Genomic DNA, 72,089 nt, shown 5'->3' with positions numbered 1-72,089 from the left:
GCGAAATCAAAAACAAGCTAGAAATTTACATCCATTTGCATGAAATATTGCCCGTACTAGTATGGTTACAGGCGTTAGTTGTTACAGGCGAAGCAAAAAAAAGGTCTACCTTTTTAAAAAAGGGGTACCACGGTATACTAGCGAACCGGTCTCTATCACTCGAACGCTAATAGTATCACAATAGTAATGGAAAAAGGTGGAGTGTCCTGTGACGTCGTATAGGTACATAGAATCGATTGTGCTTAATTCTCAAAACGGTCACTTCTCGATACCCTGTCCATTTTCTTTCTGGGCGCTTCTGTTCAGCATCGGGCTGATTATCAAATGGCCACGTCTTTAGACTCTCGTCTTCCTAGCCCTAGTTGAATAGCTCATTATTTCAACGCGGGCATTAACTGTGGCTGCAGAGTTCAACCAAAGTTAGAATGCTAAATAACTTCATCAATATATATATATATATATATTTATATAACATTCACACATTGACATTATCCATGAAACGTAACGTTTTCGCTCTTGTCGCTAAAAGATGAACGGTTTTTCTTTATACGCTTGGGGAATTCAATCAGGATTTAACGGGATATGTTAGAGCAATGTACAATTAAGGTAACAGCGTTGGCCGTTTTCTATCTATAACTTCTCAGATCAGTAGGCAGTTCGAGTCGCTCAAGCACTGATTATGCTTCGAAAATGGCTCGCAGACCGATACGATTTACCGAACATTTAGATATTGTCAAGATGACACGTTTTCAGAGAGTTAAGTAAGCTAAACGATAGACGGCAACACTACAACACCTGACCTCAGTCTGACTTAGTCTGAGCTCAGTTTGGCGAATTCAAGCTCTACGAAGCAGATTTATCAAAATTTAAGAACCTATCCACGTGTCACAGTGCTGATCTGCTGCTCGTTCCTAGTAGGTACACATCGGACCGACATGGACGTTCCTGTCGTTCAGAACTTTGCCACCACCAAGATAATAAATTATAAATGACTCTATTGGATTATTGCAAATATGTTTGTAATTAAACGAATACTTTCGATGTGATAAGACATCCGACGATTCGCTGAGAATTGTTGCCGGCCGTCCACTCTACTGTCGTAAAAGAAGGTAACAGCGTAGTGATATCTATAGCAGCGGCTGATCATCCTCTGTTAATGGTTCTTCACTTTGGCATAGCGATCTCGTGTTATTCTACTTTATCGATCGCGTTTTCGATACGTGCACGATGTAAGGGTTCTATTTTGTCGACACGCGGCCATCTAACGTTCTTATTAGTCGGTGAAGTTCGTGGTCGCGTCCCACGTTCAGCTCACGCGATCAATTTTCGGTGAAAATTCCAAATTACACATATATATATATATATATATACAATTGTAAAGTGGGTTTGTTGTGTCACCGATCAATACAGTCTGCTTGCAATTTTTCCACTGATCAACTAGTAAAAATAGTTTCCGGTAAACTCCCGAATTAGACCGGCCACAACAACAGCAAGCCACCAACTACCATAACGATACGCTTGTCTCTTGATGACGACTACGTTATATCAGCAATAAAGTGTATATATATAGAATACTACGAATCGTTGCACTTTATACTATCTTCATAGGCATGGATCTTCAGTTTGATAAATAAAGTGACCACCCATTTATGATCCACGGTTTTTTCAAGCTATGAGTAGTATCTAGCCAGCGATTTACCCAAACGATAGCGTCTCAGCTGTGTTAACAGTAACACGGTCGTCTGATAGTCTGAGCAAACGGCTAGTGGAAACATCTTCCTTAAATCATACGTTTTCTTTTTCGAAATAAAATGTTTTTTTTTTTTTTGGGAATCGGCAAGAAGAAGATTTCGGACTTTCCGAATAATGACATACTCCCGCAACTATCGTTGTTATTCTGGCCTGATCGGGCTGCGTGTCTGGATGTTCATTCGACGCGTTCCTACCATTGAACAGAGTTCATTTCATAATATTATAGCTGCTGGCCATTTGGCCATCGTTTTTGCAAACATTTCGTCTCTCCGACGTCGCGCTTATTTTTATTTCCGTAGCTCAATTCGCTGGGCATCATTTCTCCAGAGTGTCTTTGTTTCGCTTTCAGAGACGAAGGCGACGAACTGCCTACAAACACCCACGTTTGACGTTCGTAACTAAATGGCGACAGCAAAGGGGTGCTTGCTAAAGTCGGCCATCGACCGGTAGATGTAAACTGGCTATGTAAAAACTCGTTAGGTGGCGCACTCGCAAATTTCGCTGCCCGCCAAATCTTTGACCAGCTAGCCACGGGAGAAATAATTCTTTAGAAAAGGCAGAAGGTTGTATACTGTTTATCATATCATATATATATATATATATATATATATATATATAGAAAAGCAAAAGGAACGGTTATGATAATGTGAAATATGCCCAATTAACAGTGGCCGTTGCACTACGGCTAAAATAGGTATCCAATAGTCAAAAACAGAAACTAACACCAAATGTTCTAGCTGTCACTTTTCCTATGATCAATGGTTATGGAACGAATTAGAGAAATACATTTTCTTTTTTTCTTTGCAACGTTATTGGGAACCTTTGCTGCCGTATAAACGAAAAGTTACAGCTTTGTCAACCTCATAAACACATGGTGCTTGAGATGCCTTCTTCTGATCACGGCACGGTGTGTATGAGTGATACGTAGTAACGGCTCACCTCAGACCGTGAACCCATCATCTAGATCAAGTACTTGTGTGGTAGTAATTTTTCTCTGGAAACATCCTTTCCAAGAAAATAAGATCGTTAGAAACAGCAAACTCAACTGCTTTTGTTTCGGACGGATACGCATATGCCGCACAAATCACTGGTACAGATCCACCGAAATGGATACTAATTGTAAAAAAAAAAAACTTGGCAGTTTATCAATACGTGGTAAACATGAAAAACAGTAGACTATTTTAGTCCACGCAAAACAGCACTTAACTATAAATCTCCGGATTTTAGACAGTGGCAATGGAAATGTATCAAATAGTGACAAAATAACCAATCTACAATACCGGAACACGTTACAATACAATGTTTACACGTATACGTATTCGTGCAACAACATGTCTATATATATATATACCCGCATTACCTATAGCTAGATAGATACTTGTCGGCGATTATCCATTATAGAGAAGGCCTTTACTGGTGAAACTGAGTAAAGTAAGATTCAACAATGTCGACAACAAATACCCCTAATTGATATTACCGATATCGGGCCAGCTGTACTAATCGCTACCGCAAACGTCCACGACAAGTTTTCGATTCTTGCCTCATGCGAATACGATGTAAACAAATTATACTATATAAACAATAACTTGTTTATTAGGCCCAATCATCCGAGAAAGCTCCCACATCAATTGTTTCAATAAACAGGAAGCGCTAAATTTTATTTGCTGTTATTATAGTAAGGTAAACAGTTAGTGCAGATATTAGGTGTAATAGAACGGTTCTGGTCGATGTACTAGAGACAACGATTGCCTTTTGACCTTGACTATGAAGAAGGTTGAGGTACAGAAGACCTATTGGTTACACAATACGGATCAATCGCATTCATGTGCAGGAAATGATTGCACATCAAACACTACAGCCATAAAAACGTCATAGACTTCATACTAGTCCAACCATAGCCAGACAACCTCACGTCAAACGGACTCAGGCCAACTTGTTTACTATCGATCAGCTGCTTTAAGCTGAACTAGCGGCATACGCGAAAAAAATAAATTACATATTCAATATATATACACACATATATATAACTATCACAAGACTATATGTAAAGCCAGTGAACTGATGAAATGCAGGACGTAGCGAAATAGCAGAGAATTCATTGGTCATTATAAACAGCATCTAAATCGAGGGTGATATAAGTGTGGCATCTCGTAACCCAGCGCACTTTCCATACATAATGGCCACAAACCATTTTCAACCTAGCGATATCGATCTGCCCTCCTCCGCCTTCTGTACAATAGCCTTCTGTCGAAACGTACGCCTTTCGTTTCGAAACAGTGGATGATAGCAAATGCCCCTTATAGGGCCATCAGTGATGTTCATTGGCCTAGAACACATTTTACCTAACACTAGTAGCGTTTAACAAAAACCCGTTGCTGTGACTCGTTCTGGGTTTAGCAATGTATGCCGAGATCATTCGACCCGTATCTTCCTGCATCGGGATCGTTGTCTCTCACGAGTCCGCATGGAGATCGGCTTAATGCTACTATCGGCTCACGAGGTACACAGAAAGGCTGGTAATATGTTGCTGCTTTCCCGCTAATCAAGGTGAAGATTTGATACGCAACATTCTGATTGTAATAGCAACTAACTTCAATCTGTTTGTTAAAGTTACTTCTAACGTTGCACAGAACATGACGAAACTGAGTTTGAAGGATGCCTAGGCTAAACGAAGCGAGAAAAATAAAACCGGCTGAAAACCGCTTCACTCTTTTGTTTTTTTTTTTCTTTAAATCTATATTCAAGGTACCCAACCAGTGTTGACATTTTCGTTCAACCCCATATTCTCAAAGCGTGCTCAAAGCTTGAATACGTAATTTCAGTGCCGACAGCAGATTCGAAATTGTACGGACGTCGGAAGGTAAGAACGCGTAATAGCCAAACGACATAGGCTCTTCTTTACGGTGATACGCACCGTTTTCAGTAGAGTCTAATCCAATCATCATTGCGACGTTGTAGACGGTAGCTATTAACACGTTCATGTAATACGTTTGCAGGACTATGGCGGGACAGGTCTTATTGATGTTTCACGACTTAGACATGTGATCAAAATTAACGACGCGCGAGCGCATGCCGAGGTACCATCAGAGTCCGACGGCCAGCTATTTTGAATGTCGCGGAAAAGGCCAAATAATATATAGGTTCTGTTGGTTCTTTAGCATTCATATTTTCTAATAAATTCGAATTTTAGGAGGTCGGCTTTCGCATAACTGGTCTATATACGTCATCGGATGAGACTTACTTACGATCGTTTATTATAATCTGCAATGAGGCTGTACTTTCTCTATGAAAGGCACAAAATCTGACTATTTTTAAAAATATGCGTCACGCACGAAGTCATGACTGCGATCGACAAGATGAATACTCATCAAGCGAGAGACCTGTGTTTGTTTCCAACACGAATATGGTTACATGTTTTATCTATTTCTTTCATCAACTAGCGTCACCTAAGCTGGCCCAACCGACAGCCCTCGATGGTCATGAATGCGTTCGGCCATTTTTTTTTTGTCTGGTCTGGCACGTTGATAAACCATTGCAACTTGAAATGAAGCTAAAGCGTATATATACATACATACATGCGTGTGTGTTTCTGTGTGTGCGTATGGATGCTGCTGTCACTTTCTTGGTGCTGCTAGGTCGAAAAGCGTTTATTCATGCTAACACAAAACAAGAAAAACCAGAAAGTGGCCTCTGCTTCCCAGTTCTGCGAACGCGGTAGGGTAGCATGGCGTGTCTATGAAGACATCAGTATCCGGATGTATCTAGATGATATAGTTGGCTTACTTACCTGTTATTCAACGCGCTGGCTCGGCGGTCTCGTCCGAGCTCAGCGTCATCCTGGCCAGCGAGTGACCCTTTTGATAGAGGTGACAGTCCCCTTTGCCTAGTATAAGTCACTGAAAGCACACTTAATCACGGAGCTTTGGCATCAAGTACGACGAAGTTCATTCGAACACAGGGCAAAACTCTCACTCGCAGCATGTACATGTATAAAAACAATCTCTCAAAAACGACGACGATTTAGTATCTCTTCTAGACGACACAAATCCTGCACCGCCGCTGCTGCTGTCAGTTTGACCGTCATCCAGGACAGCAGTGCTGCCTCCACTGTCATCAGCACTACGCGCAATCTTAACCTTCGCTAGAAACAAGAGCTACCTAGGCCGTTTCCGTCTCCCACGAGTTGCTCTAAATAGACATAGTACAACAGAAGGATTCGTATCATTACACAGCACAGTACAGTAAAACGACCACTGATCTTTGCTTGCATGAACACCAGGATGTCATGTTATTACTGTTATCTATCTATCCATATGTGTGTGTGTGTATATATATATATATATATAGGTGTGTGTATCCAGGCGATGCGGAGCTTCACTGTGCACTGGGATGGTGGTGCCTTTTAACGATCGGCTGGCCGTCGAAGCTAGAACGTATTTAGCGATGAATTTCACGGTACTACAAGTGCCCTGTTCTTGCTTAGCCTATGCTCGTATTACTATGCTATTTGTTGCCTTTTAGTTTTCCACATGAGAGAAGCATCACTGATCGATATGTTCAAAGCACTGCAATCCAAGTCTTCGTTCATTGCAACGTACGGCCCAATGCTTCAATAATATTGGTTCGCGGTCAGTTGCTCCGTTCCACATCTCTCAGTTTGTTTCTGACGTTGTTGTTGTTGTTGTTGTTGTTGTCAGGACAGCTGCTGTTGTTACAGAAACGTTAAGCAATTCGCTTGCCACAGATGCTACACACCGGAATCTAGAGAGACAAAAACTACGTTCAGGAAACGAGAAATCGCCTTCGTTGCCTTCGCTCCTCTCTCTCTCTCTCTCTCTCTCTCTCTCTCTCTCTTTGTCTGCCTCGCCTGCACTTGGTTTTTGCCTGCCTAATATTCGCGGTAGTCCGATGAGCACAATTCTATCGAATGCAGATCTTCTAATTGATATTAGACTGAGGTAAAGAGGGCAACTGCGACGGTGCCAGCACTGTTAGTGGCAGTCTAATACCCGCCGCCGCCGCCGTCGTCACCGTGACTACTGGCCGACGATGAGCGGTCACTTATGGAACTTGCTGCAGGCTGCTCGAGTAAAGCGTAGGGTTGTTGCTATTGCAACGATGGTAGAGGGAGGAGTATCGTCGCCATAGTTGGCTCCTCTACCATAGCCAGAGTGCTATCCGTCCAGTTGTGCGACAATAACAAACGTAACAACGACGTTGTTGATGATAATACTAACTTGTTGTCTTCGTAATGCTCTTGTCAACAGCAGCCGCAGCGACGTCTCGAAGAGTCGGCGTCTTGTTCGGGCTGCTGCTGTAATTATGATTAGAGTGGCTATTGTGAACCGCCGTTGGTAAAGCCTGTTGGCTTTCGCTATCTGGGGGCACGCCGACGTTAGTGTCACGCAACAGCGGTGGCTAGCCACTTAGTGAGCGAGCGATTCAGTTAACGTTGTCGTCACCATAGCCACCACCGCTGTTACGATGAAAACGCGTTTGCTTGTTTACCCTGTTGCCTTCATTTTTTGCAGGACCAGAGGATGACAGTGGCGTTGCTATGGCGCTTGTACCTAGCGGAGGATGATGATGGCTATGGGGAGTGGTGTTCGTGGTAGATTATTGTTGCCTTGTCTTTCTCCGGCCGTTGCTATTGACACTGTTGCAGTTGTGTCGCGGCTGGTCACGCTGGCGAGCGCGACAGCTTATAATGAGGTGACGCGCGGAAGAGAGTGAGGCACCGCTGCTAGTCGTCATCCTTGCTGCTGCGACAACTCCAACGAACACCAACAGCCAGCGTCACAACAACAGGCGTTAACGTTGGCAATTGAGCGCCTGCTTCTGATACCGCCGCTGCTGAGTGGCACGCTACTAACTGTCTCGCGAACGAATACGCGGACGTAGCGGCAATGGCAGCGGCCGTCGCAGTTCGCTTTGTCCTGTTGTTGTTGTTACTATTACAGCTGTTGTTGTTGACACAGATGATAACCGCGATAAGGCGCCAATGATGATCGCGGTGCAATGCCCCTATATTTATGCAGAGGCAGGCGCCTTTGATAGCAGTTCCGCCCTCTTGTCGCCCACTTCGTTTAAGTGCTTCCCCTTGTTGAATCTTCTCACGGTCGCCGCAGCAGTGCCCAAAGTCGTAACTGCACCTCTGCCTGTTCTAGAGGCAGCGATTTCAGACAAAAGAAGCCACCGTAACCGTGAAATCACTTCGTTGCTTTCTTCAGCTTAACGTTGGGCTAATTCAGCGCCATAACCGCTTCGTTCGTTACTATGAAACATCTCAGTATCATTTACTGTGACTCTAGCGGCAACGATCCGCTCATTTCCACTGTTATTGCTATTCCACAGTGCTACGCAGGGCATACTAGTAAATGCCCCCGGCAGCAACACGGCGCGCTACCAGCTGACGCTGAGGCTGCTCCGTAGGTGATCGCTGCGCGTGCCTCGCATGCGTTTCACGCTCACACATTGTTTTACCAAGAGAGCGGCTAGCTGAACAACGGGCCGACCCAGTAAACGACGATTTTCTGCTCAGCACTACCGTGGCCTCGCCTGAACGTCCTATTTTTCCGCTGCGGCCGTTACCTTCACCGTTGTCTTTTTTAGCTGTTTTAAGTTTCCCAAGTGAACTTTCGCGGTTGAGTCGAACGGAGCCGAACTGCGCGGACGGACTATCTTTTACTGTATCTCTGTGGCTTTTAATAGTGGGGCAACGGAGTTGTCTATGCTAAGTTAATATTGCTGCTTCTGCCCCACCGCCCGCTACTGTGCGAGATTGTACAACAGGTTTAGATAGAGTGATAATAATAATACTTATACTAATCAGCAGCAGTAGTGCTAGCGGGAATAATAGGAACGGAAGCTGTAGTGGACCCCGTAGCCTAAGACGTACTGCTTTTGTTGTTATTGTTTTATGTACAACTAACCTCTGGTTTCGTTACTGCTACCGTTAAAGCGATGGCAGAGCGACGTGTCATTGTCTGTCCAAGGTCGTCGTAGTAGACGGCAGGACAACGACGGTAGAGGCGCAATCGCGATTTTTAGCCCGTGCCCGCCATGCCGCCACAGTCAGCATCTGTACGACAGCCCGCAGCACAAACAGTACTAACAAGATCCTATTCTTTTTTGTTTCAAGTGGCTGATCAGTCAACCAGCTTTTGTTACTGAAGTTGGCAATCTAGTTATTATTGTTGATATTATGATTCGGGAAAGCAATCTCTGATACAAACTAATATCGTACTCGACTTTGCTTCACCTTTTCGATAACGAGGACAATCCCAACAGTAAGCATAGCGACGATCGGACAAAACCAACTTTGCCTTATGATTGCAGGCGACAATCTGGCGATTTGTTCATTGGTTAATGGCCTGTTACATCGTTTGCAAGTCATTCTAAACAGACAGATAAACGAACCTCAGCACACAGATACATACACGACGACAACAAGAAGAACAACAAGTCGTCACACAGTTAACATGAACAGCAATGCAACGAATTATTGTTAGCATCCTGTTATTATTTCTGTTGTCCAACGATGTGTTGAAGCATTAACGAAAATTTTTTCCCTCCTGTTACCTTTCTTTGCCTGTGTGTTTATGTCCAGAGCTATTCTATGTTCTGTGTTGTGTGGCACAGAACGTCTCCTTCCTCTTCTTTCAGCGATGCTTGCCATCCATCAGCAACCCTCTGCTGTGTCCGCCTATATGTATATATCTATATGTCACTGAGCATGCTCCAACGTGCGCTTTACCTACTCTGTCTCCGTTCTTGTGCCGTCTTCTGGCATATCCGTCCGTACCCGTCAGGCCGGCGCTACCCTCTGTCCGATCAGTAGCGGCGGTGACGAGGCCAACTGTCCCGTTTTGTCCTTGGCGGCTAACGCTGCCGTTACCTCTGCCCAGATGACGGCAGCACTCGCGCGGGCGCGCGAAACTGAGTCGTAGCAAGAGCCTGTTTTTGAGGCCGGTATCACCTGTGCTGACCGAAGCACTCGTTTTCCCGCCGCTTCGTGCCGCCTGCGTGATCAGGTTATATAGGTACTCAAAAGCAGTTAAAGTAATCGTCGAAACATGGCGTGCCCGTTCAATTGCACGGTGATTTGGTGTGTATCATGGGGGAGCGTAAAATGTGCACTTTTATGCCGGACATGGAACGCGTCCTGCGACGCATATTACTATTATAATTGATTCTCGAACAGACGCACTATCGTATTATCATAAATTCCACAAGATATTTTTCGATGTGTTTGTCTACCGTAGACACGAGTAAAGATGTTGACAAACTATGAAAACAACGTCTTTCACTGGCTGCGAATTTTTCCGGCCAAATTTCGAATAGTATTAGCACCATACGAAAAATCCTCGACGTCTCGTGGAGGACGCACTACCTTCATCGTATGTTGCTTTAACTCTCACTTGTTTTTTGTCATTAAAATCTATGTTATATGTTCATTGTAACTACAGATGCAGAGTTCAAAATTGTCACCATTTATCATCACCGTCACCAGCATAATCACGAAGCCAAAATTCTTGTTCACGCACCTTTAGCCCCACAACGCAACCGGCCACAATAACACCCCATGCTATTTAGCACCACTGCGCGCACTGCACTCGTACTGGACTCTTACTGTGGGGCGGCTGGTCTCCCCGGCGGTGGCCACAACGGCGCGACACAGCAGAGGCGTTGTTTAAAGGGGAAAGAACGCAGTTGACTGTGTTCCTTCTGAGAAGAAGCAATCAGACAGTAGGACAGCAATACAGATGGAGAAAGGCAAGCGACCAGGCACCATTACGAGCGCGACCAGTACAGCGGGATAAGGCTTCCATCCGCGCACGCCGCACAGACGGCGAGGGTTAGGTGGCCCATGGGGAGGGTTTTCTGGGGAAGGGACGAGAGGCACTACGTCATGCCGAGGGCGGGTTAGGTATCAGCTGCAGGAGCCGCTGCAGCAAAGTAGACATCAGTTGCCGAAGCAACAGCAATATGCATAGCCCTTCGGCTTGAGGAAAAAAGGAAGCACAAGGTGACAACAAACGGCAATCCTCATATTGGTAAAGGAGAGTGTCCTGATCGGAGCTTTCAGGAGCGCGGCAAGACTGTACGAGAAACAAGGTCTCTGTTTTAGCCTTAACGCTATAAGGCTTCCAATGACAACAAGGTTCAGATAAAAAAAGACGTGTGAAAAAGAAATGCAAAAAGACCATTGTTGCAAAAAAAGAAAGACGATGTGCTAATTTGCCTGCTCAGAGTGGGCAAGCATTCTTTACAACGTAGAATACATACTGCTATCAGGTGAACGAGCGATTAGTTAGACCGCTCTAGAATGATTGCTGGATAAATGTGGTAACTGAAGGTTGTCATTGATTAACGGATACAGAAACAACTTTAATTACGAAGAAATGCACAGTTTATTACCACAACCAGTCGAGTTCAATCATAGGCTAAGCCACACACAAAGGAGCCATAAACCATCAAGGAATGGACTCAGCCGAGGTGGAGGATTTTCAACTTGTATTCGATGTACATTTTGAAATATGGATCAGGTGAAGAAGGCATCCGCTTTTCCACGAACGTAACAATGGCAGTTTGATTGCATACAAATACACGATGTCAATAGATGTAGTTAGAATCAGTATAACAGTGTATCAGCAAAAGCGAGCAATAAAACCCTGCACGAGACCAGATACAACGGTCGGTAAACACTAAACCCGATACAAGAAACTGGCATGTAACTAGCAAACTTACAAATTTCCATATAGTCGACCCTGTAAGTTTTAATTCGAAGTAAAATAAAAACCGGTTCTAGACAAACGTCCGGTCATACGAAGGGCGAGGTTTAGCGGATGAAGGTTCCATATTGCGGGACGACGATCTTGGAAGTGAAGTCCGGTCTGCGTATAGAATTAGACCTTGAATTCTTAAAAAAATACGCTGCTTACTCAATTACTCTTCGACTCTGCCAATCAAGTATTGCGAACCAAGCGGGCGGCTTTTTCAGTCCTGATGCAAGAGAGGTGAGACGCGACTGACGGCTTATTTCTACATACGTTTATATCCAAACAGTTTCTTAAACAATTTAGTTTCAAAGAATAGTTGGCCTTGTAGTCAGGACTTATTCATTTGGAGCAACTGATATTCTCTTTAACCTAAAATATCTAGATATGTAATCCTTTCGGGCGAAAAAAATGTAAGGTATCAGCCCATTAATTTCAGACATGCCGTGTCAGTAAGACATGTCTACTATCATACTAAACTCGCAAACCATGCCAACGTTGCCACGGTTCTTGACCAAGTGCAGTTGCCGGACACTTTTTTGCCCTAACTGTTAAAGCCATTACCACTCCGTTATCGCGTTTCGGCGCTCCGACCTTTTTCAAAAGGTAGCTGGAAGTTGCTTGGACTCACACATAAAATTCGAGCTCCAGATCCGCGATGTCTGCAGCGATAGTGCGGGTCTCGTACGTATCGAAAACTATTCGGCCTCTTCGCAATTTGCTAATAGAGATTGAGACAACCCACGTTTTTTTTCTCAGTTTCTACGAAGTAGTTATTAATATTTACATTAAGATATTGCTACAAATTATGAGAGCATACAATGAAACTGATGTAAGCAAAGCAAATTTTGTGAACCGGAGATGAGGAGTGTTAAAAAAGCCTATTGTTGTTGCAGGCTGAAGAACTGAAACAGCGCAAGTAATAGCAACGGATTTTTTTTTTTTTAAATTTTTTACGTATTTTAATGCTCAAGCCTTTCAAGAAAACGATGGTAAACAAACAGTATGCCGGTAAATTACACGCGGCTCAAATGAATAAGCCTGTAGCGCCTTGATATACGTACTTGTCACATATGCAGAGTCTAGCGTTAGCCCTTAATTCAAAGGCATTACTTCCATTATTGCCTCTTCAAATGCGGTGAGTAAGCCTCCCCCCGTAATGATGAGTCTTAGCCCGCAGCCTCTGTATCAGACGTGTTGAGTCACTCCGGATTTGAACCGTTACGTATTAATACAGTAGTTATTCAGAAAGGAACCCACAACATAACCGAGCTTATTTCTGTTTTCTGCCACTACCCACGGCTTGCCGCAATGGTCCCAGCTGTCGCCACTACTAGTAGCAAGCGTTGTTTCATACATGAAAGTCAGTACCTTTTTCACACGGTCCCTGTTCGATTATATTATCATTGAATAATTCTATCCATCTTCCCCGACCAAGCAGCGCGTGTAGCCAGAGACGTTGATTTGCTTATTATTACGGCAACGATTTGTAGCGACAATTCATTTATGAATATTTACCACAATCTCTGAATAGTACGGAAATAGGAGGTTATCGCTAACGCCTCTTGCTATTTACAAGTGCTTTTTTGATGAGCATCCCCTGGGTTGGGCCGCACGTGGGTCCACAGGACTTCTTGACTATGTCTCATATGGACATAGCAATGCAGCAGTAGCTACACAAACCATCATAGGGCAGCTTATGTAGATGACAGAGTATCAAAAGTTTTAACTTGAAAAAGACTTCCATGTCGTCAAGGATTTCTTCAATTGGCGTCGTATAGGGATGTCACAGAACTACACTTTTTAACGCTGTTGCCATATTCGCAAACAATTAGAAGCTTATTGTGATTCGACCATTGTGTCTGATGAAAAATGCTTCTTGTATTATTTTTTCGGATTGTATGGGTGCTTAGACAAGGCATAAATGGCAATTAACTATGTGTAAATCTCATCCATTACCAATGTTTTGAGAGGTGTATAATAGAAGCAAAATGCCAAACAGATTAGTTGAGACATTGTACTATATTATATAACACCTCTAATGTGATAACTGCTATAAAGTTTCCGGCTGATTTGGAGGTAACTTTTGCTTAGAATGAATCTATTGCCAATAAAATGGTTGTTTATAGGCTGATAATGCGCCCGCTGTCTTGACGGACTATGCCAGCGCCTCTATTATTATATGCATCACGAAATCCTCATTTGGTCACCTTTGGTGGACAGCTGATTTGGCATTCATCGGTAGTACGTCGCCTCGATACGTGTAACCTTGTTCGATTACTTAATAATATATATGACACTGTGATATTAGTAAAGCTGCCTATGATTTTTTTTTTCGTCATTGGCCGGAACTACAGCACCCATACTGGCCTTACTGTTTCAAGCTAAAAACAAAAACTTTGTTAGTGCTTCATGTGGTTGCTATGGCCATTATTGTGGAATTGTTAACGAGGTAGACCGGAGTATTGGCAGATTCAAACGATTAGTTCCTAATACGTATTTCTTCAATACGACAGCTTCCGAAGTGACTGCAGAAACAATGAAACCAGTCTAATACAGTTGTTTGTATGCTGCTTTTTTTCTTGCATTCGTGAAATTGATTGTGAAATCCGTGTTTCCTAAGACCTGAGTCGTATCTGCCCGTCGTGCTTCCCTTTCTTTGATCGTTCGCTGTCCCGACCCTTGGATAGCGAGCAGGGCACAAGTATATACGATTTCGGTTTTTCCACGGCTAACTTTATTCAAACAACAGTAAAATCAACCTCTCGTAATTCACCGTTGGACAATGGCTAACGCGTCACGTGGACGTCACGTGGCCGCGAGTATTACTGTATGTCATCTGGAAATCTCAATGGACAGGAACATAATTATATAACTCGAGTAAAGAGCAGAAATAACGCGGTTATAGATGATTTTAATAACAGATATAGCAGAAAATAAAGTTACCGTTGTTAACGGTAAAAATCTATACACACGCACAAATATGCATTTTAAACTTAAGCGAAATCTCTTTTGTACGATATTACTGGCTGACATCCAGAATCATGGGCCGTCATTGGGGGCGTCGACCTGATGTCAATTAGATTTGCCACAAACGCCTCCGCCGTCACTGAACAGCCCCCTTCCTGTGACATCTGACAGTCAAAATTTTAGCAGCAAAATTTATGGAAATTCATAATCACAATAACACATGCAGGATCCGCTGGAGCGAGAGATTCGATTTGGGTTAAAAAGGTCATTTGCAACAAGTATCGTTAACTGGTGGTCAAGCCGATACCTCTCGTCGGATCTGTCTAAAGCATGTAGTCAACATTGTAACTTATCGAATTTTTAAGTACGTGTTCAAAATAGCTATTTGTAATTTCCTTCTTACGACTATTCGAAATTATCGTATAATAACCAGTATGGCTTTTTGCTGCACCCAACGCTCCCGAAACTATAACTTTTACTGTTTCGTTCAATGCTTTAAATCTCGACGAGTGATAAAGCAGATGTATTAGAGAACCTTATGTGTGATGTTAAGTTTCAGAGCACTACCTAAATGAATGCTTGGACCCTTTGAATTTCCGAACATATAGAATCCAAGTCACAATGGGTAAAAAGTCGTATTTCAGAACTTGGCATAATGGCAGCATAAGGCGCGTCGATTCTCGGCAAGAATAAGAGCCTTTGTCTAATTATTTTCGTCAGAACTGTGATAATGATGTGTCGCTGGCTAGATCCGATGGCTGAGTTGCATGTAAGAACATTTAGAACTATATACACGGTCATAAAGTGGACAGCTTCCTTTAAGCGGAAATGAGTGCTCTCGTTGGCAGTGATTTGGCGGATTCTCCGCGTTTTGTATGACAAATCGACTGTCTTACGGGATTGATGTTGTTCGTCCGATCATTCTCCACAGCTGACCCACCTTGAATCCGTAACAGTTCTCGAAGATATGATTTTATTTTTTATATTGGAGAGAAGGGTACGCCGGGTATTTAGCCCGGATCCATACATTTTTACACATGGCAGATATATTACTGTGAAGTACCTCTAGAGCGTGCAGTAAGCGAAAACTTTATTTATCTAATTTGCCAACATCTTTATCAACAGGGTTCGTTAGAAAGCGTTTCAAGAAATTTCGAAGTTCAGGTATTTAAGAAAATTCCAATGTTTTTTTTTAGCTAACTATACTATGTACAGCAGTTAACTTACATTTTTAAATTGCATCGATTTCGTGATGATGTTCTTTAGAGTTTCACGACGGTGGAGAAACAAGAGAAAGTAACTCGCGCTCGATGCCTCGGCAATATGTATTTTCTTTTATTTTTGTGTTATGAAGCCTCTGAAGTGTCAGTCCGACTGAGTCAGTCAGTTTAATAGCTAAAAGCGTCATTGTTAATTAGATACACAATAAACATGTATGTAAACATATTCCCTTATCTTTTGCTTAGCCAGTGACAGCCAGAGGAAAAGACAAAATTACAAATTTAGTCAGCCTAAAAGGAATATACTATTAGTATAATGTTGGGACATTCCGGCTGATATTTCCGAGTTTTTCGTCTTTACTCAAAATCTGCGGTGCTTATCGAAGTAGCACTAGCGAACAGCCACATATTGTCATAATATGTGATACACTAAAAATAAGAGAATCTTTAATAACCTAGGAGTCCAGATTCAAATCTGTAAGTTCTCAGACCGCTGGATGATTCAGCAGAATCAGCAAGTTCTCTTGAAGCATTCAGCTATCTGAGAAACCATCCGATCATCTGAAAAAAATCCATTTGATACTTCAAAATACCGTAGATATTGAAATCAGTATGCCGAAGGCTTTTCCCTAATATACTTTTTCAAGCGCCGTTACGTATACAAGATATCTGTATCTAGTTCTAGAGTTCTGCCATGTATGTTGCCGATTTCGAAAGGGCGATTCTAGTAAGTACTGTGTAAAATATGGATATAATTGTAAAGATAATTTTGTTGTTTGTGTGTGAAGTCGTTTACATTGGGGACGGCCGGTGTAACCGTGAACGCGTGTTCACGTTTAGAAAATTGAGATTGTAATCATAACGTTGCCACCCAGTGTGGTTCAGTACATCTGCTCACACTAAGTAGCAAAAGGGGAAATAACTACTGCTGGCTCCATTCTCTATGTAATGATCTTATAGAAGCGTTTGCGTAAAAACGATAATCAAGACTAGCTGAAAAAGGATAACTGCGGAGATTTTTTTCGCGTTGGAAAGTATGTAGGAAATTATCCTTCCTCTTTGGGTTACGCCAACAAATCTGCTCCTCCGTAAACTTATACTAGACGCTGTTTGAGAATTGTTAGTGCGGCTTGGGTTCCCCTGTGTTGTTCCCGAGATAGCTTAGTGGGTAATGTAGGTAGGAACACGTTCTGGTGTAAGGTGTAAGGTGCTGGGAGCCAGCCAGCTGTCTGATGGAATGCCTAACGCCGATACCGGACGTGAAACTCATAACGGAGGATAGACAAGCGGAGCTTACAATTCTGCTGAAGAATTGTTCGTTACCGTGGCCAGTCATGCCATAGTCAATCTTCTCCTTGCCGTTCGGAGTTCTTTTCAAAATCTGCTACCTTTGTCTTACAGGTGTCTTGTTAACGCCTGAGCCCGTATGTGAGGGCAAATACTAGCAGGGAGTTTCCGTCGGCAGGCTTTCACTTGTATTTGATCTAGATACTTGGAACAGATGTTGCCTGATGGTTTGCTCGATTATAGTTACAGCAGTCAGAGGGTACATTGGACAGCCTTTGACCAGACAGCGCAGGCCATCGTAATATTTCCTTATTAACTTGCTCATTCGTACGGTATGCTCTCTCGTGATCTCTTTGTGGGCACTTAACAAAACAAGCGTTTATTATTCACTAAGTAATCTGGTGTGAAAGTTAGCAATGAGGATTCGTCGAAGCGAGAGAATCCGACAAGCTGCTGTGGAGCATATAAACTATACGATTACAGACTAACGCCGCCTTTGTTTCTGTGGCAAAGAATGAGGCCTACAGCTTTGGACACCTCCTTCTCATTTATGCGCTGCGTAAGGCTTTTGATGACAAACTTGTTTTGTTCAAACGTATCGATGTCAACTTGCGCCCTAAATCTCACAAATGCATCAGTGAGCCCTCCGATACATCTTTGTGGTTCTCTTTTAAGGTTGTCCTTTAATCCTGTAAAGTTAAAATCACTGTGCTAATAATGCTTTGATCCCGGTTCACCCTTAAAATGTAAGTTACTGAGGAATGCGTCGATATAACATCTAATAGTAGTTCTCCGCGCGATAATTAAGAAGTTCATTTTGTCTAATTTTTGGTTGAATTTTTTTGCATGTGCCAAATCGAACTTGGCGAAAAGGTAACGCAAGTAACACCGACTCTATGCAGCAGCAACAACAAAAAGGCGATACGTAAACATAGCGGAAACTTTGTTTCGCTCAAATTTGGGTTAGGAAGCAAAAATCAGGATAAACGTACCTGTCAACCAATTGGTTAGATAACAGCGCTCTCTTTCAATATCAAATTTATCCAGGCTGTTATTTCACACAAAATCAAAAGGCCTTTAGCTGGAAAGTGCTCCACCTATAAACGAGCGTCCTTTACAGGTTTAAGTTATAGCTTGATTGCTTTAATTTGCCTACGTCCGTACAGCTGCGAACCCGAACAAGGACATATCGTTCAAAAACTACTTAACGACATCGGCGAGGCCCCGCGAGAGGGAATGGATTTAAAAATTGCGCGAGCTAACAGATGAAGCAACATATTATTTTTACTAGTGACGCGGGTTTTGTAAGGATTATGAATTATTGCTGGAATGTGATTGATTGATTTGATTTAGTAATAACAATTCGAATCAATCAACGATTGATTGACTCTGATTGATTCTGTCAATAGCATTATGGCAAGATGTCTTATATGGCGTAGTTCGTGTTTGCACTCACCAGCAGTGGCTATACGTCATGCTACCCCTTCTCTACCAAATCCCAATGTTCAAGTTAACAAATGCCTAAATAAATCCCTTGAAACCAAATATGAATGCTACTGCGCGAGTGAACATTTACCTATAGTGTTTTCGAGCACAATTTAGAGACTTTGTCAAATTAGCGCCCATATTATAGCCCCCATACGACATGACAGAACCCATATAGGCTGTGGCTAATCGATAAAAGCAGTAGCCTTATAGATATAGTTTTAGGATGCGCGGACGTAATGCGGGCAAATTGATATCGGCGGAAATATAAAATGCGGTGTGCCCCATATCCATTTAGTTTATCTGATAGTTGATTGCACGAGAAAGCAGTATGGTAACGCTTTTTTATTTCGCTGTTCTAATAGGTGAGCGTCTTTTAAAAGTGACACGTTTTTGGTTATTGCTTGTAGAAAAAATATCTACGAACCATATTGCTCTAGAAATTCACATTAGCGACAATATATCTGAAAGGCAACCATGTTCCTCTCATTACGTACTCTATGATAGCGACCAAATGATATAATGGAACGTCGCGGAAAAAGCTAGTGCTCGGAGAGCTGCTTGGAAACGGTCCAGCTTTTCGCTTCGAACAAGGAGTCCTCGAAATTACGATTTAAACACTTGCGAAAAGTCCAACTCTAAATAAAAGTCGTCGGCTAGGGCTGAGCAGTAGTCAACGTAGCCGGTTAACTTATCGTTGTTTATAGCATAACGCAGTTACTACTATGGCTCGCTTTTTACAAATGTCCATGCGGCCAAAATGGCAAGCAATGCAAATTGCCGCCTGCAGAATGTTCTTCAATGCAAGTTCTATTGCAATCGTCCTTCAAGCAAAACGTTAGTGGAAGTCAAACTAACGAAGAGTTGTGCGCGTCGATGGCAAAATCACTAAACAACATTTGTGTTTCCTTCTTGGTGGTGCGGACCTAATCTTCATGGTGGCCAGCTTTGGTAAAAAGCCATGGGCGTATCCTCGAGCCTCCAGGAAGATCTTCCGCTTGGCGGACTGGCTATAGCGCGCCTATAAACTACGACGACGACCAACTCTATTGTGGGGGCTTTACGGTGAGCAGTTGTCGTATTGTCGGCACAGATAGACCAAATTATCAAACTCTATCTGAAGACGTATCTGTGTAGTATTGAAAGCACTTGAACAGCCTATCGGAAATGACTTGTTCGAAAATGAAAACCTAAATTTGACATACGATGCAGTGGTTACAGAGAGATGTACGCCGCTAACCTAATTTTTGAGTTATCGTTTCGTTAAACAAAATACATAGTAACAAATCGCCATTTCTACTCACCTTCCCCGAAGGATGATGCGTTTTCACAACAATTTATAATAGATTTTATTGTATTTATGTAATGTTCTTATTTTCTGCGCAGCGTCAGCATAACGTAAATGAAGGAAGGTGTGGAATATGCGGGGACGCATGGGACACTCCGACACCTCGCGAGAATGAAGATGGCGGTCTGTACGGAACTCGAAGGGTTTATCGTACCTATTCAAAGGTAATTACGGACTATCAGTACGCATCTCAGAGACGTTTGAATGATGCGGTCAATTAAATCAATTCTGGACCACCGTAAAATATTTTTTTGCTTCGAGGAGATTCTTATATAGTTCTGTTCATTTAAAAAGTACTGTATGACTTCGAGCTGGACTCGGGCATAATGAAACTGGCCAGACGGAGAAAAAAAGGTGACATAATAATAATGACTATGTTTGAAGATCGTGGCATAAACTCGACCGTTTCGGGCAACTGCGTTTCTTTAATAGCTTATACATAATAATGCTTATACAATTTTTATATACCAACAAGTTTTTTATGCTTTATATGTATATATAGCACATGGTTAGCATTTAACTGTCCAAAATACAATCAAGAATAACTTCATGATATCTTGCGCTCAGGTGGCATCATGTGAGAAGCCCATCTTTACTTTACTAGGTGGCAATTTGTCAAACCGTGCCCATTGTTCTATTTATAAATGTTTTGGACAATTTTTATATCGTTAAAAACCTGTAAATGTTTACGATGTGCGCAGTCTTCTAATTCCAGCAAACAATAAGTTGACCCAAAACGATTTTATTATACGGTGATGTGCGAAACGCGGGAAAGGGCTATGGTAGTTTGTCATGTGACATTTTTCAAGTTATTGCTTAGTTTTTCATAGAGGTTTCATACTTTGCTAGTTCTACTGGCATCTATAGATGATTCCTTTTCCAGCCGGTAGAAGTACATATCACCTAATATATTGCAGTCTTGTTAATGCGGATACTGTTAATTAGGATGAAACGGTAGACGTAACAATTGAAATAACAGCTCACCATAAGGGGTATTTCGAATTTCGTCTTGCGCCCGCTTGGAGCAATAATGGTACGACACAAGCGGAGCTGGACAAGCATCTTCTTTACATCGAAGAAAGCAAGTCGACAAGGTGAGTTTTACTAGAAAAACCATAAAATTTCTCATAAATGATTTCCTTTTTAGGTTCGCATGTTTTTTATGGCTCATCGCCATGTTCGTTCAAGTCTCAGCGTTCTTAAACGATTATTAAACACTCATTGATTAGGAAAGTAACGATTTAAAGAAGAAGAAGAAGAAACGGCCTGTGGGAAAATAAGCCATTGTTATGAAGGTTTATCGCTGCTTGTATGCTTGCCACAAGGTTTCATTCGTCTATTAGAGACCCAGTTATATCCAGCAAAACCCACTTGGGTTAGACTTCTAACAGAGGCAAATCCCTCTAGCTATACCCAAGGAAAAAAAAGATTTTGAAGACTTGTCTACACGGAGAGAATAGCTGGAAATTCTAGCATGAAACTTTAAGCGATCAGGCAGGAGACTACTAGAACTAATTGACACAACGTAATACACTGTTCTAACTGTCAATGTACGTCCGTAAACATTTTTTTTTTATCGATGTTTCTGTGTAGTGGTTGAACTAATCTTTGTCGGTGCCGTGTTCGCTTAGAAGCGGAAGATTTTTTCCTCTCTCGTAAATCTGAGATCAGATCGTCTTCTTTTTTCTAGGTACACTCTACCTCCTGGATCAGGTAATGGTCTATATGAATTCCGCGTAAGACTGCCTACTAACGTTACCTGCGAGCGATGTGTCATGCAGTGGCATTGGTGGACGGGTCAGTAAATTTCTTCATTACTCACACACTTAATATAATTGCTATATCTTTGTTGTTAAAGCCTCGAGTCGGCAATTGACCGACAAGTCTGATATGATTTATTGAAAAAAAGAAAGAACGCTAACGGATCTAACGTCAACGTCGCATCATTTACGCCATTTAAAATAGCCTGTCTTTGCTGATTAGTTGATTTTGTCATTTGTCAAGGGTCCTTTGTTTCTGCATTCCTACAGGTAACCGATGGGACATTTGTCCTGATGGCCGTGGTCAATTAGGTTGTGGACCCCAGGAAACTTTCAGGGGGTGCTCCGATATTGCTATTAGATAGCAAGATATCATCTAGTGTTGAGGGCTATAGCTTATGTTTGTTTAACAATTAATGAAAGCAGTTTTTTTTCTTAGATTGTGTTTAGTTCCTCATGAAGCAAAGGCTCAAGGCCATTAAGTACATTTTTCGCATAAGAAACGTTCTAAGAGCACGCATAACGAACGAAAAACGGTCTATTCCTCTTCTATGAGCACAATACATATTTCCAATAAGCAAGAAATATATTTTTTCTTTTTCTTTACTAGCTGCACACTTTGCCTATTCAATTTAGTTTCTTACATAATGACTACACTGCCGTTGCTGTGATGTAATTATCTCCGGAATCTATTTTATCCATTATTCGACGACTGACGCCCGACTGTCATATTTAAGCCTATTTACATTACATATAGTTTTTATTCTTTTCTTCGAAACATTTTAAAGCGCTTCTTTGACGTGACTTCATTTACTAACATTATGTTTCATTGTTGTGCCCCTAAAGCATACTTAGGTCTCTATCGAGGGTATATATTAGTCTATTTTAGGACAGGGCACATTTATGGTGCGATCAACGTTCCTCATTTTCGGTGACATGTGCTGCGATCTTCTCAGCAATTCCAAGCAGGCTTCGAAGGCGACGTTTCTTCTGTCACAGCGGAATTGCGCCGCCGATAGAAGTTCGAAATATTCATCAACGTCCTCTTCGGGGACCGACTATAGCAAATGCAGGTTAACAAACGTGTATTGCATTATAGAATAACTTCATGTTAGTGTCCCGCATTAAGGCTTTAAACATTAAAAGGATTCCGTGATCACATAACAACACATACGATATATATATTTCAGCGGCGGACGTTGAAACTGAATAGCTTTTGAACTAGCTAGGTTAAAGTTGTGACCTAATATTTGTTAAAGGTTCCTCTAACATTTTACACCTGTGTCCCGGCGTCGTGGCAACTTTATGTACCAGCCTAAACTTTTCATTCGTGTCCTTATTCCTCACTCGATGGCGTCTCCGAGCGAACCGATATACTAGTCGCCATTTTTAGGGTATAGAAAGCCCCGTAATCACGCGGATTTAGATAAACTGATTGAAGCTAACATGACTATTCGTTTGCTCAGTCATAGAGGTAATGAGGCATGGCGATGAGGCCTGACGTTGTAATCGAGTAATTAGAACGCGTGCTTTCGTGCGAACGACCTATGAAGCTCTAAAGGAACACACGGTAGCGACCTGCATTCATTGTTTCATGTCTGGTAATCATTTAATTGCAAACGCTCCTGATGTCCATTCCAAGTACTATCACTACGTTACATGTGAGCCTGCTCCGCACTGCTACCGAATTCGATCCCTCTTCACGAGGTAGGTTACTACCTTGGAGTAGCAGGCAAATAAGTCATGCACTAAACTATTCCGTAGACCGCTATTCTCTGGCCTCGCCCCTCTTTACCGAGAGCCATGCGTAGTCTGAGACAACCGTGTGCTTCAAGCAGGCCTTTTGCTAATTAACATGACAACTCGCATGTGGAATACGGTACACGCATTGTCAACAGGCCGGCGGCCAATTTACAAGAAACCCATTTTTACCCAATTTCCGCATCATTAGTCTTTAAGTTGTAATTCTCTACTACGTTGCATGTGAAGTACTAGTTTTAATGCTTGGACTTCAAGTTCTACTCTGATGACAAACATCCTCGACTTCAGCAATGCGTTCTTGCCCTTCAGAACACAAGGTCTAGTCGCTGGTTTTCAACACTCCAATCTCCATCCTGAAGCGTCTGGATCATTTACGTAGTGTGCTTTGTTATAAGGCCCCGTTGCATAATGTCTTAATTAATCTTCGATGAATTTCCACAGCGCTGTAGTTTTCGACGAACAGAAACTTGACCATTAAGCGTCGCTCTTCGAAACTAAAACACATTCTATTCTTGAAGTAAACTCAATCAGTTGTCACTAGCAAGTTTCTAGAAGACTGGAACTTATAATTTGTCCGCTGGTGGCGCGTACTTCAAACGGTATTTAATTTCAAAGTCCGCCGGATTCGCTCGTAACAGCCTAATACATATGCGCAAAACATTATCTATGATTCGGTAATGCAAATAAAATTCATTCGAATTTTATGACCGTACGCCTAACGTACCTTAAGACATTCGGTAACTTCCGGAGTGAGCAAAAGTTCTCTCAGATATTTCGCACTGTTGAGAAACGATGCCTCAACAGCGGGTAAGTTACCGGTTGGTCCAGCCGGAAAGGTCACCGATATTAGAAAGATGAGCGGAAGCATATTGGCGAATCGATACTGCATCTGCAGATTGGAGAGCGTAAAACTGTGAACTCGATATGAGAAAGTTATAGACTCCGCCTATTCTCCTGTGTTCCAGCTGCGGCGTTGTCACCAGTGGCCACACACACGGCCGTCCGTTGTAGCACTACGTAATTTGTGCCAGTATAATTTATGAAATATTTTTGATGCTGGCAAACATATATAAGATCGAGATATGCAGCTCTGAAAATCTATTTCATTAGGGTATTAATCGACACAAGCTACACTGGTGAAGCATTTTACGCAATGACCCATTCCGTATTCATGGGGGCGATCAGGGTACTCTACTTACAGCCTAGTAGTAATAACATACTAGATATTTATGCCTTAATACCTAATATAAGCTAATATTCGCCGTATTCTTCCATTACGCACCTTGAGAACTAAGCAGGGGCCGTTGTTACCGCGCAGTGACAATAGCTCTAGCGCAGTGCTGGAAGCGATGCCTTGAGACAAGAAATATGAGGGACCTGTTGGGTTTGTTCTAATCGTTAACAGGATGTAACGCGTGAACAGTTGAGAACAGGAAATAATAATGTCGTTGTCACCCAACTCCTTTCCGGCGACAGAAGCGAGAAAGGAAAGGATCTGCTGCGATCTAAAATCTAACAATATTGTTGGTATCGTCTCATTTTTGTAACGCAACTCCGCAGATGTCATAGCTCTTAGGTTTTTGGCTGTTGGAGACCGCACACTCGGCCCGTTCATGCGATAGTCAATCGACGTTCGGGTAGAGACGACGATGTATATGCACAAGATTAGACGGGCTGGTCCGTGTTGTATATTACCTATTTCACCCTTAAACTGTATTTGACGAAATCTCTGTGACTGACAGCTGAACAGAGAGACATATTTCAACAGCGAATAAATTGTTCATTTCGAGGTAGAATCTGGTTTTAATCGTAGACGGTAACGGCCGACAGCAGTGGCCACGTAAAATTGAACCATGGCAATTCGGTGTATTAATGCCGAATTTTCGTAGTTATGTAGATGTCTGTCTTCCAGTTTACACAACTGTAATTGTATTATAAGCACTTGTAACTGTAAAAATCGAACTGTTTCAACATTTACATCCCGCATCAGGCACTACTACGGTCGGACCCGTCACGAAACTAGATGTGTCTGTCTCGATACGTCTGGTCTCGAGCCCAAACTATAAATTGTAGCTTCATGAGGTGTTCGTAATGAACAGTCAGAAACGGACGTAGATTTTTCAAAATGAGTTGATCTAAGCTGCACTAACAAGTCATTATTGTATTTGTTGTCAAATGTCGGGAGGCCTCTAACGTCATCTGGCCTATTACGTAAATGAAGTCTGAAGTGAAGCTCTTAGACTCTACGAGCAATGACTATGAAAACCTGTGAGCACTTAGTGATCTATTTGTTGAATGCGTTGAAAAATACTTTGGTAAACCTAATTGAGTACTATTTTCTACGCCGTTTACGATGTTCCTTGCTGTCCGTTGCTTCCCTACTCATTTCGAGATCATCAGGTTATTTTATAACGGATTCTACTTGATTATTAAACTTTTTTTTTTAATATTTTGATTGAACTTTTGAATGAAGTTTCTGTGTGCTTTTTGTATAAGTACAAAATATTTGTATAAGTACAAACGATATCTGAAAGATAATTAACGCTTGTACCTCAAGTTTGGAAACTATGGGATGAACATACGCTGATTTTACGAGACTGCCGAAATGTGAAAACTATTGAACATTTACTTGTATAATTTATTAGATCCGCATGCCACTGCCATGTTTTTACATAAGAAATCCCAAAGTGCCAAGGGTTGGACAAAAGCCATAAACGTTCGTTTTTTTAGAGACGCCGCATATTAAGCTACCTATAATCTTAAATAGTATTTTCTTTCACCTGTCATGCACAAGCCTGGGTCATCTATGCTTATTGCTTTATCTATATAGTTTCCGCCAAAACCAATATGTCCCTTTGAAAGGACCTTAGAAGCGTAGTTTTAATAGAAAGCTGTTCAAGGTAGAACATTTAATTAGACTTCTAAGCTATTGGAAAGCATTGTTTTCCAAACAGAAAAGTTTGTGTGGGGGTGGACATACAAATCAAATGTCTACAGTCAGCAAGTCAGATACGTTTTTTGTCGCCCGTTCCTCCAACCGTAAATAACTCCATCTTCAATATATGCTGCCTAGGATTTGGCAGCTCACTGAGCGTATCGATATGCTGAGCCTTCAAGGTCCAGGATACGCATATTCCGCTACAAAACAATCGCTATTGGTAACACAATGCGTTAAAGCTTCAAAGTACGCCGTTAGTAATCAATGCTGTAAATCCGTCAAAAAATATATCGGTTGCATATAAACAGGAGATATTTATAAAAGTTCACTCGGATCGTGATTACTCAAGGCTTGGTTTGTGATGAGTCTACGTTCGTTAGTTATGTGTGTTATCTACATGGTAAGTAGAATTGTGCATAAATTTATACAAAAGCGGTTCGTTTTTATTTTCTCCTGACCATTATCTCTATGTAAAATACGAGAAATAGTTAATAGAAGGCCCCGAAAACGGTAGAGCATAAGCCTCTAGCAAAAGCTGAAGGTTTCCGTTTGGCAGGCTTTTTTGTTGCACTAGATAAAGTTAAAGGTAATGCATTGGAGATGAACTTTGGCAGGCTGTTTGTCGGAACAGGCATGTGCTTACGACCAGTACCAGACCAAGCCAGTTCTAAACAACGACTCTTTTATGGCAAGCAACAGCGCGTCGTTTTTGAATTTAAAGAAAAATCAACAACCGTCCAATCCCTTCACGCTAGGCAAACCCCGCCCAGTACTACAGACTTCAATTTTTGCGCGAAATTGGCGGTCTAGGTTGTTGCCATTCTTGATGCAGCTTCTGAAAAATCCGAAAATAGCCTTCAATAGTGTTTAGGACCACCGGCTCTAAGATTCACATAAATGGCTCAAAAAGCCATTTGTGTTACATCTAGGTCTTCACAAAAATTAACAGCCGTTTAAGAATAGATAAGATCAGTTGCCAATTGGATCGTCCACATAGGTTCCAACGCCTATGTGACTTCGCTTTTTGGGTTTTTTGCTCTTTTTTGGTAAATGTGAGTGTTCGCATTTTTGAGACTTTGGGTCTGCTGTCAGGCCAAAACTTCATTCCGTTGGATCTTTTTATGTGCAACGTATTTAAATGTCAATAGAAGAAGTTTACATGTATCAATGTTGCTTGACAGACGGTTACTATTCAAAATTACGTGCAAATCGAAGAGAGAATGTTGTGAAAATAATTACTCAGTAACTTATATTCTTAATTGAAACTGTAATCGCGGAGGCTGCTAACTGTATTGAATAAATTATAGTCTCAGGAATGACACCGCTAGCATGTGCAATAAAAATTTCTGTTATTTTCACAAAGAGGCAAACACCGCGCCGGGGGGAATATTGGTGCTGATAGATACAACAAATAAACCTGCGTCTCGTGAAAAACTCGAAGCACGTTTTTGCCTAATTCAAACTAGAATCAGGCTCATCCTTTCTGCTTAAAATGTGTTGAATACGGGGGTTGGGATAGATAGCAGTTTAATATACTAATAATGCACGGCCGCCGTTACGGTATAAAGCGACGATAAACAGACAGAAACAATGATACTCTGAGGAAGTGTTTAGCGTAACAAAATTTTTCTCCAGTTGGCGCAGGACACCAACGGATCCGAAAGATCAATATTGAAAACGAAACACTTAAAAATATGTAACTCTATTCGTCGCGGAAAAAACGTTTATAAATACAATTATTCTCTATTATAATAAGATTGAATTCTACAGCCTTACGTCCGGTATCAGTGTTTGGCATTTCATCAGACAGTTGGCTGACTCCCAGCATAGAACGAGTTCCCTGTATGCCCGAGTTTAAATCGTAGCCCTAAGGCTTTTTACAATGCTCAGGTAGGAAAAACCTAGGTTATAATCCCCTCTATAGCTTAGTGAGCATCGTATATGCCCGAGCTGAGCATTGTAAAAATGATGAAAAGGAATAACGGGAACGCCTCAGTAATTAGGTTAGCTTAAAACCTGTTTAAGGTAGTTGTTCAGAATAAGCACAAGCGTTCGACTAATATTTAATTTACTTCAAGTGGCAAAACGTGAACTATAACGAACGAGTTTAAACAAAAGAAGCATACGTTGTCCTTTTTTTGATCTCGTCCTAACCCAATAAAAGGTGATCAATTCGTCAGGCTACGTTTAATCGGCTATCTGATACTGGCAAACCATAAGCAGCCAGTAGAAGAATTTCCGTCAATAGAAAGCTATCGAGTGTGAAAGGTATTCTACTCACTGTCCTACTGCATTTGCCTACACCTATATCAAAAATGAACCTATTCAAAGCTGAATAAAATTTCTCCCTTACGCATGTGGTAACGGGCCCAAGGTGGTTGATGAAATACAGTTGCTTTGCTAGCATACTTAAATATCGCCAAGCTTTAACTTAACGCATAGTTGTACCAAGCTTCGTAAGTCTGTCATGCGTTTCGAAATCTGTTACAAATATAATTCCGTTAATGTATCCCTATTCCTGGCAACGATATATTTGATAAAGTTGAACATAATTTTGTGCTTCATTGGCTATGGTAATATGTACACATGTAGGTATGACACTTCATATAGGCTGTAATAATTACAGTCATCCTGGTCTTATCAATTTACAAATTTTCGATCAAAATTTTACTACGGTTTACATGTGTTTATTATTATATTATGTGTTTATTATATTTTTTACACGTTTAGGGTTCAAGTCACCTACGTTGCACTTGCACGGCGTTGTTCTACCCTGCTTATGTTGGCACACCGCTCAGCTATGCTTAAGGAGCGTATCTATGATTTTATTTCCCGTTCTTAATATATTGGAAGCTTTTTCTATCATTAATGGAGGTTAGACATGATTGCAGCATGCCTTAGGTACGCTTCTAAACCTGTTAAAGTGTAGTACCCTATTCATTAGGTCTGGCAATATATTTTCAGAGTCTTCTGTTAATTAAAAGGCTATATACCTAGTCACGGTATAGAGCAGGATGGCGTTTCGGGCAGTACTTGCCGCTGCGGTTGTTGTGGAGGCCTTAGGTCATGGTCGTATTTTGGAACCGGCAGGCCGATCTTCAGCCTGGCGTTTTGGCTTCAACACACCTAAAAACTACAACGATAATGAACTGTTCTGCGGAGGCTTTGATGTAATATGTTATCTAACTATACGCAACTACATTTAAAAATATAGTACCCTTGTTATACGGGTTAAAAATAAAGAAAAAAATAATTCCTAGACATACACATATTACGATCATTCGTACATGAATACTACTTTTTACTGTAGAAGACAGCAAAGTCGTTATCATATATATATGTGGCTTTCGATTCATAATAATGCAGCGTCAATATGGAGCGAATAATGGAAAATGCGGAATTTGCGGGGATCCTTGGGACGACTCACCACCACGGGATAATGAAGATGGGGGCAAATATGGTACCGGAACAATCGTTAGAAAATATTTGCAGGTAATATGAAATGTATTATATATGTAAACGAAAGCTTCGTTTCTAACTGATACCAGTTTTCATAATTATCATATACAACTTTTTTAGTCGTATTGCTGCTTTTTTCTTTTTTTTTTTTGAAGTTTTTCTAGCTGGCCCTCACCTGTCTGTCGATCTTTGATTGTTCTGCTAACTGTGTAACATCGACTAAAAATAGGAAAGAGCTAATACTTTCATCAAATATGTGCCCTCTAAGTCTCGCTAACTGTATGGTTAAATAATCAAGATATTATGAATTGATTGTTACTTTTTGTTCTGACCTAAACAATATGGACACCCTTATGTAGGGAGAAGAAATCGAAATCGTCATCGAAGTTACCACGCATCACAAAGGCTGGTTTGAATTCAAGCTCTGTCCGGTCGAAGATGGCAAAGAGAGTACGCAGGAGTGCCTTGACCATTATCCTATCATGCTCGTCGGTAATCAAACCTCCAGGTAAAATCAGTTGAAAGCTTGCAAAGCGCTGACAAATTTCTAGCAAAATATAGACATAAGGCAAATGAGTTGCCACAGCTACGATTTTCGTACTCTCAACTGTTTCTCTTTCAGCGAATCTCAGTACGATTGAGTAGCACTGCCTGTCAGCGTATGGAGATCGTTGAAAAAAAACTACAGTATTCCCTATTTCTCGATTTTTTCACTACAGATTCAAACAGTGTTAAACCTGATTCCAAGATAATATTTCAGAATATCAGTCACTATTTGAAGCCACTTTTAGAATGAGTTGTAGCTCCTCTTCAGTTTGCTTTCAAGGTTAATATTTTCGGACAGGCAGTAACCGGCACACTGCTTGTAGGTAAAATGAGTGAACATACATAAGCCAAAGCTCACACATCTCATTATATGACCGTCACTCATCTGTTTTTTAATAATCTTATTGCTATTCACTCGCAGATATACTCTTCCCGAAGGGTCGAAGGAAGGCATCTATAATTTTAAGGGTCAACTCCCTAAAGATCTTGTCTGCGATCGGTGTGTATTGCAGTGGCACTGGACAACAGGTATGAAATCAATAAAAACAAAAAAAAAACCTATCATAGAAGTTCGTCTTCAATCTTAAAAGGCAGAAAAGATGCAACAAAACTCTAACGCTTACGTTTTATGATATCTAGCAACTTCTGCCGAAAAAATATAGAACTTCATATACTTGAATATTTGAGTTGAACTAACCTAAGCACCATGGTTTCGACAAGAAAGCAATTTTCACTCACTTGGTAAATAAATAAGATACAGAAACGTACAACGTTGGCTCAGCTATTGTTACCTATTATCCATCTATTTCATAAAACATTGTCGAATTAGAAATTTTATCTGTTGTATAAAGGGAATGGTCAGATTCTCGTGTTGATAGAATAAAAATGGCGCCTGGCTTCAAACATGGAGTCTCTGACGATAGTCGAGTCATCTTCGAAGATTTAGCTTTTCTGATTCCATTCGATCATATCGTTACATGTAGTCCCTAACGCGTACTATTTATCGTAGATCCGAATAGGCACCTACCGACTTCCAAATTCAGTGCCCTTCTAGATTAACATGTTTTAGCTGTGGTCACAAAAACAGCGAATCCAATGTATTTAAAGCATGATATATACCATGGCTTAACGCGGGCCTACCGAAGCTCTAAACCGGCGACACTGTAGTCAGAGAACATGAAGAACACTTAATAAGCTGTATTATATTTAATATCGTATGAAGGCGTTTAATGTAATAAGTTGTCATACAACGGAACACTTTTCCGTGATACATCCAATTATTAAATTTTAAATCTTCATCTTTTGGCAGGTAACCGATGGGGTTTATGCTTGAACGGAACTGGGCATCTTGGATGCGGATTTCAGGAGACCTTCCGAGGCTGCTCTGACATTACAATTGCATAAATTGACATCTTGTTATCGATCATGTACTGTGCCTTATACTGGTTAACTACAAATCGACAGTGAGAAGTTTGTGATCATCTAAATAAAATTTACTTTAATCATGTTATTATACCATCAATCCCAAAGAACTTATACACTTAAAAGTAAGGAACAGCTTTCTCCCTTTATTACACCTGTATTGCCTGCATAATAAAATGTAGGCTACATCTATGTTTAGTAATATAATAATAATAGTTTAACAGCTTAAATCAACGGTATTTATATGACCATCTTTGGTATAGCCAGATATATATGACCAGACGATATATACTAGCAGAATAGAAGCTGATCACATCTTTATAACATATATTCTGCGGAAGCGAAAGTTATTTTACATTTTACGATATTAGCCATATTAATGTAATACGCTTTGTTTTAAATTTTATAATCTCAGAAGATGCAAACTTTCATGTTTCATACTATGCCTGTATTTTCCCCATAGTGCTTTCGTTTGAGCCTGGTATACTAACTGATGAACTAAATAATGAGGTAAACAATTTAGCCAAATTGCGATCTTCACGTAGCCATCAGAAATGGGGCAAGATCCACACGGGTTTACCTCAGAGCTGCGGGTACCTTACGCGCTCTATGGTTATCCTCTCATCGGGATTGAAGCAGACTTCATAGATCAGCAATAGTTCGGTGTTCGGCGTTTGAATGGGCTACAGATGCAAAATTTTGCATTTTTTAACCCTTTCCTCGATCTCAATGATTTGCGCTAGCTGAGATACGCTTTTGATTAATGCGTTATCTGTAAAGTATCGAGCTTAGGTCGTTTTAGTAGACGCGTATTTTTCTCGGTTCTATTTACATTTTCCTTACAATTTATGATTGCAACTGAGTTATCGTTAATGCAGTGGGTAAAAATATAAAGAATTCTTTTTTTTTTACATTTCCTTGACCTCGTTCTTATTGATAGACCTCATAGACTATTACGAACTACCAGTGCATTGATTGAGAAATAACATTAAAAGGAGTATCAACGGACGTAGATTGTATTTCAGGATAGATAGAAATTATAAATAGTCTATGATATCTGACTGAAGAGGATAATAATAAAGTAACCTAATAATAACTAATTAAGAAGTTTTAATTCTCCTAACAGAAAAAAAGCTTGCCTCTACCGCCCCTTTCGAGCCGGCATTTGTCCAAAGGCTTTTGGCAATGAACTCAGATGTTTTGGTATCAAAAACTTCATCTAACGATCAATAGTGCACACACCGATTTTCGCTCGATTTCCTTCTATTTTTAACTAATAAAATTCACGACCCGGAAACAAAATATTGTTATTCAAGAATAACAAGTCGAGTTATAATTATTCACGCAATAATAAGTTTTTTTTATATTATTAATAACTCTTAACATATTGATACGGTGTAACCGAAATCCTTTCTAGCCGCCCGCTGCGGATTCCACACTATATCATACAGTTTTTTTTTATAACGTTCAACTGTTACTTATAGTAATGCCTAATAAAAGCAGTCACATTTCCTATGCTTTGCTCCTTTTACGCGCTGTCATAAGAGCAACTTCTTCATCCACACCCGGAAACGCATCCATATACCCAAATAATGAAGAACTGGATGTATATGAAGAACTGGATGGTATACAGGCATTTGAGACGTTTTTAATTAATTAAGAAGTAAGTATTCTGAAGTTTGAAACTACTGGCATTTCGTCTCTTGGTGATCCTATGTCATCGCCTGGTATGATCTTGTGCTTAATATCGGAATTTGTGGATACCGTACGCTTAAAAGCTTCTCGCAAACCTCTCTCGTTCTTCTGTTCTGAGATTGTACGACATCGAAGGAAACTGTCTTTGGTCCACTGCAGAAAAACAAAACAGTAAACTCAATAACATAGTTAACAAATCCCGTATAATTATTTAAAGCACGAAAGAATTACAGAAATACAGCGTGCTAACTATAGCGCACTATGTATTAGAGCATCAAATTTAACATTGTACTTATAAGGTATCTTGAGCTCTTTTCGATTTCGTAGATCTTTAGGAGGTGACTATCATCGTTTAATTGATTCTGGAACCACTCACTCACAGATCTAAAACGCAAACAAGTTAACGTACCGTTAAGAAAATACTTGGCCTGTACCATTTACCTTATGCAGTTAGAGTACGTTTTAACATCTCTTAAATCAATGAATGTTTCTGCTACGTTCTACAAAGAGTTCACCATGACTATATGGCTACTTATCATATAGGTAAAATGGAATCAAAGTTGTTATTATAGATGCTTGCTTCGGTGACCACGTTACTCGACAGTGGAGTTACTTCACCTCCTATTATACGCGTATTTGCTTCCGGAAGTTTTGTCCGGTACCCGTAACCTAGATGTTTCAGGCCATTCGTACTCGGATTATTTGGTAGTAAAGGAACAGGAAATAAATGCATAGTTTTGTAGATAGATGAGCATGTTTCACCATTATAACGAACCTACCTTGCAGACGTTTTTGCTTGTGGGTAATAACTTAATGAGAAGAAACACGATAATCTTGTTTTTTGGGGAAGTTTAAGCAGCGTGTCAATCGAAACAAAGCATCCACTCAGTTGAAGTAAAGCGTCTAGAGAACGTTTTGCATTTGGAAACTCTGTGAGAACAACAAATATCGGCTCTCCAAACCAATTACTAAACAAACGTCCCTCCAAAATGGCAGCCAAGTTCACATAGATGAAGTCCGCGCATAAATAATCTGACTAGCTAAATCAGATGAAAACATATGAAATTATCTAACGCAATGACCTCCACGACTTCAGTGTTTCCATGGAACTGACTAATTTTAGTTACGAGTGACTCGCGATTCGGCTAAAGTTGCTCGTTACAGTTAGAGATAAAATGAATTCCAGCAATTTTAGCTGGGCGATATAGTGCTCGACTTCGATAAGCTCACAGTGGTTGCCTTGATGTCATCAACACGGAACAGCTCTTACATGCATTCAACATTCACAAACATACATATACACATTACAATTTACCTAGAATAACACGGAAAGTTATTTTAAACAGTTTAATCATCACTCGGTAAGAAACGAGTTTAAATGTTTCTTTCATATTTTTGTAGTGTTTTATTTTGTATTCTGTTTGTCATTATATTCCACTGTTACGATTTATACTGTTTATAGATATACCGTTTACTAAGACTATCTTCATATATATAGATATATTTAAACATTTTTTTTTTGCCAAAAGGTGTGTACATGAATGAGTGCGTCAGCAAAATAGCTGTTTGCTAGTTGCAAAAAGCTATTTTGCTGACGCACTCATAAAAAAGATTTTGCAGACCTAGAGGTCTTTAGCGGATATGTCTTTCAGCCATACTTTTTAGTCGAGGCAACAAAGGTTAATCGGCAACTGCTAGTGAATTTCAGGTCTGAAGACAATCCTAGGATTGAACGACATACTCAAATACATGTGTTTAATCGGATTGGGTGATAATATATATATATATATATATATATATATATTATGAGCTATACAGTCATCAAAATGAGCCAAATAACATGTATTCTTTTCAAGGCACAAAACTAAAAAATTCTTTATCTAACATAATTTATAGTCAAGATAATAATTAATTTAAGTCTCAGTTTTCATACCAAAAATGTCTTTAAAAACATTGAAAGTTGTATTTTTTTCTCGAGTTAAAATGGCAAAAAAGTACAGCCTCTACATACATGTATACAGCAATAGTTTTAATTAGCATTTTTTATGCTTTCTTTGAAATTCAACAGGCAAGTACAAGTACTACAAGGTGTCACTCACAGAAACTTTGATTGTAGGGCAGCCAGGAGCGTCAGTTTACGTTTGAATTTAGAAATAAGCTTTCTACGGTTCCGAGCAGAAAAAGCTTTTTTTTCTAGACCTGTTGTTCCCGCCGTTGTGTTTTTATTAAGTCAAATCTTAAATCAAAATGATTTTATTTATAAATTATTTAATCAAAATTAAAGTATTATATAGAAATTCTCACTCGCTCAAGAATATAACATGTAATAATGCAGATCATCCCCTCCAAATGCACACAACCTTCGGAAGCACTTGCTTGTGCATGTCAAAACGCGTCGTTGCGCGGGTACCTTGTAGTTCCCATCTTCCGCCTGTAATTAATTTTTATTCGACGAAAGTTTCAGTAGTGTCAAAATGTAAACGATACTTTGATTCGAGATTCGGGTGAGCTTATTTAGCAAACAGACTTATCAATAATACTAGATAACATACAGATAGATTCTTACAGAATGTCACAGACAACCTGAAAAAGTGATATATATATGAAAGTGAATAGGATCACATGTCTGACGAAATTTAAATGATATGTGAGGATAGAGTATAGACTAGTTCAAATTGTCTAGATACGACCTCGTAGAAAGCGATAACAGCCCCCATCTTCGTATTGTTTTCTTCAAGTAAAAAAGGTTGAGTAAGGCTTTTCGTTATAATATGACGATTTTTTTCGACAGAAAAAAGACCTTAAGAGCAATATCTAGGTGCGGCCAACTTTAATCAATATAGTAACATACATATGAAGCGGCTACTTATGGGTATAACGGAGCATGCAGGAAGAGTCCCTATTTTACTTCTCCCACGCAAAGATTCTACAATTCCATTATTTAATAAGTGGCGCTGTACTTATCTACGTATACACTTAAGTGAAGAGCGCCGATTGAACCATGTAAACTAATTCTCATTCAGCATTCAGAAAAATTATCTGCAAATGAATGCAACTAACATCAGAAATTTTTTTATTGTTGATTTCTCCGCCTTGATTTTTAAGCTTTTGGCGAGATCAAAAATGTCATAGCTTTATTTTGGGTGTGGTTGCTTTCCTTGGTACAGCAAACGAATGACGCGTCCTAGTTCACCCAGGCGAGCATTTTCTATTGATTTCCAACAACATCAAAGCTCTCTACTCAAGTCTAATATAACACAGCATCCAGGATTTTCGTCTCGTTAGGGATATCCTTTTATTCTATATTAATTTAGTTCAACATTATGAAGATCGCACAATCATTGCTGTCATCATCATCATCATTAATAAGTATATAAAAGAATATTTTTATATAATAATTTTTAAAGAAACTGTAATTATTCTATTTAGCTTGATTTGCTTTCTAAACTATTGAAAGTACAGTACAATGGCGTACACCTTTGAACAAATGAATGCGGACTTAACACATTATGGTTTAGGCGTACTTTTTCAAAACTGTCATATTTAGCGGTGTAGAATAGTTGATGACGGCTGGATTTGGCACGCCTTCGCAGTGTAATTTCCTCCAAATATGGCAATAGCCCACTGGTGAATGACACACATTATATATATACAATGTAACGGGGAAACAGTTATCTGATTTACTTGCCAATAGTGTACCTAATACTTCCGCAAGAGTCTGTTTTGTGTCTTGCTTGTCGTCCTGGAAGTTTTTCTCCTTGCCCGTAAGAGAATCGAGTGAACAATGAACTTCTTTGAACTAGCTCCTTTCCTTTCTTCAGGCCCACGATCGCTTGGAGCAACTCAATTTGTGCAAGTAAGCTCCACGTCTCCGAGATCCTCATTTAGTTCCACGAGACTACAAAACATGCATTAAAAAAAAAAAAACGTTTACTAGTGATCACAGCATTCTTTATCTCAAGTTTCTGTCAGGCTATAAATATAACAATGTACATACATACATACATACAATCTATGAATTGCGTAGTTTGACAAAGTCATCCTTTAGATTGATTACCGATAAATTACATACAGATAATGGAACTGTTGTTTTGCTGAGTAAGGCCGATTCGGACAATAACTAGCCGAATTTAGTTTGCAAGAGAAGATCTTCTGTTTTGCAGATATGTTTTTTGCTGGATAAGAAAACTCTTAAGCAACACCTCATAACATCCTCTGTGAACTGAGAAGCCTTCACGCACGAGCGCCCTATACGCCTTACGTCAATATAGGGTCCATTCTGTAGAGCGATAAATTTTTTTCCTGCTACAAGCGAATATTCCTTAGTTAAACGTCATCTAAGGTTCAACAAGAATTCACGCTTATTCAGGCTTAATTGCCTTTTTTTTCAATTGCAAAAATGCAAACATCTTCTCAGGATGCAGACCTAATAGGAATATCAGGTACTCTAGTTACTGTGCCATACAAACCTCATATGAATAAGCTTGATTCAAGCTAACTGCAATTTTATAATAATTCTGTCTCTTTTACATAAACGCTCTTTAGGATGACTGCCAAAGTACGAATTTACGTCATTTCTTTGGCCGATTCACAGTGACGATTTTAAAACCACAGAATCATCCTGAAAACTAGATTCGACAGAGATTTCTGAAGTTCGACAAGGTGCACAAAAAAAGAACTTGATAATCCAAATCGAAAGTTCATAATCTTGGTTGACTAAATATTCCCTAACCTGAATTTTAAGGGGGTACTTTGAATCGCCTGCTATAGCCACAGTTCTGTGAAGATTAGGCATTCTGCGGCCGTTTACGAACGATACATGCAAATAGCCTTGTACCTTTCCTGGCCCTTTACGGCAGCCACTGCCGCGGACCCGCGTGAACCAGCCTGAGGTGTGGCTACGCTTTTTTTGCCTAAAGGACCACTGAACACTTTGTCCTGACGCAAAAACCATACAGTAAGCTGCCCATTACACCATGTAGAAACGTGCATGCAATGTTTGTTGATTTTTTGTCATTACCTAATAATTCAGGTTTGTATTAGTATTTAGATATTATAACGAGGTAACGTATTTGCCGGTAACCCAACTCCTGGATCCTATGACCTATCGTATCTGTTCGATACGTAATACTGCGAATTATTGTATAGGTATGCATACAGTTAAAAAGTAAAATGCCTGTGTTGTATTTCTCTAAACAAGTCGTATTCTTCTTGTAATGCCTACCTGCTTTGAAACAAGATATAACCACTTGACGATAGAGTCAGCTGCCATTATCTTCATGTTGAACACGACTTGTGAGTGTATCAGATCTTTACGTTCCCATAGAAACAGACCCGTACCCGTACCTGAATATACAATAAGACTACTTATTGGTGTAGATTCTAGTGTAGTAACAGGAATATGTAATAATATAATTTCTTAAGCAGGCAAAGCTCATATTCTAATCTATCATCAAAGGTATCACTGAAGCGCCAGCCTATTCATAACTCACCGTAAATACTATGAATATAGTTTAAAAAAATGTAATGTTGATTTTGGCTCTTTGAATAGCAAATAGATTCTTATTCGAGATGACTTACTTGTGAAATTCTAATTTTACATACAGCAGCCCATTGGATATATTTTGCCAAAATGACTGGACAATATTTATTAAACACTAAATCCGCCTGCAGGATAGTGCACGATTAAATCGCTGCGGTTCCATACTAGAGCTAAATTTAGGCGTTAGCAGATATATCAGCATGATCACTGAATCATCAAAAATTACAAAATACAGATGTAAATTATTGAATTTATAGTACGTTAGCTGAACATATTATGGCATGTATGGTTAGCTAAAACAAAATAATCGGATAGCTAGCAGGGGGTTCGATGGCTATGCACAGAGGCCCAACTGTTAGCACGTGCTCAGTTCTGCAAATATAGTGGTATCCCTTATGAGCCTGTTTCACCGTATTCGTAAGCTCAGCTGTTCGATTCACTCATACTGAGTAAGCAAGTGTTGTAGCTTTTAGACACTCTTAGCTGCGGCGTCCATTAGGAAGTCGCACATCGTATCTGTACCTAAACTAAACACCAACATCTATTGGCCACATATATAGATGATTCCTTCAGTGTCTAAGCTGAGTAGCCGCGATTTGGAGCATATTTGAAAAAGGTCATTACTTCAAACAAAAATCAGATGACAACGTCCCAAACCTTTCTCACATCTACAATATATAGATGGCATGTGTACGTGTAATGTCGCACCCTTAAGTATCTATATACTTGTCCGACAATTAAGCTGCTATATGTTGATATTATATTGATAATAGCTGAAAAAAGCTGTGCTTTAATAACATGCACTCAGGCTATCAATTCACTACACGATCAATTAAAATGGACATTGGACATGGACAATGTCCCTAAAACACACCAGCAGGCTTTATCTGGACATCATACGATAATATAATAGCAAATACAAGTGCACATGCCAACCTGTACAATAACGGCGCCATAGAAATTTGTTGTGGCGTCAGTCTCGGCGCTTGAGCACCCATCACCAGGCGGCCATCATGACAATGGCCGCACCTGTTCCGCATTCGGTTAAAAATACAGTATGAAACCTGGAAATGTGAGAATATCAATGAACACGTAATGAATATAGTGTCTGCTTCTTGTGCTCAGAATATAGCATTGAAAATTTAATAGTAATGCCATAAATATAAGTCATACTGAGTTGTTCACGTTTCGAATATGTTCAGCACATCACAATATGTAACTTACCTTTCAACGACAATACCTTGTACTCGGTGCTAATTCCGGATGTATTTTGGGCTCTGGAGCCACACTATGTCGGTTTAAGCCCAAGTTGAGGTTGTCGTCCATGTTCCATACGTGAAGGTTGCATGGATTTGGTAGGCTATAGCGCATCCAATGTAATCAGTCCCTACAGGATGTCATTAAACGAAATAGAGCACAGATGCTTTATTGTTGTCTGCTTGAAGGTTATGTAATTGATCGTGTTGCTACTCCTATATAAGAAGTTACTATGGCTGCGCCTCGTTACAAATTGTATTTGCTGTGAAATCATGAAGAAACATTTCTCAGAGAAAGCAGAAAAACCGATAGGCGTAGTAAAAGAATAAACACTTTAAAAGAAATGCGTTCGTACCACTAGAAGTAAAGGCCGCACTCTTATAATATACGGATCCTAAAGCAGTAGCCATAAGAACAAACTGAGGCTTAATCAAGGTCCTATCAACTATAGCAGTTTATACTATCTAAGAGATGATATTGAATATATGCTACAATATAATTTTCTGTAAACACCATTTACCACCTATTGAGTAGCGCGTGGTTGCCTGAAATTTAGGTCGAAAAATCTCACAAGACTACATCAAACGATATGACAACAGTGCACTATTCCTATAGAAATTATTGTTTTCATTATTAGCAATTTAAGTCTTGAGAAATCTTTGTCCGAGCACCTAACGACAGGATCGAAAGGAGGTAGGCTCTTCCGGTCAATAAAATGCAGCGAAGCCCCCTCGCTCTGCAATAAAGCACAGATTACGTCTAGATGATTGTAGAATGCTGTTCTGTACAATGAACTCCATCCGGATCCCAAGTCCACCCTAATCTAAGAAAATATGACGAGGGACACATATAAACGTTAAGTATTACGCTGTTGCAAACAAACTCGGCGGGTTTTAAAATTGAATAACGAAAGAGATATGCATCGCTATAGGACGAAATTCATTTGCTTAAGATTCCAGCTTTCTAGGAACTTCTGAGTGAAAACCCGTTTAGTTTATTCCAGGAGAAATGAACATTTGGCAAAAAGGCCTTAAGAGAAAGCACCGGACATTAAAAATGCAATCTTTTTTTTAAAAACGAAGAAGAGTATGAAAGACCAAAGAGGAGGTGATCAGATGTTGAGATTTAAGCAAAGAAAATGCATTGTCGCAAAAAACTTTGCACAAAGACGGAGCTTGAAAGTTTAAGGACTTCGTCGAATAAATTGCATCTCGTATGTAACGTGTTATACCATTACAACACAAATGTGGACAATAAGCAAAAAAATGGGTCCTTCGTGAATTGACTGCAGCCTAGTTGGAAATGGTGTACTCCACGCAGAATTCCCGGAATCTCAATCAACTAAAAACTTTTCTGGAGCATACGGTCGCCATGGGCGATCCAAGGTTCAATCTCTACCACCAGCCAAGCCGGAGGGGCCAAGTAAAAAAACTGCGTCAACCTGGAAAAAATCGTGTTTGATGGCAGTGTCGAGTGAGATCAGATATAAGGTGCTGGTAGCACTCGCAATAGATATCAGAGCCATCTGCTAGAATGAGATACTTGCCCATGGATGGAGACCCATGAATTGTGGGCAAGACTGTTGAATATACGCACTCTGGTTTCTTAATGGCAACACCGTACCTCAGTTGTCGGCTGGACTAAGCAAAGGCATAAGCAACGTCGGCTTCCGACGTCCGTGTGATTATGAAACTTTTTCTGCTTTCAGAAGTGGAATGAGAGGGCAAGCGTATCCCACTACCAAGACTTCAAAAAGCCATAGACAGAATTACATATGGAGACACGAATAGTAGGCATGTGACTGTTCCCAAGGTGCTGGGAGAACCATGCAAAAAATAAGGAACACATTAAAAAAACATTTCAACCCAACTACCTCAAAACTTAGTCGGCTTCAAAGTTCGCCGGATTTGTGTGTGACAATCTAACGTTACTGTGAACACCACATTTCAACAAACATGGAATTAGTAACAAAATCCGTACCTTTTATTTTATGTAGTTAACATCCAAGTCGTGTTCGGACGCTAATTTACCATGATTCGGATCGACTTTATAAACATCAATAAGCCACTCAACGAGTTCCACATAACCCGATGAGGAAGCACTAGGCATCTAATCGTATAGTGCTCATTTATAGGAATATATCAAAGGAGTCTTATTTACACTGTGATACGAAATGTCTTCCCGTCTATGAAGATTAATTAGTCTGATTCGTACTTGGCTTAGGATCTGCCCCGTCCAAGCTATAGAAGAGAAGTGTGGCAAGCGCACAGGCAATCGCCTGCGCAGTATATTGCGCGGATCCACACAGAAGACTGAAATCTTCTCGACATCCAGCGGGCAACGTCACTGAAGTCTGATAAAAATAAATGTTTAATAAACAGTAGTTGTCATGAAGATTATATTATATATATATAGTTATATATAACTACAAAGCAATGTTCACTGACATTAGTTGCATCAAGTGTATTCTAAAAAATAGATTTCAAGCTAAACGATAAAAAGGAAATTGGGTATCAGTCTCCGCGATCCGTGGCGCTCTATCTATTCTATATAAATGATTGGCCGTTAGAGTTTACAAGTAACATTGTCCACTAGCAGTATATTGCAACCGTGGAGATTGTAGCCCTCAAGCTAATCATGGAATGTCACTACTTGAAGAACAACACAACTACCGAACACAACGATTAACTCAACTTTATGAGATAACTAAGTTATTATGAATAAACACACACCGCCATAGCACAAATATTGGCTCACACTTTATTTGCGTTGCCACTATGACTATTCGACGCAATAACACATCAGTCTGTTGCAACTACTCTGTAAGGTGATACCCGTTATGGCGGGAAGGTCGCGACACAAACACGTGTACTCAAATAACTTTTAATTCAAGAACAAAATATTTACCTTGCTTATTATTCTCAATTGACGTCACTTCGTGGATACCTCTGATATGCGTCATAATTCCGCTAAGTTTTATCCACTTAACAGTTCAAAGATCTACCCCAAAAACCATCTGAAGAAACAGAGAGTTCTACATCTTTCGATGATCTGGCTGAGTCCAGACACTCGTCGCACAAGAGCGAATGGATGAATGAATTTCGTTTTCATCTGTGAAACACCAGGCGATTCACAAATAATCGACTATAACGACAGACCAGATGGCAAAACTATAAGACTGAACAAGGTACTTAATATCAGGCGGCTTATATCAGGGACGATGTAAGTAAATGTCGGCCTACTTAATACCATCGGTTTACACAGCTCCAATATCTACCACAAGCGCTGCTTTAACGAATGCAATAAATATTTTTTTCATTTGGCGCGCACTATATATATATATATATATACACATGTATATGCTGATAAACTTCTGCCCCACCTTGTATGTATATTGATAGACACATATTCGAATATTTGCTTATTATATGTACTTTATTATTATCAAGTACTTGTATTGCTACTAATAAATGTATACGATTTAAATACAACAGAAACTTGTAATGGCGTTACGGTTCCCATGCGCTATGGGCTGTAACAGCCGTAGATTCGATTAGTGGTCGCTCCGTAGCCCCGCGTAAGCACGTCTCCATGAAAACCCCACGGTCGTTTTTAACGATATAGCATTTTGGTGATATCTTGTAATATTAGGTGTTTACCGATTATTCTACTGCATTAAAATAATGTGAAACAAAAAGTGGGCAACTGTACATCAGAGGTTTAGAATCCCCCTGTCCTTCACAGCGGGTCCATAAAGATACAAAAGAAACTGTACGATACGTTTCCCTATGCTATAGATGATACCCCAATAAAGTGGAGCGCGCTTTTGTTTTAATGTAGACACTGAGCTGGCTCGCACAGGAAAGACTCGTTTTTTATATTTTGTATTTTAACCTTACATTTATTTTGACCCTAAACTTGATCTTTACAAAGCTTAAAACATCTATAAATGCTATAACACTGTTTCCTGTCTGAATTTTTTCGGGATGCTTAACACGAAGAGAGACACATTTCCTATTTCGCTACGATATAGTTCACAGGCTGTGGTTGTTTTCCTAGAACCGTCGATATTCATCAAACATTACCGTACATTTTATAACGACTTTATGGAAATTTGTCCATAAACAAGATCAGCGGCTTAAAACGACAAATTACTATTTACGCACTAAATATAGCCGCACCCATTTTCGAATTTTTGTCAGTCTCTTTTTGTCATGACAAAAAAATTTATTCTAACCTCAAGACGCTAAGCAACGAGTAATAACCTTAGCTATCTTAACTTTTGCCTGCTCTGACAAGTGTTAAGAGCTCTGTTCCGACACTTGATGTTATATATCAAGCAAATATTTAGCTGATCTTTATGATTATGATTATGATCCTTTCGTGGAATAATATAGAACAGAATAATAAGCAAGTAAATTTTTGTTCAACCCTAGGAGACAGTGGCTCTCGATAAATAGCAAGAATCTAGCCGATTAGTGCCATTGTAATCCCTAAACTTACCTTAGAAAAGGTAAGTTTTATCGAAATTATTTGATGGACAGATCACTCTCAATGAAAAACGTTAAGGCTATTAGGCCTGCTAACAAGCCGTTGTTCGAAAGTGTTACAGCTTTAAATGTCAAAGCGGAAGATTCTATCACTATCACATTCTGACATAGCAATGTCAATACTCATCTCTTTATATATATTTGATCGATTTGTGTAGCATTCATTCAGCTGAACTTTATCTTAACATCGCTCTCAGAAGGATTGCTCCTGACTATTTTGACCGGAATGTTCTGCATTAAATAGCGTTTTTGGTGCGTTATTAGACGGCTGAAAATGCAATACTAGTTTCTTCAATAATTGGGGTTGTGCTGCTATTAGAAAAAAAAACAAATACGTGTATAAGCTAAAAACAGTGAACTTGGTTCTTTGAGAGAGATAGTTTGGGATGAAACGGTTCCGGCATGAACGTCGCAATATTCCGCTTAGCGTCGTGCCGAACCTCAATGAAGCTCGCTCGTACGTTCATTGACGGTTACTCAGAAGCGAACCCCACCGGGGCACCACGACTAAACGTATTTCAGTCATCCTACAGTCATGCCTTCATTTATCGCCTATCAGCACAGCCATTGGCTGTTAATGTTAGTAGTAGTGAACGCGGCGTTTGCTCTCATCTCCTTTGGCAGTTTGAAAAGTTTGGCCTCCCGGTGCCGTAACGTCTCATCAACAAAATCTCGTCCACGGAACACGGATACAGAAATCGGTAAGGAAAGGAGCGCAACCAGACATCGACAGTCCGTAGATGTAGTTGAAGTCGTCATGCTAACATTGCCGACTCATACATTTCTCCATTTAAAAAAAATCGAATTATATTAACGTTATCTGTTGGGTGGCGTTGCTTTGACATGAGGGAAGCACTCGGAATGGGAAAGGGGCAAATGCACATAGCACACCTAAGGACATTAGAATAACCTGAAACGAACAATTAAATTAGCTCGTGCCTGATGGCCAATTGGCCTTTGCTCAAAAATAAAGCTGATCTTTACGAGAAAACCTAATTACCTTATTTTACCTTCGACGTGGAAAGCTTTTACCAAGAGATATCGAAATATGTTTTAGGGTGCCGATTTTGTTAACTACATATTCTACACTGTTGGGGCGCAAAAAATAAGCAGTACCGTTATTATCCATCGACCATTCGACGTTAGGAGTAATGTTCGTCTAACATCAACGAGTGCTTTAAATAAAAAGTGTTCCTTCAATCTTTCCTATTTAACGACACTGTTCTACGTATAAATTATGTTCTCGGTAGAAAATCTGTCCAAAAACATAAAATAAAGCAACTCATTAATTGAATTTATAGCACGCTGTGTGGACTGATGTCTTTTGGATGACCTGTATTACTTTACGTATCGTCACTATGTGTTTCACAGAATGTCTACAACCGGCAATATGTCATTCCGGGATATACCCCCTTTCCTGTCGATATTATCGGGGTTCATCTTATTTATTATTTTACATTAATGAACGGACGAGCCACACAAGGATGAACATATCGCTACTAAAATCATTTAGAAATATGACGACCAATGACAGTCAGCGTAATCGTATCGTGACCAGTTATCTCATGCACAATTTAACTGCTTTCAACCATAAGCGGCGCCATTTTAATACAATTATCTCTTCTGCTCTTTATCTATCTCTCTCGGTATATTTTCGGTTCATTGATACTATTCGCCTCATTTAGAAACGCTAGAGTACAAGACCGTGACTCAGAAGCCTTGTAGCGTTCTATTCGCCGTACGAATCTCAAGCGTGGAAAACTTGCAGCATTAATAACGTTACGAAAAAGCTGTGGGGCGCCGTCCATCCGTGCATTGTTTTACTGAAGAGTCAGTCGATCCGAGAAGGGAAAAGCGAGTCAAAGACACGCTGCAAGGCAAAGGTTTGGCTAAACGAAAGCGTTACCTTACTGTTTCACGCTGTCTGCCTACAATGTTCTAGAAAATCAAGTTTCTGGAGTTTGCGAGTTCTGCTCTGTTGTGCCGGCAGCTCATAAGGCAAAACGCTGACACCTCCTCGCCCCATTTCGCAGTACTACCGTTACGAGTTTGACTATCACTGCTACCGCTACTACTGCCGTCAGTAGTCGACTAGTTGTGGCTAGCAGCGGCAGAAGTGATAGCAGATCCGGGCGACTACGCGGCCACCATTAGCATCGCTCGGAGGAGAAATAGACATGCCTGGAAACGGTGACGACCTCCGACCTTTTGTCCTCCTCTCGTGCTGCTGGTTTCTGCTGATGCCGACGTTCGCAGGCTCAAAGCAGAACTGATGTGTGCCTGTGTCGAGCCCGGATCCGCCACGAATAAGTACATAGCACTCGCTAACCTGCGCGGTTGCTCACTCTTATCCTTCTACCACAATGAAAAGGTACAGACGTATTATGCACGCTTATACCCCCAGCGTCATCTTTTGCGGTCTGTGGCTATTTCGTTCTGTTTTAGATTTTCGTTCGACTCCATTGACGCTGCCAGCACTGTCATGTCCAAGATAGGAAGAACGGCCGTCAACGTAAAGCTTCTGTCCGCTCCGTGTTTCTGGCGTCTTTTTGGAGGTTTTGTCCACTTTTGCTTCTGTGGCCGCCGCTGCTACTGTTGCCTGCCTGCCTGCCTGCTAGGTGGCAAGCCAGTCAACGCTGTTGCATTGCGTCGTGCGTGCCGTATTTTTTCTCTGTTATTTTTGGTGTCGAACGTTTGAAGACGGTGGCGCCAATCAACGGCGGTAGGAGCGATCTTTGGCTGGCCACAGCGGCGGCGGACTCAGAAGTACAACTGCAGGCGCATAGAATCGCGACTGATCGGTAAAGTACAGCACGCCGTCACACCGTCGCATGACCACACGATCATACACATCGTCACGCGTCAAATCGTCGTACCCGCAGTTATGCCAGGTCAACGAGCAGTCAGCGGTTGCATAAAAAGCAAAAGCAGCTGTTACTGCTTTGCTACCACAAGTAGATAATAATTAGAGACAAACTGAATGCTATATAAGAAAAAAAAAAATTGATTAGATTATAGGAACGTTCGAATGTATCAGAATGTTAGCGATGCGACGCAAGAGGTTAGGAGCCAATGCTTGGCCCTGTCAGGGTACAGCCTAACAGAAGTGTCCACTTCTACTCACTAATTTATAGTGAGACATTCTATGCCTAGCTTGGCATCATGTGACGTAAAAAAAAAAGCTGTCCCTATTATGATTACTTAAACCGTACTTCAAACGTGTGTAGGTGACAAAAATTATGCTTAATGAAGTATCGAGTCGCACGGCTACCTAGCCTTTAGAAAATCATCGTCCTACATGAACAATGTAATTACCTGAAAACTCAACCAGCTGTTTCAAACATGGCTTGACGGTTCCATGCTTCACTACATGAGAGACATGCGTAAATACTCATTGTCCCTTACAGGTTGGGCAGATTTTATATGCTCAATTTGTTTAGCACAAACAATAGGAAGGTGAGTATTTGATCTATATAGTTTCAATGGGAAGCACAAATCCTCGATAGCCATTCGTCGTACTTTCTGTATGCCACGCATATATCCCTTCCGCCGTGAATTAAACCGTATTTTCTTAAATTTGTTGCCATGCTAAAATAACCATATACTTACGATAGATGACAATTAGAGAAACAATAATCTTACAGGAGGATCGACTTGGCCATATAGAATTCTATTACTCCCAGAAACGTCCGCCTTTCGAAAAAGCGTAGGAACGTAACGAGTGCTGCGTTAACCTTCTTTCTCACGGCCTCAATAGTCAGGTACGATACGTTCGACGTTATAAGTGAAGATCAACTATTCGCAGAGAGCCAATATCATCTGGGTATTGGCGTAGCTTTAAAGACTACTTTTTAGGGACATGCGGGCTGAATCTGCGGCCACGACCGCTGCTACTACAGTGGACTTTGCCGATAGTTTTGTTTTCGTTTGGTATAGAACACATCTAACAAAAGCTGTTGTTGCAAATCCAACATATTTTGATCACAGAGCAGTCGTAACTTGTCGACAAAGCTTCAGCGATATACAACAAGTCCGCAATCAAACTGACTCAGTAGGAATTATATCGCTTCAAACGACACTGAGAAATCTTCGTGTTCGTTCAAACTGGCTCGCCAGCTACATACCTGATTGTTGAAGTAGACCTTGATGCTGTACGGTACATGGTGCACGATATGCTACATAAGTGAACTTACATATAATAAGTCTGTATTATCTAGTAAAACAGAGCTATAAGAAAAATAAAAATGGCTTAAGTGTCAGACGCTGTCCGCATAGGGGTACTTTGGACGTCCAAACCACTCACCTAACTTATTTATTTAAAATTTAGTGCTGCTTATTCCTATCCTCTACCAGGTCCTAATTTAGAAAAATGCATGAGGGACAGCTACAAATTATTTTCCTCAAGGGGCCATTCGACTGGAGCAAAATTTTTATATCGTAAAGGATATTCTCTGCGGTTCGGTCCGCCGAAACTGAAAGGTCACTGTCAGTCGCTAGAGCCTAACGTTGCATAGGCTACTCGATAGGTACGAGCGACGCTAAAAAACATCCAAAGCCGGTTGACATGATCACTTGAATCACTTTACACGATCACCAATTAGATTTTTGTCAAGCTCATTTGCATCAAATCTCATTAGAGTTATTATTAAAGAAACCACCTGTCGTAACTTATCTAACATCCCTGGAAATCAAGTTCCGCAAAAGGCCTGTATCCACTAAGCTCTTGTGGCTCTCTAGCTAGCTTTTCGTTTTCCACTATGGACGGTTGTTCATCGAACGAAAATGATCTCCTATACATCAATGCCCTGAGATGACCATGGCAAATTTGCTGTTCCTGATTCCCACGCTGCCAAAACAACTCACAGTAGTTCACAGCAGTAACCGCAATAGCCACAACAACAACCACAACAGAACGCCAGCGGCAAAGGACAAAGGCCCTACACTTCCACTGGGCTAGCCACTCACCATTGTCAAATCTGCAGGCTTTGTTCGCGTGCAATACAACTGGGGCAATTTCGGTTTAGAAAGCTGTCGTATCTTTTCACGTACGCGACATCTACCATCTCGAGATGGCTAATCGATCACATTTTCTGCAATAGCAAAATTCCCTATTGTGCACATAGCAACTGAAGGAAAAGTGTAAATGACAGGAACGGAAAATGCTACACCTTTGTCTACGTCGCTATTCCTCTGACGCTAACTGGTTTCAAAATGAGGCGGGTAATTTTGACAAGCGGCGAATGTCTGTCCATCGAACGCTTTTATCTAGACGTCTATCATCAATCGATTTCAATTCCTGCCTTTGTTGACGTCGGCGGTCGCAATCGGCAGTGCTCGGATACGTTAATATATCTGCCTAGTTTTGAGTAGATGATTAGGCCAAGCATACATTTCTAAAAAACGCGCGCAAATTCGAAAGCACGCGTCGATATATTCGCTAGTACAATGTGTGCTCTATGGTATGTCTTAGAGATATGCATGCGTGTATATATGTAGCTGAGTTGGCTGAGAATGATCTATCTTGTTTATTTATCTATATAGTTTATAACTATCGTTACCCCGGTCGTATAGTTAAGGCCGTACTCAGTATTATGCGTCTAGGTGCACTTCTTGCTAGCGAGCACAAGATCGATTGACGGAATCGCACTGCATGTCCATCGAACAGAGTCGCGACTCGTTGGCCTGTCGCTGACGTCGTATCGACCGTTACCATTTTTCCTGCGAAAATGCCCTTACTTGTTTTTTGCGCGCGCTAGTAAAAGCAGCGCTCCCGTAGATCTATCTATATGTTCCAGGACAAATTATGGTGCTGAGTGACCCAACTGGGTCAGCGTTGGATGTCTGAGACTGTGTCTCGAGATTTCTGTTAAACACTCAGCGATGGCGTATTGGTGCCGGTCGAGCACCCGTGATCAAGGACCCTGGGGAACCGTGCGTTTCGCTCCTGAACTGTCTCAGCTAGCGGACTGAGCTTGCTGTTTATGCTAATTTTCCTCTGTTGTATGTTTCGGGATTTAACTATTACCGAATATTTTTATGTTTATTGTGCCGGAAGGTTACGTATTCTATAAGGTAAATTATTAATTAACAAGTGTTGTGGCGCAATGTTTTCATTCCATTTTCGTCTAAACTCAATAACCGTCCCCGTGATGGCATAATGAGTAACGTGGTTATCCGCTAAATTTAAGAGTCACGTAGGGCTCGACCCCGAGTGTAGACACACTTGGCTGCTTGTTGGAAGCGGTTTCAACAATAGCCGTGTGATGGAAGGACTGTACGTGATGTAACACTCGAAAAGTTCTGTATTTGATCTCGAAATGGATGAGTTATTATATCCTAGTTTTTAATTAGCAATCACACAACCCTTATCCCGCCCCCCGTATATAGATAATTAGCTCTTTTCAATTCGAAGCTCGATTTGAGTTCATCGGTTCTCTGTACTATCCAGGCTGTACTATCGTAATGATAGCACGGAAAGCACTCTGTTAGTGCTCAGTGAGAGTAGCCCCCTGTTTTATTGTGCAAACAGCGGGTCCACAAAAGTCTACCTCTATACATATTGTTCTGATGCATGAAGGCTGCATCTTAAGCGTTAGCAAACGAGGTGAGTACTGATTAAATGTGAGGCCGCGCGAGTTGCTACACATTTCGTATAGATTATAGGTTTGTATAACCGGAAAGGTTTGTAAATGTTTGTTTCATAGACTTCTAAAGTCAGACAAGTTCTCTACACAATTTAATATCAAATTAAGCAATCTTTAAAGGGCTACAACCATAGAGTTTTCGTAGAGAAAAGGGGTAAATGGCCTGTTTGTTCCGACAATCTTGAGTTGAATTGTTCAATTATTTTTAAAATACATTTTTTTTTTTGTTATAATGTAGCATACATCGGATAGAGTTGTGTAAATAAATAACCTCATAATAATTTGATTCGGATCCAATAATTTATAATATTTCTGTGAACGTACTAATGGCACGATAGGCCTAACGTCAAATGTACTATTTGTTGTTGTCGTTGTTATTATCTCTCGACGCTTTGTGGCCTTGTGTTTGTAATTAAATGCCCTTGAACTAAAGACCAGTTGACTTCGCGGTCAATAGGGCTATGGTCTATTAAGTAGTTTAGTTTCAACTTCCTAATTTGAGCGTCACATACACATGCTGTTACTATTGCCTGACTAACTTAAAATAAGTTTTTCCTGTTAAAACTAAACTACGCTTAGAATAGGCGATGGATCGAACGTCGGCTCTGCTATTGTTGCTATATACAATCGTTTGCTATCGTTTGCGCTAAGGTCTCAGTCGGCAACAGTTTGATGTTTGTAGGCAGCGATGAGGCACCCAGCTAGAAGAGGGTGTTTGCAATTAACCAGCAGGATTGGTAACGGTTTGGCAAAATCCGGATCGTGCGGTTGAGTCTATTTTGAGAGTTACCGAATGGCGATGACTATATATTTTACACTTACTGAACTCGTCTTAACTTACCTATTTCACCAAACCGCTTACCAACGACTTTCTGTGACCGCTAGAGTGGGACAACGTAATGTGACAACTTATAGGAATCAAAAATTGAAAAAAATATAGCGCCGTTTTAATTCGTACGCCTGCTCGGACTTTGCTCGAAGGATGACCTATTGGCGTACACTTTCATCATCAGGATTTTCATAATCATCTATAGAACATTTGTAACAGTCGTTGATTCATTTTGTTTTCCTTCAGCAACGAGGATAGGACATTTAGGCAGTCGGTCTTTTATTTAACGGTATCACAAAACCTGCATACGGTGAAATTTAGATGGTAGCGCAACGACTACGGTAGGTAGCAGTAGATCAATATGGTGGCACCTTTTTGGTGCCTTCCCGTACGTACATCAAGTGCATGCCGACGTGCTGCTATGCCCGTGCATCAAGCCTTTTTCGGTTTTAGCAATAATTGTATCACCTGCTTTCGTCGCTATCCGTTAACCATCGTCGGCGTCGTGCAAAGTTTGCAAATGGCCGCATACGCCGGCATCTATGGAAAACATATAAGGGGGTTGTAAGGTGTTACACTTTCACACTATTTACAAAGTGCGTAGGTTTTTTTTTTCAAAATATAAAAACATTGTTTCGATGTGCCATTGTTGCTAATGTTGTCGTCGCTACTACACGACAACGAATTTCGCCAATAGGCGAGCGAGAACGCAGACGTTCGGCGCGGCTATGCAGAATGTCGACTGTGCAAGTGACGGTTATTGACGGTTATTGCTGTTGTAAGACAAGGTACAACAATGGAGGATAATATATTGCATCTGTTACAGACTGCTTCAAATACTGATGAGAACAGCCGAGCTAAACACTGTTGTCTATATGTGAGAAGTTTGTTATAATGTCCGGTCGGATACAGCCGGTTGGACTGGGGATTATCATTGTGGATTGAGCCATAGATTTTAATTATGGGTCACCGGATAGCCACAAAAAAATCCATCATCAAATCACAATACTTTACAGTAGTTCGTTTATTATACGACCGTACTAAGGCGTTGTATGTCAAGGTTGTTCCGCTGGACCCTGTACCCATATGTTTGAAATTCGTTTATTTGTCGGACTAATAAAAAAAAGTTTGAATCGGGGGGTCCTCGATTAAAATGGCTTCGATATAGGCAGCTGCCGCCAGCGTGGTTTAAACAGCAACTGAGGTCCCGGAACGTACGAACAAAGCCTACGCCTATCCAACGTGATACGTAACAACGCAGATTTTCGAAACTGATACTCAACACAAACAAGAAAACGAACACAAATAATTGATGATGATGTTAATGTATATTATTATATAGCATTTTTTTTTTAGCCAACCATTGACACTTAACCAGTAGCGTTATAATATGTGTAAATTTTGATCAGCGAAGCTAAATGACAACAGTTTTAGCGTAGTTCGGTATAAGCCATTGGGACAGCAATTTTGCACCGCTGTAGTTTTTAGGCCAAATTCACCGTCTCCTGATGATCAGATAATAGAGTATATAGCTTAGGGTTATTTACAACTTCTACGCTTTACATACATATAAGCTCAACTGTATATAAATATTGCCTCACTTGCCTGTTTATAGGTAGCAAAAAACTCACGTTGAAGTGTCCTGCGTGCACACGAACCGTTTGCTTCGGCGGCCAAGGCCTTCGTGTGCTGTACTCTCCGCCATCACGTAACGCTCACATAGAAGCTTGAGTAGGGACCGACACACAGGTTTTAGTCGCTTTGTATATAAGGATATCGCACAGTTAAGCTCTGCTCTTTCCATACTAGTGGCTATCGGCCATACGACCGATTCAAGCCGCGACAGACAGGCATGCCTAAGAAGAGGGTCGAGGCTGTCACAGTATGCCTCACCTAAGTAACAAGACAATCATTTAGTTGTTCTATTCTAATGTATGTCGATGCCGGCATGTGGGTCTAGATGATTTCGTAGTTGCGGGCACGTGTGGCTAGCGGCATTTAGCGTTTGGGAAGGGAGTGTCTAGGTGCGATCTTTACACAGACCGATATAGCCAAGATTAATGGTCCTATCCCCACAACAAGCTTTCTTTTTTTTTTTCTCTCTATGTGTCACAATTCTCCCCACACACACGAATAGACGCATGTACAAACGTACTATGTGTGATAAAAGCAACATTTTTTAACGGGATGGGTGATTCGCTTAGCGAAAACGGTTTAGAAATATCAGCGGCAGCGGCTTTTAAGGCGGCTAGTCTCATCAAAAGACCATCATACCCCCGATAAATAGTTAAAACTATTTAGTCCTATACGCGTGCCGCATATGGCGTTAGTTCCATGCCGTAATTTCCTTACCCATATTAAATAGAGCAGCGAACCACAAAGCAGTATAACCGGAATAACTGTAAGCTTAGGGATATCGTCGTCGTAACAAACACACGTACAATGATGCAAATCGCAACGCTCACAGAGTCACATAACTCATAGGCTCACGCAAGCATATGTAAAAAAAACCTACTTGGTCCTATTTTGTTTTGGTCTCAGACGATAGCCTTCTAAGAAGTCCTGTGACGAAGAGGTTTGGTTCGTTCTTTACGTGTACTTAGATTTCGAAGGCTCCTAGCACAACGAAGTTGCGTAGTATCAGGTGTTTAATGGAAGTGCAGACACCCCGAGGTGTTAAAATCAGCCACAGAATAATCTTCGGACGAGTTATTAGCATTTTGAAAAAGGTTGATTAGATCGAGTGATCGGCGATCGATGGTCGGCAAATGGAGTTTCGTACGAAATGTCGGCCTACGGATTGTATAACTACAGTATATTTTCGAAACCCGTAAATACGATGACACATGTGAATCATACGACGAGCTGTAGAAGTAATGCTGTTAGGTTTTGTAAAAAATCGAGCCGCCTTTTTAAGTAGTCCTTTCCGGTCTAAGGCTCTCTGTAGCTGCCTGAATCAAATCCTTTACTAACGGTCCAACGATACGTATGTTAAACAGCAGTGGTATCAAACAGTTTTTCTCAACAGAGATGGTGATATTACCTCAATTTAGAGCATAATCAACTATTTCTGGTTTACAAAAAAATCGCCAAATGGTCTCGACCTATCGTTAATCGAAAAGGCACACAGTTTCGTCTTGCTCAAGTGAGAAAGAACAGAATCCGAACAACTCACAGAATACGCAGCCTAAAGACAGTCAAAACTCTGCACGGTTACCTTATCCCGACAATACGCTTCAGATGTCCATCTGTGGTAGTCCTAAAAGCTAGGCAGTGCATTTTGTTATCCACGTTCTTATAGCCATATTAAATGTGTAAAGTACCACAGGCCCCTTTTTTTTTTGGAGATTAGTGCTTCAATTAGTTATTGCCTCTATGTATTGTCTCTATTACGACTCTATCAGCTTTAGGCTAAGCAACATGGCTTCTCACCCCTTCTTCGTGTTCGATTCGGGCTTGTTTCTTCATCAACAGCTGGGACTGGTCTTGTCGCCTTCGTCGTATTATGATCTTGTCTTAATCTGGATACTTAAATTCAACATAGCCGCACGCGATCTGGTCGAAAGTCGTCGTCGTCGCCGCCGTCGTTCAAGAAGTTCTCTGTTGAAATCGGCTTGAATCTATCAACTGGTGGACCGTTCGTTTTTAGTTGCGGCAAGGGCCAATTCCCGTCCGCAAACATACTAACAATTCGAAAGACGCACGAACAGCAGAGATTACCGTGTTGACTTTGGCAAACGTATGAACTCTATTTTTGAAACTACGTGCAGGCGTAGGCACGGCCTCATACAAGGGTCAATCAAGGCATAACTAACGAGCCTGTTGGTTACTAGTTTTGACCCATTGTGGGCAAACTGTGGTCGAGCCATAGCAAAAAAAAGCTTCTCGCCAAACCCCGATCGGTTCTTTTTTAACACCGTTTAGAGACACCAATAGTCGCAGATGTGTGCGTCTGTGCGAGTCAGAGATATCGGCGACCCCCCTGTGTGAGTGGCATTGGAAGTAGCACAGTGGCAGAAGCGACGGCAGCCGTTGGGAATGGACGTATGACACAGTGAAAGTCGACAGCCGTAAAGACGGTAGCGCACTTTTGTGGCTCGCTATTGCTCTCGCCTGAGCGAGCTGCAGCGATAACAGCAGAACTGAAGACATATCGGAAACGACACTTTGAAGAGCGTAACTTCTGCAACTAGCAGCTACGAGTTGAGGCGCTTGTGGCTGCTGCCTTATTTACTGGGATTAAGTTTACGATCTTCTGCGCTGGCAATTCTAGCGAGCTGCAACAGTAGTACGACAATATATCGTTCATTTCGCCTGTTCTGTTGTACCCTGGATTGGCGACGTTGTTAGCGACCCGAAAACCAGCAATTGGTGATGAAAGACGACACAAACATTTCTACACGCAATGCTCGAATTGACGATTCCGTGAGGGGATTCTTATGTTCTCGCAAGTTCGGCCTCTAGCTACGAGCGGAGCATGTAACGCGACGTGTGGACCGATGTGAAGAAAACAGTCATACAAACCATTGCCAGCTCAAATCACCGGATGAGCGGGTTGCGAGAAGCTGCTAAGCCAAAGCTGAAAAGTAAAAGCACTGATCTAGATTTGTCGGACAACCCAGAGCGGTCGGTCATTCAGGATCGACGGATCTCTGCAAGCCCTTAATGAAAACAAGCTAGTTAAATTTAATCTATGTCCTTTTTGATATTCTTAAAGGTTATAAATGTCTATTGTTGTGGAAAAATATTATTTTTTTTTTTTATTACGAAGCTGCCGTTCAAGTTAATGCAAAATCCTTTACGCTTGCAAATGGTGCTTGATCAACAGCTTCAAGACCATAATGGCAGGATCACAAATCGGTTCGGTATACGAAAAGTCGCTCGTCTAACACCTAACTGTACCACGCATCAATTCCCATCCTATGTATGTTAAGTATAGAAATATCGACCGTTCAACTATTGGATCATAAATTATTCTGCTATGTGGGTAGGACCATTAGTCCTAAGCCTGTAATATCACTCTATAGCAATACATAGCAGACAGACCACAGCGGCCACAGCCATATATACAGTTAGTACTGAGTGTGTGACGAGCCCGTTTAGCAGAATTTAAATGGCTGTTAAGCAGGGAATTCGTTTCTAGTTGAAACTATCACTGATAATCGGTACTCTTCAGCCGATCTACGTGCCGGCAAGACACGTAAGGAGCATGGATGAGAGGATTATACTTGTTGGCCAATGAGTTCCAACAGAAGGACCATTATTACTATTGGCAAAGCACACGAACAATCACTGCGACTTCGATCAGATTTCGAACATCGAAGTAGTCCGCTCGTCTACGCAGGACCCGTTCGTTCTTCACGATATTGATTGCTACCCAGAAAGTTTCAAATGAGTAGATGTTCGTACCTATTGCAACTAGATTTTAGTAATCGTAATAGCATACTCATACTACAAAGGCCTGGGACAAAAGGACAATACAGTTGAACAGGACTACTCTATATCAGTCAGTTGTTCACCACATACAGGAGCGTTAAACAGTTGCCGAACGTCAAAGAGAAACTGTAAAGTATGTAAAAATGAGTTTGTAAACTTCAAAGAAAAAAAAACATTGAATCGGAACTGTTCTTTTAACCGTGTCTGTCTTAGGTGATTGCAAAATGAAGCATCGGACAACAAAAAGCAGCGTTCTCTTGGAGAAACGTTACTCTGTTATTTGATGCGTGATCAAGCAGGCAGTCTTATATGACTTCATCGAGGCTTTATTGGAAGCCGGCAAAGTCACTTCGACGGGAACATACGGCTTTGTTTCCTCGGATCTCGCGGACACGCAACGGGCAACGACGACCAGCTCAGTGAATGTTCCGGTGGTCCAACACTAATAAAATGTCTTAATGCGCAGAACGGAGCATAGGAAAACATAATTGGTTTGCTTTCTCAGCTGCCTCTATTTTGTTCCGGCTTTCTTACTCGTCAAGCAGTCTTCATCGTTTTTGTCCATCTCTCAATGATTTGTCATAGGGTTAGATTTTTTAACAACCTACAATGAATAGACATTCATTTTTCTGTTTGTACCGTTTTTATAGATGCAGGAAACACATGATGCGGTATGCGGTACTTTCTACTACGTTTCGAAAGATACAGGGACAGGAACCATTCGGACATCTAAGGTAAACCGGAATGTTGTAGGCAAGAAGCCAAACAAAAGTTAATAAATGTACGCAAGTTACAACTAGAGACATGTAAGTTTCTGTAACAGAAAGCTCGTTGTAGCAGGGTTATTGCGGTACAGTATACCATTCCTGATGTTTCAGAAGAACTTTGTACAATTTGTATTTTGCAATTGCAGGTCTCCGACCTAAAATTCCTATTCCATCTTTGCGGTGTATGAATAACTGAGAGGGAGCAAACATAAAGCGGAATTGGCAGTTGGGAGGAGCCTGTTTTCTTTTCTAGAAATAGAAAGGAAATCGATTATTATTGCCTATCAAACAAAGATATTATGAATAGCAGAAGTGGTATATATTCGTAACGGTCTCTTTCATGGGAAAGGCTTAATTACAAGAAAATGTTTTTCTCTCATAAAATATATTCGCGTAGGATAGCGTTGTTTCTCAAGATTACCGGCTTGACTAGCAAAACCATCGGCAATGACATATTGTGTTCTTCGGTGATACGTTTAGCATTGCCTGGGATTTTTCCTACTCTGAGCTATTTTCACGAGGTTAATCGTAACCTAGTTATAGGAAACGTTAGCCAAAAACGAAACCCCGTGCGGTTTATTAATCCTTTTACGTATCGTCAAATTGTAGTCAAATAAGTGTAGCTCTGCCTACCTCACACCTTCCGTCAGTTCACTATATTTTTTCATTTTTGATTAAACCATTTTTGTTACTTCGCATCATCGAGGCAAAGGTTACAAAAAATATAGGACATACCCCCAGTCCCGTTCTCTCTATGATTAGGAACAACTGAAATGAATTCAAATTTAGACGAAGAAACACTTCAGCCCAGTGGCGGCTCAGACCAGATGACGAAATCGGACAAAATGATTCTCGTTTAGATCCAGCGAAATACGAAATCCTGACGGAAATAAACAACAGTGTCGCTGTTGTGTTCAGCGACAGTGTGAGGAGCGCCATTGGAACACCTTGCTTACGCTATGCGCCTACTGCTCGTTGCTTCCACTGGCAATCGTTTACTGAAAAGAGAGCTGTTCATCTGTTTGAGCTCTATTCTTCGTTCATCGGTTTGCTCAGATCTGCTTCAGATTAACAACTATTAAGGAAGTGTTAAAGTGACCGAACGGAGCAGGAAACTGTGTGCAGCAAAACCAAATTTCTAGATTTTTAGAAATCGCGCAATCTGGAAACGTAGTAACATTCGCTTCGTACATCCAGCTGTGCATGCGTATAGATACGTGCTTTGCGTAGCATCGACCACACGACGCGCATGGACGGGCGTAGCGACAAATATGAAATATGACTCGACATGAGAGCTACTGCATCCTGAGGTGAGTCGTAGACTCATTTATGTCCGGACGAAAAGTCAATAAGATACGTCAGTTCACTCTTCCGTCGACAGACTCCGCACCGCCAAATTTAAATCTACACTTAAGTGTGATTGTGTTAGGCTAGAATTGCATACGGCAAGGATCCTTATTTTATGTTATGCGACATCCTCTACGACAATGGGAGGCAATGCTGCAAAAATTTGCTGGCGACTTTTTTTCTAGAGACGGTAAAGCTGTCGAGGGTTAGTACTGGCCTTTTTACGTATTTTTCCAATCATATCAGTAGTCCGGTAGACGTCTAATCAGTACAAACTGACGAGCTCTTCATCAGATCTCAACACTTCAGAACAAGATCCGGTACATTTTCCAATGCATCTTTTTGCAATTGGCGGGTTTCTTAAGCGTGTTCGCATCTCGTAGAAGCATGACTATTCGTGTATCACTGACTTTATAGAACTACGTACGTATTCATTGACCATTAGGCATAGTACTTCCACTGATGTCTATGTAGATAACTTCCGTAACTAGTCACCCGTAGGTAATACATACAACGAACTATTTGACGAACCCGTTTTGAATACCAGAAACCTTCTCCCTACAGTATCAAACGAAAGCTGTCGTAGGTAGTAGACCTGTCTACAGACGTTGACCTCACGGTTGACCCGACCCAAGCGGCAGGATCAGAGGGCCGACGTCGACAGGGCAGACTTAGCGGTTCCCGCATCACAACGACCCCCACTATCTTCTTCCGACATTCGAGCGTCTTAGGTATGAACTTCTCCGACCTTTGTTTAGCCGGCAGTTAGCCAACAATTGTCTCTTGCGCACGAAGAAGTAGACAGCAGATTGGAGCCAAGGGCTCAGCCATCAACCTTTATGAAAGGAAAGCAAACCATCTTACGTAAAAATACGTATGTGTTTCGGTACTAGCTGACGGCAACATTCGAGTTTAATTCAAATCAAGACAGAATACTCGTCGCCAGTCAGCGTACCGCAACAGTATCTTTGTTTAAACGACTCTAATAATACGAAATTATTCAAAGCGAGATATTTCGATAAAGTATTCGATGCTTAGATTACCTTATTAACAATGCATACGAATTTTTTGAAGTACTTAAATAATACATCGCTTTACGATTCGCTCACCTCATGAAGTAACACTTAAAGCTCCGTGCTTTTTCTAATTATCGAACAATTAATTATCGCGATTTACTTGCTGGGCCAAAGGTTTGTTAACACAATAATCTGTAAAGAAAATGTGGACGCACTATGGAATAATAATAGCTGATTCCGTAAAAACTTTCCAAAAAGTGTGGATCTTGTAGCGCAGACACAGATTTTTTTTTTGTTATTTAACACAGCGCGAAATGGAATAAACTACCTCTAGTATTGTACTATATGTCAAAATGCTTGAACTTAATTGGAACGGAACACATTTGAAGGTAGTTAAAAACAGCCCTCAGATGAAGCCTCGTATACGAAAAGTTTAGAGTATAGATGTTGTGCTTGAGACGGGAGGAAACCATCTTTTCGGTGTTTATTGGACAATATTCGACGGTAAAAAACGCGCGGCGTAATTAGCTCTGACCTTTGCTTTTTAAACAGCACTTCGGATAGAAATCATCATCGACTCAAGGTTTCCTGTTACTACCCAGTACGTACTATTGATTATATTAACGAAATATTCGATAATACGCCTCTTATAACCATTCTCTGCTTGCAGACGAAGCATTATAATAGCGCGTCGTTCTCTCGGAAGATGTCACACTATCAGAATAGACCTAGGTATCACGTTTTCGTTGAATAACAGGCATCAAACTGCAATGACTGAAACATCGAAAAGAGACCTATCCCTAGACAGGTCTTTCTGACTTGGCCCAGAAGAGATATCCTATACAACCAGAGTCCACAGCTGCAGTTGACTACGTCTTCAGACATATTCAAAGGTCGTACTAGAATACTAGAAAAGGATAAATTGATCTCGTGGAATAGCATTGGAAATAAGACTATTCAATTAATACTAGAGAACAACAATTCTAGTACGCAAAAATCGTTAATCTCGTGTCTCAACTCGTTTACCGTCAAAAAATATTTAGCACGCTCAAGCGACAGCATTGCGTATAGTTCTTCTACTTAGCCATAATGAAGATGCATCTACGATTTCAACGATACTAAGGCGACGTACTCGCAAAATTACATGCCCCATGATCCTATCAGGACTCAGGTCAAAATACTCTTTATCACTAAGACTACTAGTACGTCCACATCATACCAGGATTTCAATTTATTGAAATCTTGTATCTTTGAACAGAGTTTACTTGAAGGAGGTTGAAAAGGATCGTTTTCATTGACCGCAAATCGATCCCCTTGGCGTTGTCATTTGCTGTTATCTTGTTATACGATTTGTTTCTTGGCGCGTTGCAACTAAACTGGTAGACTCGTTCCGTTCAGATCCGGCCAGTCTTCATCTCCGAGTTGGCCAAAACCACCATTCGCTATCTCATCTGTCTTCAACGTGTTACTCTCCTAATGCGCTTCACGTTTGTCAGTGATACAGCCACCGCTAACGCTGTAGACGGCTAGCTGGGCCAAATCATATTCGTCGCTTATTGCCTCTTCGAGAATCGAATCCGGGACCGTATGTATCTAGAGCAAGGATAGCTGTTCTGGGGAAGGGGCAACGCCAGAAACGGCCTAGACACACATATATAAAAACATGCCTAATAGGTGCTTCAAAAGAAGATGGCTCTAACTATAATGGTAGCCGTCGTCGTCGTCGTCGTCGTCGTAGTCGTAGAAGCATATGGAGGGTAGTGTAACTAGCACAACTGGACAAACTACGATAGGCTACTACAGTATTCGAAGCGACAGAGGCGGTTACCTATCTACATGATTAGATACAAATCTATACACTATATACACATGCATATGTTTATGTATCCGCATTATATAATATTCTAGCAGGCGTGTTGAAGTCGTGACATTGAAGGCAGGCCTGTTGATCTGCGCCTCGTGCGCCGTGACGCAGCAGAAACAGTAATAACAGCAGTAGCACGAGTAGGAGTGCCTTTGAATCGTTCGGCTTGATCCATAGTTTTGACTTTGGTACCTTGAAGTTCGCCATCACGCCTCCACAGCCACTAATAACAACACTATCACAGCAAGCGGCTTTGTATCGTTGTAATAGTATGGACACACAACACTTAGACTGTCCTCTTAGGCTAGCAAAACATCCCAAGAACTCTACCATCTGCTGGCTACAACGAGAGGCAGCTTCTGGAGCTCCCGGGGACGTTCGACGGTCGAATCTGCGACCCGGGACTGGGGCACGAACTGGCAATGCGCTAGTGGCGATCGAACACGATACTTCCCTTCAGTTTAACTCGTGCTAACCGCTTGACGGCCTGTTACCGCTGGTCGATGCTACCGCTTCGATCGAGCCAAGTATTGATGCCAAGGGACCTGCTCGGAGAGGTAATTCTAGCTAAGCCGTGAATTGACAGGGAGAAAAAAACACAGTACGAAAAAAGACGATTAGGGTAAGACAACAGCAACAGTAGCAGCAACAAAGCTAAATGAGGGTGACAACTCGATAGGGTGCCTTGGGGTCAACGCCAGGTAGGATGTGGGGATTTCGATAGTTGCTTTAAAGCAGATTCAGTTGTGTCCATTTGGCTTCCGAGGTCGAGGCACCCAGGGCGTCCGACCAACAGCCGACGGATCGACCCAGCAATGATCTGTGGTGCGAACTGCGGCAGGCGAGAAACGATGATTGAAAACGATGGCGGATCTTCACCAATACCAGCAGGGGCAGTTACAACGATGGCATCAAGGGTAAAAATGACTGCCATAGCAGTAGCAGCAGCGATAACATTCAGGTCACTCTAATACAAAGGGGATGAGGCCGAATAATCAATAAATATTTAACGACGACGACGACGACGACAGAACGTCTGCATCGCAGCAGATTAAACGTCGATTAAAAAAACATCGCGGTTAAGACGATGACCAAAAAGGCAAAATCGAAGATAGACGAACCAAAGCAGGAGCAACGATAACAGCACGCCAATTGATACAAGAAGAAGGATTGTCATTATTATTGCTATTATATTATTATGGAAAATAGCATTCTTTCTTTGTTTATTATCGTCAACCATCTGTGTGCAATGATATCAAAGCCAAAAAGCGAGACGAAACAAAAAAGAAAGAGGAAAGACGAGCCAAAGTTAGCCTTTAAATAGGTCGATCCGCTTATCGACACTTAACTATGGCAGTAATCGATTGCTTTATAATATTTTAATTCTTATTTTTCCTGCTAACGCCAGTGTTGTGTTTGCCAGCCGACAATTCAGGTTGTAAATATTCTTTACTTTTCTATTTCAGTGTGGAGCTAAAACTCGCTATGTAGCCTTTGTATCTGTTCTGCAAAATCGACCTACCGAAGCCCTACCGAACAACCTATGTCAATCTATTTAATTAGAGATTATTAGACGATAAATAAAGGTCCTTGGCTCTATCTAATAAAGCTAGGTAACGTTTCTACGGTGTACCTCAGAGACGCCATACACCTTTTTCGGTTTGTCATTTCATCGAAATCTGCCAAAGAATTGCTTAAGAAAGCCTTTTTGCAAGTGTGATGTTATACAGCATACAGAAAGAAAGAGTTTCACCCATGTATATGTTTAAATTGTACATACTTAATTTACGAGAAAAGCGTCGTCGAAATAAGTATGATACAACAACTTTAAGCTTTTGCTGCCAAGTAGTTTATTCGGGGTAACGTACACTAGAATACTACATACGAAGTAATTGTCACCGATGGACTGTTTCATTCAGATTTCCCTCGAACGAGCGCATAGATAGATATGCCTGACTGCTAATGTGGGATGGCCTATTCAGACCAGAGATAGTTGCGCTAGGGTTTGCCCATCCTTAGTGCTCTGTCAGCTTCTACTTCATGACGGCACGTAATTTCGTGATGTCATCGAAGGTTTGACAACTTCTCAAACGAATATCAAACGAGTAGTGGCAAAAAGAGGGCGAATCGTTCGTCTAGCCTAAAATTGGGCTAAGCTTTATGATGCTTTTGCCTCTGCTTTCGTTGGTGATGTTGATGATCCTCCTTGTGATGGTAGCGTTGAAACTGCTACATAAAGCCTGACGGCGACCGCCAGGTCCACCTTCAACTTAGGCCGCGATATGGCGAAACCTGTGGACGCGATCCGACTGCGCCCTGATTAGGCAGTCGTCACAAAATCAGCCGGTCAGACCAAGTCCGAAATCGTGATCCTCGCTACAACTCGTAACGACGCCGCCTGCCCCACGCTGCCACAAACAACACGAACGGGAGCGCCGGCCGCAGTCTAGTTCCAGGATACGCTACAAGCCATTTATACGTCTCGTCAGCTCACCACTATCCGCACCGCGAAAAATAGCACCAGAAACAGCGGCAGCAGGATTAGCATCGATTCAACTACATTTTGAGCTACGAGAGAGGCGAAGGTCATCAAAAGCAACGCTAGTTTAGCTCAGGGGGCAAAGGCCGATTCGTTCAGACGCAAAATCTTTCGGACGACGTCTGGCCGTCCATTAATAGCGTACACACGAGACTGAGCGAGTAATGTTGGTGCCTGTATATGTGTGAGTATATGTGAACAGGTAAGCGAGAAACTAAGCCGACAAGGGGACCGAATGGGAGTGACTGACTACGATTGTGAGGTTAAATAAATTTTACATTCAGTCCGTTGGCCAGCTACTTGGCTGTACACTAGTTAGTCGTAGTTAATACGGACGATAGTGAGCTCGGACCTGGTGAATACATTTCCTGCCTTTGTGGCCTTTTTACTGACAGACAACAAAATCTCCACCGTTCAATCTGTTCGAAAGGTATGCATAGGACGGATTACCTGAGTCAGGTAGGCAAAAAAGCATAAATTCGAAAAACGTTCAAACTAGGTAAGCGGAATACACGAAACATCACGAGATTTCCAAGAATCACTGTGGTATATAAACATAAGCCCATACACGACATAATATTCCGGCAGTGTTAGTAGAAGCATCAGCTAAAGACCTAACCCGTCGTGTTCTAAAATTGTTTAAACCCTGCTCCCTTCTATTACATGTAGTCAGTCTACTGATTATATATATACACTGTATAGACCTGAAGCAGTTTTGTCTCTGAGGGATATATATATTCCTTTATAGTTCATCCCCAATACCCTGTGCCTACAAGCATCTAAATCACCACTTTCCACTAGGTTACTAACCGATTTCGTCCAACCGATGAAAAGCGTTGAAAGAATACTAGTCTAGGTTTTTTCTTCTCCTTCGAATTCACGTCGTCGGCAATGCTACAACTTTTTGCTACGCGTACGCTAAAGAGTTCGGTACATTGCTACCGTTTCAAATTGTGCCATAAGATTAATGATGAGCAAACCGCGTACCAGCTTTACGCAGTGCAGTACAATAGCCATAATTTCGGTTCACGGCTACTGCTATGAACGCTAGGATCGCAGTTCCCTATCCGCTTCGAATGGGAGCCCATGACTCTGTTGAACGGAACAGCAAAAGATTTCTGCCCACGCCGCTGACCCCGAGCGACAACGACAATAACGGTAGTAGCAATAATCACGGGAGCACGAAAACTTCGCATCGCACATACAAACAATGAATTTAACGGACGGCCAGAGATCAAGCAGCGAAACAGAGACGAAAAGATCGGCCGTTCCAGATGCAGACGCAAGAGTAATGGCAACTAAAAAGGGTAATGTTTCCATCCCCTGCTTGGTCGCTCCATCGATGATCTACTTGCCTTGACCAGCCGTCAGAACGCGGTCGATCGATTGCCCCTGTTGTCATTAGTGGGCCAAGCGAAACAAAGCAATACGTGCAGCGTGCTACAGTTATGTGAACGACACTGGGTTCGCATCTCGGCTTGTGGTCGTGGTCGAATGAGTGACGCGTAGGTCGCAACGGATGCCTTATTTTGTTTGCATGAATCGACACGACTCCGTGACCGGGGCAATGGAGATGATGTTTCGCTGGCAGGCTGATTTGGCAAACGAAAATGTACGCGTGGCCAGATGCAGTGTATGGCGCATAGACTGGCTTACGGTGTGAACCCCCTCGAAGGTTGGGAACAACCGTAGACTGACTTATGTTTTTCATACATGTATTCTTAAAAGTTAATTTTTTAGACTTCCCACCTAGGTAGAAATTTCAATCGAAAATCTGTTCCGCAAGTCCACAATAACAGGAAATGTCTCACTAAGCAACACACGAACATTTCTAATGAGATCGACGTCTCATCAATACCTCGAATCCTAAATGTTGATAGGCTACTGTTTATACGGATAAAGGTGCTACAAATGATCAACTACTTTGTGTGTTGTAGAACCTGTACCTTTTCTCAGGGTTAATTTGAAACAAAACAGAGACCTCAAGAGCGATAAGTCCTGATATATTTACATACGATCGTACATGGTATTGGTTGTATCGTCGCGTTCGTATGAAAGCTGCCTTTTTACCTAGCTTTAATGTCGACGACTGGCACCGTTTTATGCTGCTGTGTTTTTTGTTCAAATTCAGGAGCAATTTAACTAACTAAACTACTATTCGTCCAGTCGTACTTACTATATAAACTATGATCCTATTACCAGATAACAGTGACGGTCAGGTCGACGCCAGAGATGTTAATGGTTACCACAATCTGAATTCAGTCGATTTTGAAACTTTCTGCCTGTCGGTCGGTCGGTCGGTCAGCGCGGGGGCGGAATTGCCCGCGTGGGAGTCGGTGGCTGTCGATGATTTGACACTTTGTATTTACCGCTGGTGACGCGTGCTGTCGTTGTTTGTTGCCGGTCGACAACGGATGAATCTGTACATGAATACTGGGCTGACGCCCGTGGGATCGTCGGCCTTTGCCATTGACTCGCTATACTCTGCTATATATCAGATGAGATGACGCTGTTCATAGCGAAGCGTCACTGCAATATATATATATATATATAGATCTATGAAGCACACAATGACGTGTGTCCATCTTTATGTCGGTACGACGCTCGTCTGTTTATCGCATGGCTGAAGAACACAGTCGTATACGACACTGACATATGGATGTTTGTATAATGTGTATGGAAATCGATTGGTATAGTCATAACGCCAGGTGTCAGCCTTTGAGAACTACACACACAAACGGCGCTTTCAATGTTTGTATATGCGAAGTTGACGAGGGTTATGATGTACTAGGCCTGCTTTCACGTTTTATTAGCAGATAAATATAGGACTATGTTTCTAAAATAACTGATTGCATCAACAAGCGGAACGAATAAGATAACCAATGCAACATGAACGCATATTTGTAATGGAGATTTGTTTTTCCAGTTTGACCAAATTATAAGCAAGTGTATTTAACTTGTAGCCAACCAAAGGCAATATCAAAGAAAGGTAGCTGGGCAAAGACTGAAATGGCCGGGCGCTACCCCGGTTGCATATACACGGGCTAGCATTCGGCCTGTTTGACGTCCACCGAACAGCAATGCGTATTCATAGTACAAGTAAGTAGTACAGTAGATACGCTAATTTCTTATCGATCGTATTTTCCCTGAACATGTGTCCTTTCATGGGGCAAATCACGACGGATATACAAGATCTACAAATGACATGGGAGTATCTTGATCTTCTATATCTTCGTCATGTTTGTGACACGGTCACCTCTAGTTTCCGATTAGCGAGCTATGATTATTAGTTTGGTTACGCACGTTCCAGCTAGCAACGAAGGGTCGGTCATCAAGTGGAATCCCAAGTGGGCAAATGGCCATCCGCTGACTAAGACAAACGTGCTAGAAAAGTACATACTTTCAACTAATACTAACTATGTTCTCTCAATTTAGCTTCTCGAATTTTCTAGACTCATTAAACATTGTTTTGTGTGTTGTTATCGTCAGACTAGCTCCTGCGCATCTTTGTAAGACGTAATAAGAAAGTGAAGATGACACTGTAGGGGTTGTCTGATATACACACGTAAGAGAGATGCAAGCAATGTATGTATTTAGTTTTGTTTCAATGAAGGGAGTGCTTTACTGGGCAGGATATTTGCGCTGCTGGGTCACTAGATGGGCTTCTTCTTCGTGACCAAATGTATTTTTAGCCGAATAGTGAAATCTGCATGTGTCCAGCCAACCGGCCGTCGTGAGCTTTTTGCGTTCCGTGTACACAAAAGCTGACCCATCGCGAACTCTGCCAGAGCGCGCAGTTCAGCCAGGAGCAAGTGGCTATTTAACAGCGGCTGTACGGCTTCGTAAGAGCGCTTACTGTTGGGCTGCCATCGTTGTATGGGCACGGGCATCCGGATTCCGGCACTCCCTCCCCCGACGACGGCAATAACAAAAACAACGATTGTGACGATTTGCGACTTATGACGATCGATGCGGTTGTTGCCGCTCCCCTTCCTGCTACCATCACCGCCATAGCCAGCGTGAGCGAACTTCAACTTCGCTAGTATTATTACTACTACTACATGTATTATAGTTTGGCCGCGCTTGCAGATTATCGATGCGGAGCGGTGAACTGTTCCGTCGATTAGGAACTGTTGCGGCCGCAGCGACCGTAGAAGCGTTCACGTAACCGTTTTCTGTATTGCGTCTGCTCCCGCTGTTACTTCAACTGCCGATCGTCGTCGTCTTTGGTGGCGGCAGTTCCTCCTCATCGGCTGCTCGTAGCATCGAACGTTTGTTGTCAGACGAATTTCTATCCTTCGTTGTTTATCCGTCTCCCTCTTGCTCTCTCTCCGCCCTCCTTAACACTCTTTCGCGACTCACGGATATAGCTTACTGGACAAGTAAGCGAAGCAAAAAAAGGCCATCAGCGACCGTATGAAGCTCGGTCAAGTGGACGTTCGTTTTGGCACGGGACGGTACAGCACTGATTAACCGTTGCTGCCCACCGTTAACGCCACTATTTGGCTCCTTACCGCGTTTCAGTAACACAGCATCCGCCCTCCCCAATGCACATGCATTTGGTCTCGCAGACAGCGGACACAAGCGAGAAGCGTGGAAGTGGAGGGTGTTGAAGTGGTTCGAAGTCGGTCTAAAGGTACAAAGGCAGAAACAGGTAAGCGCCCCAACTAGAGTCTGTTAATATCTCCATGGTATTAGTCACCGTGTGCCTTCGGGGGGCGCGTAACTGTACACTGTCACATATCGCTAATTTATCGAATGCCGGCGCGCCCATCAGATTCATTTGAATTGTATCTACAAGCAGATATGTTATCTATCCAGTTTCAAGATGGGAGACAGAACGCAATGGTAATACGTAATGACCTATCCGTATATACGTATCTCTTAAACTACGGTATCAGTCCTTAAAAACTCGAACACAATGCGCTGGCGCTGGAAAAAGAATGCGATTTATGCACCCTATACATTGCCTATAGTAACTAGGGCGGAAATACCTAAACCTAAATGTACCTTTAATAGTCTCATATGCATTTTCAAACTCTGAGAAGTCCGATGCTTGTCTGATGGCATGTACGAGGACGCATAAACGTCGGCCGAAACTCGAAGCACAGTATCGGCCTAACAAGTTGAAAACCCGTTATATCTTTCAGAAAAGATATGACAGTAATGTATACGAAGCTTGATATGGAAAAGCGGGATCAGTTTTATCTGCTATAACAATGACTGAGTATAGCGTAGGTTCTATTTTAATTAAACTAATACACATAAGTATACATAATTAAGACTTAATTAGGCTGTGTTTACTAAATTAGCTAGATTTTGTTCTACTTTGAGGATACACTTTGATAAGATAGGGACCCACACTGTTAGCTTTGCTGTGAGCCTACTACAATCTCCGCACAATTATAGGCTCTTCAAATGGCCAAGTCAAAATTTTTTATCCATCTTCAGGACCCACTCCGTTATCGTGCATCGATCAACACGTAGATTTTTGTGCACCATTATGTGTATAGGTTAGTAAGGAAGGATGTACCTAAGATTCTTGAAGAATAACGTAAATGTCAAGGATTTCAAAAATATTCGTTTAGAAGGCACCAACAGGAACGTTTAAGAGACTACTTTTTTTTTGTGGATCACGGTGTCTACTTCTTCGACTAGATTAAATGAATCAATTACCTTTAACGTTACACAAAAGAAACCTGTTATAAACAGAAGCTTATTCGAGGCATGCCGCATGATACGAATGTGAGGTCTGCAATATGAATCCAAGTATCCAAAACAATATTCAATAAGAGATTACCAAATGTTAAATTTATAGACGAAACGAAGCTTTCATTTCTAACATGTAAAAACGAATGGTGACCCTTCGATCCTTCAAGAACGGGAAATCCAATAAACAGTAGACTGTTTAACCTGGCATTTTTTACTACTTCTAACACAAAAAGCGGCATTTCCCTATAGTTGTCCTATCAAGAGATCCACCAGATGGTTATGTCTGCCCAATTGTAACTTGTTAGAATTTCTTACCTAATGACATACGTAATAGAACTATATAAATGAAAATAACTATTATCGCCAAAGTGACTACGTTATCATATTAAAATAAATGCAATAAAATATCATCCTGAGCAGTAACTTCGTGTCGTCAACTTACGAGATCCCAGTTCATCTAGTTAATTAAATTACGATAGGGGTAGAGGCTAAAGACAGCCGTCCGAATCGATTGATTAGTTACCAATAATATACAACGACACACAACAGCCAACCGTTAAAAAAGCACATCTCTAATTTGACAGTTCATTAGTGTACGCCATTTTTACCATCCGTCGTACGGGACTGCGTATATTGTATTACGGAAGAGAGATTTGCGTTTCTGCGGCTATGGCCGCTGCCGCTACGTATGTGATGTTTTCTGTTCTTACTCTGGAAAGACGCCTACAACGACTGTTGCGTTTCGTGGAGGTGCTGGCTCCATTGAACTCTGCGGGGAGTTTTATCCATGCTTGATGCAAGGCCTGAATCGCTGGAGACACAGCCGACATCTTACGCCCTGTGGAAGTCCTGTCGACAACAAAAACAGTGGCAGCCATCGAAACAATGATGATCCAACAACAGCGGCTGCGAACGCCTGTGGTATATCTATGATATTCGACTTTACTGTTTGTTGGTGAAAGTAACTGCAACAGAAGCAGAAGCGACAGCAGTAGGCCTTGAATAAGCAGCGCTAATGTTAGCAGAACTAGTGGCGAAAAAGGCTCAACGGCCTGTTAGTTGAATGGCCGGCCGGCCGCTCGCTCGTCGGCGTGAATTCCTTTCGACGCTCGACGCCGTTCGCCCCGTACGCACCGTATGTCTGGATAGACAGAAACGAGTGCA

General features: G+C 41.3%; 4 protein-coding genes and 1 long non-coding RNA gene across 32 annotated transcripts in view; 2 read left to right on the top strand and 3 right to left on the bottom strand.

The window, feature by feature from the left end:
• Positions 1–10,566, bottom strand: part of LOC111246321 (high affinity nerve growth factor receptor-like) — a 94,879-nt gene extending 84,313 nt beyond the window's left edge. For 5 of the 8 annotated variants that reach the window (XR_015324985.1, XR_015324986.1, XM_086985320.1 and 2 more), the window contains exon 1: positions 9,513–10,566. Coding sequence is in view for 3 of the 8 variants with exons in the window: in XM_086985320.1 (XP_086841446.1) it covers positions 9,513–9,544 (32 nt within the window). In the remaining 5 variants the exon portion in view is untranslated. Of the gene's footprint in view, positions 1–5,539 lie in introns of all 8 variants that reach the window. The other 3 variants (XM_086985323.1, XM_086985324.1, XM_022795733.2) reach the window with 3 other exon arrangements.
• An 8,169-nt stretch (positions 10,567–18,735) lies between these two features.
• Positions 18,736–22,216, top strand: LOC111247988 (uncharacterized). The gene is made up of 6 exons (XM_022799639.2): positions 18,736–18,858; positions 19,440–19,558; positions 19,880–20,005; positions 20,787–20,935; positions 21,532–21,638; positions 21,872–22,216. Exons 1-6 carry the CDS (start codon positions 18,825–18,827, stop codon positions 21,964–21,966), a joined length of 630 nt encoding a protein of 209 aa, XP_022655374.1. The 5' UTR covers positions 18,736–18,824; the 3' UTR covers positions 21,967–22,216.
• On the bottom strand, positions 19,818–24,944 carry LOC111247350 (uncharacterized). 2 transcript variants are annotated; one of them, XM_086985326.1, is made up of 3 exons: positions 24,645–24,944; positions 24,087–24,251; positions 19,818–19,995 (listed from the first exon to the last, which is right to left on the bottom strand). In XM_086985326.1, exons 1-3 carry the CDS (start codon positions 24,927–24,929, stop codon positions 19,987–19,989), a joined length of 459 nt encoding a protein of 152 aa, XP_086841452.1. In that variant the 5' UTR covers positions 24,930–24,944; the 3' UTR covers positions 19,818–19,986. The 2 variants fall into 2 exon arrangements, with proteins under 2 accessions (XP_086841452.1, XP_022653888.1); XM_022798153.2 differs by lacking the exon at positions 19,818–19,995 and adding an exon at positions 20,227–22,659.
• Positions 24,945–26,544: 1,600 nt separating this feature from the next.
• Positions 26,545–31,827, top strand: LOC111246909 (uncharacterized). Of its 2 annotated transcripts, XM_022797286.2 has the most exons (7): positions 26,545–26,700; positions 28,465–28,568; positions 29,265–29,470; positions 29,667–29,792; positions 30,119–30,267; positions 30,727–30,833; positions 31,615–31,827. In XM_022797286.2, exons 3-7 carry the CDS (start codon positions 29,315–29,317, stop codon positions 31,707–31,709), a joined length of 633 nt encoding a protein of 210 aa, XP_022653021.1. In that variant the 5' UTR covers positions 26,545–26,700; positions 28,465–28,568; positions 29,265–29,314; the 3' UTR covers positions 31,710–31,827. The 2 variants fall into 2 exon arrangements, with proteins under 2 accessions (XP_022653021.1, XP_086839673.1); XM_086983547.1 differs by lacking the exon at positions 28,465–28,568 and having other exon boundaries at positions 26,552–26,700.
• A 4,645-nt stretch (positions 31,828–36,472) lies between these two features.
• LOC111247742 (uncharacterized) lies at positions 36,473–53,894 on the bottom strand. Of its 19 annotated transcripts, XR_015323682.1 has the most exons (7): positions 42,798–42,928; positions 42,436–42,574; positions 40,742–40,766; positions 40,189–40,351; positions 39,901–40,028; positions 38,647–38,768; positions 36,473–37,320 (listed from the first exon to the last, which is right to left on the bottom strand). It is a non-coding gene; the product is annotated as an uncharacterized LOC111247742 (long non-coding RNA). The 19 variants fall into 19 exon arrangements; XR_015323683.1 differs by lacking the exons at positions 40,742–40,766; positions 42,436–42,574; positions 42,798–42,928 and adding exons at positions 43,129–47,565; positions 49,737–50,071; XR_015323681.1 differs by lacking the exons at positions 40,742–40,766; positions 42,798–42,928 and adding an exon at positions 42,954–43,074.
• Between the last annotated feature and the right edge of the window lie 18,195 nt (positions 53,895–72,089).

The sequence above is a fragment of the Varroa destructor genome, unplaced genomic scaffold, assembly GCF_002443255.2.
Source record: "Varroa destructor unplaced genomic scaffold, Vdes_3.0 BEIS01000003.1, whole genome shotgun sequence".
Taxonomy (NCBI): Eukaryota; Metazoa; Arthropoda; class Arachnida; order Mesostigmata; family Varroidae; genus Varroa; species Varroa destructor.
The sequence above is the reverse complement of the archived record's forward strand: the minus strand, read 5'-3'. Positions and strand labels throughout refer to the sequence as shown.

Bases quoted from the DNA above. Each gene is read 5' to 3' on its own strand.
- LOC111247988 (XM_022799639.2), top strand. From the start codon at position 18,825: ATGGTAACGCTTTTTTATTTCGCTGTTCTAATAG. The intron at 20,936-21,531 runs GTGAGTTTTACT...TCTTTTTTCTAG, and splicing joins GAAGAAAGCAAGTCGACAAG to GTACACTCTACCTCCTGGAT. The intron at 21,639-21,871 runs GTCAGTAAATTT...GCATTCCTACAG, and splicing joins GCAGTGGCATTGGTGGACGG to GTAACCGATGGGACATTTGT.
- LOC111247350 (XM_022798153.2), bottom strand. From the start codon at position 24,929: ATGACATCTGCGGAGTTGCGTTACAAAAATGAGACGATACCAACAATA. The intron at 24,252-24,644 runs GTGCGTAATGGA...TCCAATCTGCAG, and splicing joins GCCCCTGCTTAGTTCTCAAG to ATGCAGTATCGATTCGCCAA. The intron at 22,660-24,086 runs GTACGTTAGGCG...CATTTGCTATAG, and splicing joins AAGTTACCGAATGTCTTAAG to TCGGTCCCCGAAGAGGACGT.
- LOC111246909 (XM_022797286.2), top strand. From the start codon at position 29,315: ATGGCGTTTCGGGCAGTACTTGCCGCTGCGGTTGTTGTGGAGGCCTTA. The intron at 29,793-30,118 runs GTAATATGAAAT...ACCCTTATGTAG, and splicing joins TCGTTAGAAAATATTTGCAG to GGAGAAGAAATCGAAATCGT. The intron at 30,268-30,726 runs GTAAAATCAGTT...ATTCACTCGCAG, and splicing joins GTCGGTAATCAAACCTCCAG to ATATACTCTTCCCGAAGGGT.